We start from the raw sequence: 72,089 nt of genomic DNA, 5'->3' as shown, positions 1-72,089 counted from the left end.
TAATCCACAATTTCATTCAAATTCAAAATCAACTAAAATTTCATGAAGATATTCTCAAATTATATCAATTAACAAAATTCTTCAAAATATGTACATCCACATATGTTTACATAAATTTACTATTTACACGAGTTCATAATTTACAAATCACAAACTACTACCTAATACAAAATGCAAAAACATAATTTCAGAAAGGACCTAAAGGTCCGACCACTAATGCACTGTAGATGAGAGGTGACTCTGATGCTAGGCAGATCTGTGACCTCACCCAGTCTGTGGTCTGCTGGACTCTTTGTCTGTCTCTCCAGAACTTATGCGTGGCAAAAAGCGACAGGCTAAGCAATAATGCTTAGTGGTGCCAATAATAAAATAAAAAGAATAAAAATGAAATAAATATGCAGTGAGTGTATTGATGTCTCATGCAGACAAATTTTTTATAATTATTGGCAGTCTTCTTTATTTGGTACTTGTTATATTCATTATTTCATTAAATTTATCAACTTTCATTTTTGGTTGCCCAAGTAACCTATACTGGACGACTGGACTGGATAAATGGGTAAACTGGCGCTGGGTATCAAGTACCTCGGGCCATCACACCATCGGTCACATATATATCTCCCGGTGTGCAACTGAACAGCTAATAAGCTGTAATAATATTAGGCACAAGGCCAAGTATCAACATAGTGTCAGAATGGCTAAAAGCCATGAAATCATAGAATGGCATAATGCCATGTGCAGTACTGCTAACTGAACCCTATTGGCATGCCAACCTATCTAAACCAATCTTGTTAGGTGTACTACGGCATGTTATACTCTTAATTTATACAATTCTTGAAATTTAAGTTTAGGTGTTACTATTCATTCCATTAGTTAACAAAAATGTTGACTTTTGCATAGACAATAGGTACATTAGTTTTAATACTCTCAACATACCACATTTTGCATTCTAAAATTGTTGGTTTTGGTTGCTAATACTATTTCTAAGCTTAATGTTAATTGTTCAAAATTTTCTGATTTTAAGCTTTGTGTTTACTGTTCCATTAGTCATTGTTGCAGTGGGAATTTGGCAAAGTGATCAACATGAAAGTTGTTCCTTTTTTTGTCTAGTTGCATTTCTTTTTTTTAATCACTCCATTTGGAGTTTTTTAGCTCAATTTATGACCCAAAAACCACAACTGGCCGGATTACAAATTTTTCAGATTTTCTGGACTGACCAAATCTATAGTATTTTGAGCAGTGATTGCAGGTCACTTTTTGAATATGTTATAGTCATAATTTGGGTTAGGTTTCTTCTTTAAAGTTGTAGGTATATATCTCAGCTTATTGCTGGTAAAATTTCAGGTCAATTGGACCTTTCTACACTAAGTTATGGCCAAATGACTAAACACTATTCATTTAGTCATTTTGCCTAGGCAGAATGCAGGTCACCCGGATTAGGGCAATCTTTAGGTTAACTTGGTTTGGTTTTATGGGTATGATTTCTTCACCAAAGTTGTGCCATTATGTGTCTAGTTTTATGTCCAATTGACCTTGCTCCAATTGAACCTCTACAACTCCAGTTATTGCTGCCCAAAGCTGCTGGACTCATGCCCAGTCCTGCAGGTCACCAAGGGCAGCCATACTAACATTAATTCCCACTATACAAACCACTTCATTTCTTGTTTACACATAACCAAATGGTCACTAATTGACCATTAAAACTTACTTTCACCAACACATGAACAAGATCCAAGTTTTTTGTGTCCAAACCCTAGCTCAAATTCAAGGTTCACACAACAAATGTCAATTAGGTATACTAATCCATTTAAAATTTATGTCTACATATCAACACCATTTCTAAGCCATTTTAAATCCATCAAAATCATCAACTACCACTCCCATAAAGCTGGCCAAAATTCCATTCTCAATTTCACACATTATTTATCGCAATTTCTTAATAATTTGTTCATATTCAAACTAAATTTTAAGAAATAAACAAGATTAAGTAATTAACATGCACTAACCTCTTTGGTCTCTTTATTGGCTTATATAAACATTGGAATTTCTTCACTTTATGATAATCAAAACCTTGCTCTTGATGTGGAGATTAATTTTTATGCAGGGTGTTTAGGGTTTTGGGGTGAGATTTGGTGAGTTATAAAGCTTTGGTGGAGCTTTCATGGAGGTTTGGGTGGAAGGGATAAGGAAGGCTACGGATGGAAGAAGAAAGGAAAAAAGAAATTTGATTTTGTCTTTCATTTTTGCCCATTTAACTTATTTTAAGTGAGTTATAGCCATGTGTCACCATGTGATTGGGTGGAGGCACAATAATGACATCATGTGATGTCATAATTTCTTATTTAATTCATTTTCTTTTTTTTTTTTCTTTTCTACTCAATTTCAATTTAATTTGTAGCAATATTTATTCATATTTTATGTCAAAATAATTATTTACTTAACTGGACAAGTCAGCCAAAAATCATCTCTGAAGACGAAATGACCAAAATGCCCTTCGTTTGGCTTATTGAGCCAAAATCGTCTGTACCGATTGAAAAATTTTTCTAAACATTTTCTTGGCATTCTAATGCTATAAAAACCTCAATGACCCTTCTCTGGAGTCCCAAAAATTATTTTATGAATTTTCCCTCAGGTTTAGGACTCCTAGTTGCGAGAACCGCAACTTCCCACTAGGTTACCCATCGCTAGGGCACCGGTTCATTTAACTTAGTTGTATTTTATTTCTAATTTTTTTAAAAAAATTTTTCTTATTAATATTTGAGTTAATTATGGTTCCTCAATTTAGCTTAAATATTTTTCCGAACGTTCTAACTACCCAGACCGACATTGGTCACCGAAACAGTAGAATGTACGGAGTTGTTACAGGGAGGGTGTTACAGAGCTTGAGAGAACCATTCAGCTATGTTGAAGATGAAGGTTGAAGATGATGGTTAGTGCTGCCCTCCATGTCCACTAACATTTAAATAATCCACTTAGTGCTCCACTTACCTTAACTAACATTTAAATAACCCTAAGTTTCCTAATTTGCAATTAACACCCAAATTTCTCACTATTTACATTATGTGTAAAGTTTCTCATTTTCATGGCATTTTTAAAATTTAATACTACTTATTTTTAATGAAAATTTAGGTCAAAAGGCAACTCGGGGTGTCAAATGACCAAAATGCCCCTATTCGGCTTATATTCTTGATTTTTTGGTAACACCGAGTTTTATTATTTTCTCGATTTCTCATTTTTCTTTGTACTAATTAATTAATTTTTCTTTGATATTTATAATGAAATTTATACTTCAATAAGTTTTTAATTATGTCTCAAAACTAAATTCTGAGGGTTCCTCGCAAATTCTAGGGTCGCTATTGCTGTATTTGTAACTTCCTATACTGCTACCCATCATGCAGATCTTGGCTCGTTTAACTTAGTTTCATTTCATTGCCATTATTTTTCCTTTGTTTTTCTTGTATTTCATTATTTTATGTCTCCTCACTAACAATTAAATGTAGTTCTAGGCATCCTAGTTGTCCAGACAGACACTGGTCACCGGAATAGTAGAACGCACTATCGAACATAGGGGTGTTACAATTCTCCCCCCCTTAAAATAAATTTCGTCCGCAAAATTTTACCCAATAGCCGTCTTACTATATTCACACGTTTATTTCCTCCTTTCTATGTGATCGTACAATCTTCTTTCCTCTGAATTTGTGTAAGACTCTTAACAATCTAATATAACATTTACTTTGTTTAAACAGCAATAATCTTTTTTTACTATTGTTCTGTCTAATATTTCGATTCATGTTTCCATTTTGAAAGACCATTGAGGTCATGTTAGAATTACTTATCTAATCATAGGTCCTTTGACGATTCTAGTCAACAATCTTTCTCACATTCGTAACGTTTCTTTGTTATATCTGAACCAATTGTTCAAATTTTTACTTCCACAACTCTTTTTACCTATTAATATTCTATAGCTTACTTCCTTTTGTACTAAACTATAACCTTTTGATATTCTAACTTTTGAGTTATAACTCCCTAAGTAGGATTTTCAAACTCATTTCCAATAATAAAATTATGTCCTGGCATAACTATACCAATACAGATGCCATTGGCAACTATTCTCTTCTTGGTGTACTATCGGGTAGTACGTAGCTCTACATAATAATCTCAAGTCAGTACTGTAATCTGCAGCTTACAGTATAAACATCAAGAACATTGCATAGTTACTATGATACATTCCCATAGATCAAACTTTCCTATATTTTATTCTTTTCGAATTTACTGATATTTGAATCTTATTCTGTTTACAATATCCATTAACAATTACTAACAGTAACATCTTTGCCCTCATCTAGTGCAATTCTATTACTGCAATTTACTTTTACGTCCTCTTACCTTACATTAAGTAGGCTTGCCATTTAACTTTATAATTTATGGTGTGTTAGAAAATACTTTTCGCTGATAAACTCTTCCAGAACTAATTTCACTTATTATCACATTTCTTATCTATTCACAGAATTTTCTATTCTTGTACAACCAACACAAAGAGATTTCTCTCCATTAGTTCATATTTATGATGTAAATGTACTATATGTATCAAACATTTGAGCAGTTGTAGTTACCGACAAAAGGATTTCAAATTCACAGTTCGAAATTTACTTAAAAACCATTGCTCTGATACCACAAAACATGTCACACCCTACTCCCCTGTAAGATGTAACATGATCCTATAGTACACCTAATGAATTACCGTACTTCGCCTACAGATAACCCATTAGATATACTACAAGGGATTTTAAAACAATTTTCGTGAAATTTAAATCATCGATTAAAATCTGGTGTTATAAAATTTTTTTAAAATTTCGGCAAAGTGCCAGCTGTATTTTGAGAAAACAGTTCTTCAAACTTGAAAAGGAAAACACTCCTAATATGATTTCTCAAATACAACCCCAATAAACTTTATTTCATCTCACAATTCAAATCTCAATAATCAAATCAATTCATTTTCAAACCAACCTCATCATAAAAGAAATATTTCATTGATTACGAGACTCAAAAATTAATATTACAAAACTATACAGGTAAATGAAATCTCAAATTTACATTACAATAATTTGCATTTAATTACATACCAAAATATTTTACAAGAGTTTTTATACAACTGCTCAAATAATTTACATACATATTATCACATGCTTACATCAAAACCTATGTACATGGGTATACTTGAAGCTAATCTGAATGTCTCTTCAAAGAAGCTTACTCAATTGCTCTATGCTCTTTTCACCTGCGACAGCATACAAAGCTATCGCTGAGTGGTGAACTCAGTGGTGCACAACTATAATTTAAAACATAGTACAATATACATTGACAAAGTTTATAGCAAATAATTTGGAAATCTGAATACTCATCAAATTTCAAAACTCAAAATATTCATTGCCATTAATATAAATCATCTGTATAAAATGACTTTGATCACGAAATTCAATTTATCAAATCAGAACCAAACATTTAAGGTAATTCTAATAACATCAATTATACATAAATCATAATTGAAATCACAATTCTTTACTATTAAAAAACCATTCTTTATCTCACTAACTATGCAAGGCTAATCCAAAAGGGCCATCTTCGAGGTGATTCTAACTCCCTATGGTCGGGGAGGTCGAATAAGATTCTAACTCCCTATGGTAGGGGAGGTCGAATCATCGTGCACAGTACACACCACAATAATGAATCTTCCGAAAGGGCCATAACATAAAAACTTAGATCTAACCTCTAATAAGAGGAGAATTTAAGCCTGTGCACGTACCATAGTAATCAAGACACAACTAACTCTATTGTCTTCTCAACAAATGAGAGAGACGGGTAATAACCTAGTCAAGCGTCTATAGTGAGATATAAAACAATATCACAATCCTTTTAGTGAGCATAGTTCACAATACAATTCGATTCAAAGTCAATTCCAATATCCAATAATTTTTATGCTGATCACAATTCAAATCATACATTTGTATTTTTCCATGCAAATTGCCCATCACAATTCAAAACATGTTCTATCACAATTTTTCGAAACATAATTTATTCAATCCACAATAATGCTTAATACTTGTGGAAATACTATTTCACAAAGCTAAATTCATACATACTATAACAATTTTAATAATCATTAAACTAAATCCAATGCTTGTTAAACATAATACATAAGAAAAATATGTCATTTAATCATATGAAATATTCATAACAAAATCAGTTAAAAACTAGTTGTGCACAAACCTGATTTGAGTCACCCCTAGGCCTTGACTCAATGTTCCTTATGCTTCTCAATATCCTTTTCAACTGAAATACACAATTTAAAGTGTTTCAGTACTCAGTTAAATTGTTTCTAGCAATAAAATCCGATATCTAAATTTTCTTGGTACTATTCTCTTCAATTCATTTCATTAGTCAACCTTTAATGTTGACCCTTGATACACTCTACGTGAGTCAATTCTAATGTTACCAATATGTCACATTTTATAGCCCTTTAGTGTTGATATATGTTACCAATTTCATTTCCAATTGTATTGCATTTTATTGCAATTTATCGGATTTCGGTGTACTATTTTGACCTAGCCGGACGACCTAGTTCTCTCGGTTTTCGGATTTCAGTCCAAACTACAAACTTGTAGGTCTATGTCTTATTGCACACAGGGCAAAATTTCAGGTCATTCTGAGTTGTGTAGACCAAGATATGGTTAATTTACCAATGCTAGACAAAATACACTAAAATGGTAGGCTTAGGTCATTTTTTGGTCATTTTCACTTCGGCCAGTTTTGATAACCGAACTTGTGCAAGCTATTTCGCTTGGTTCTGGCCATTTTGGCATCTTTATAAGAATTGTAGATCTATGTCTAAACTATTAATGGTAAAAATTTCAGGTCATTTGGACCTGTTTTGAGTAAGTTATAGTCAAAATACTAACTGCTGCCCAAATGGTCAATTTTCAGGCTTTGAAGTCCCTAATCCGGATTTGGTCATTTTTCAAGTCACCTTCTAGATAGAATTTAGGTAAGCTTCCTTCATGAAAGTTGGCACATTTTGTGCCTAGTTTTATCTCCAATTGGTCTCATACCAATTGGAGTTAGACACTTAAGGTTCTAAGCTAAAACATACATTGCCCTACTACACATTCTTCATCACTTACCAATTACACATTCTATACTTACCAAACTAACTCCTTCATGCCAATTCTGATTTGGTACCATACCATTAACATACTTAACAAAACATTTTGGTCATTTTGGACAGCTTGTAACCATTCTCAATATACACATTATAGCTCAGAATTTTTCAAAGTCCATTTACACAATTTAACCACATGAACATACCTCATTTACATGTCTAAATCCAAACAATTATACACATACACATGCTGCCACCATAAGCATCATAATTCAATAAACTAAACCATGAAACAACACATTTCAACTACACTTTAAAGTTTCCGAATTACCTCATTGAACACATCTCCTTCAAATTGCTTTCAAGCTTCCAAAACCAATTGCACCATTACACATACACTTAGTATACATTGTCTAAATCATTCCTATACACATAAACACTTACATCAACATCTTAAACAACCATTTACAAGTGAAAACAAGCTAAATATATTGAATTCCCATGGCTGCCGAAATGGTGTATCACCATTAAATCATCAAACTTCAAAACTTCTTCCACAAAACAACTCACCACAACATCCACTCAAAGTTTAATGAAACAAGAATTGAAAATACACACTTACCACTTTTAAAGCTTGACTAAAACTTCACTAAACTTCTTAAAGTTGCTATTAACTCTTCCTTGTGATGTGGGGAGCAAAGTTAGTAAAGCAGGCTTTGGGTTTTAAGTTGAAAATGGTGGAGTTTAGGGAGGTTGCATGAAACGGCCATGGATGGAGAGCTTGAGAGAACCATTCGGCTATGTTGAAGATGAAAGTTGAAGATGATAGTTAGTGCTGCCCTCCATGTCCACTAACATTTAAATAATCCACTTAGTGCTCCACTTACCATAATTAACATTTAAATAACCCTAAGTTTCCTAATTTGCAATTAACACCCAAATTTCTCACTATTTACATTATGTGTCAAGTTTCTCATTTTCATGGAATTTTTAAAATTTAATACTACTTATTTTTAATGGACATTTAGGTTAAAAGGAAACTTGGGGTGTTAAATGACCAAAATGCCCCTATTCGGCTTATATTCCTGATTTTTCGGTAACACCGAGTTTTGTCGTTTTCTCGATTTCTCATTTTTCTTTGTACTAATTAATTAATTTTTCTTTGATATTTCTAATGAAATTTTTACTTCAATAAGTCTTTAATTATGTCTCGAAACTAAATTTTGAGGGTTCCTTGCAGTCCTGGGGTCGACTATTGCCTGCACCGTAACTTCCCCGTGCGGTCACCCATCGCTGCGGTGCTGGCTCGTTTAACTTAGTTTCATTTCATTGCTATTATTTTTCTTTTATTTTTCTTGTATTTTCTTTTCTTGTATTTCATTATTTTATGTCTCCTCACTAACAATTAAATGTAGTTCTAGGCATCCTAGCTGTTCGGACTAACACTGGTCACTGGAATAGTAGAACGCACTATCGAACATAGGGGTGTTATAATTAAAGGTCCCTTAGGCAAATCCCACATCGACAAAGTACGGAGATAGTCTTGGGTTTAAAAAGTAATGATATATAAAATGGGAAACGAATCACTAGAGGCGCCTTTTGGTGGAATGGCCTGGAGAGTTGGAAGAACTCCAGGGTTAAGCGTGCTTGCTTGAGAGAAATCCTAGGATGGGTAACCTCCTGGGAAGTTCTCCATTCCACCTATAGGACAAAACCATGAGGCTTATGGCCAAAGCGAAAAATTCCTCTAGTGGTTGGATCCCGATCGTTACAATTGGTATCAGAGCTGCTCACGTGTCCTCTTGGGCGACGGTGGGGCAAGCCTCAGCGAGGACACTGAGTCCCGAAAGGGGGGGAGAAAGGTCCCTTAGGCAAATCCCACATCGGCAAAGCATGGAGATGGTCTTGGGTTCTAAAAGTAATGATATATAAAATGGGAAACGAATCACTAGAGGCGCCTTTTGGTGGAATGGCCTGGAGAGTTGGAAGAACTCCAGGGTTAAGCATGCTTGCTTGAGAGAAATCCTAGGATGGATGACCTCCTGGTAAGTTCTTCATTCCACCTATGGGACAAAACCGTGAGGCTTATGGCCAAAGCGGACAATTCCTCTAGTGGTTAGAGCCCGATCATTACATTTGTCATTCCAGTCAAGTAGATACCACTGGTTAAAGTGCTGTGAAACCATCATTCAGGCCAAGAGGCTACTTGGGAGTGCGAGGAGGACATGAGGAGACAACACCCACAGTTGTTCAGAGACTAAAACTAGGTAAAATTTTTGGGATGAAATTTATTTAAGGGGGAGAGAATTGTAACACCCCTATATTAAGTAGTCTATACACTACTATTTTAGTAACTAGTGCCTATCCGGACAGTCAGGGTATTTAGAACCATGTTTAAATCATCTAGAAGAGTCATAAATAAAAATTAATAGAAATCATATAAGGGTGAAATGGAAATAAGAAAACAAAGCATAATCACTTAAATGAGCCGAGGTTCCGGCGATGGGTGACCGAAACGGGAAGTGACTGTGAGCTCAATTGCTACCCTAATTTCGTATGGGACCCTATGACACCCTAGGCCTAGGAAAAATTGCGAAGCTAATGGTAATGTGAAAACCACAGAAAATAATAGAGAACAAGCTCAAATAATTGAATCAGAGTTCAGGAAGTAACTCAGTGCTACTATAAAAATCGATCAGATCGATAAGGGGCAATTTAGTCAATTCACCCTTAGAGGTGACTCTTGGCCTAAATGTCCATTAAAATGTAGGAAATTAAAATTATGAAAAATAGATTTAAATTGAAGAGGTGTATAGAAGGAAAGAATAAGGAAAAATAAAAATTCAATTTTAAAGTGAATTATGACATCACCTACATGTAAGCATGACATAATAAAAAAATTTATTATTTAAATTTTTGAAAATTTGGGATAATTGTCTACATAAAGAGACAAAATAAAAAGGAAAAAAAATTACTGTCTTTCTCATCAAAGATTGCCACCCTCTCTCTCATTAAAGTTCACTCTCATTTTCACCATTTCCAAGCCAATTCAAGCTTTCAAAGCTTGATTTTTTCCGAAAAATCCTAACAATAAACCATAGAAAACTCTTAATTAGCCCTACAGGAGAAGAATTAAATCAAGAAATTTGGGAGAAAAGTGAAAGAAGAGAAGATTTAGAAGAGCATCATTGAGGTGAGTTGTCTCTCTACGTAGCTAAGTGTATATGCATGAATTTAAGTTGAGATTGATGAATATATCTGAAGAAACATGAAAATCATGCATGATTGAGAAGCTATGAATTTCAGCTAGCCATGGGTTACTAGGGTTTTAAGGTGTTTTAGTTTAATTGGATGTGAATTGGGATTTAGATGAAGTGGTATATGTGTTTAGTGAAGTGAAATTTCATGAAATTGCATGGATTAGTAAGATGGCAAATTAGTGTCACACCTTACCCCTCTGTAAGGCATAACATGATCCCATAGAATATCTAGTGAACTACCGCACTTCACCTACTAATAACTCATTAAGTACCCTACAAGGGATTTTAAAACAATTTTCTTATTTTTGTTAAGTGGTGAGCATTTTCTAATAGGTATTTAAAACATTTAATTAAAATTAAAACTAGTTAATATTTTTGGTCCATTTTATTTCTCCACAAATTTTATAAAAATTTTGCCAGAGTTCCGTTTGTATTTTAAGAAAATAGTTCTTCAAATACCTATAAAAAAAGCACTTCCAAAAATTTTCTCAACCACTACCTCAATTTCACAATCAATCTCAACAATTTCTCAAATCTCATAATTCAACAGTCAACATTTCTCAATTTCCAAAATTCAATCATCAGTAAAATAATATCTATCAATTTCATTCAAATTAAAATAAAACATTTCCATTCATTAAAGACAACAATTTATATATATAAATTATACCAAAATCCACAGTATGAAAATTCATACTAATTTTTATTACAACTATATACAAACTTTGTACAAACTGCTCAAGACCGACTTACATGTCCCTACATTTATGTGCAATACATACATCAAAATAAATATTTACAAGCAGGGTATAAATTATACCCGAGAACTTCAAGCTGATAAATCCTCAATCCTCAGCAGCTCAGTCTGCTGCTCCTCTAGTCTCTATATTTGCCACAGCAATAAAAGCTATCGCTGAGTACTAGGACTCAGTGGTGCACAACATACTAAAATAATCTTTATGCAGGACTTAAATCACATTTATTCAAAAATTTGACTGAACATGAGAATTAAATACAAATCATGCATTACAAGATTTTAATCCCAAACAATTTCATTTTGAAGTATCAAATCACATTCATAAAACCCACAGTTAGATCATGCCATTCGAAACAAATAGAATCTCAATAGCCAGAGGCTAAAGAGAAATCACATCACAAGGCTAGCTAGCTCAAACATATGGATATCCATTCACATCCTCTTCTACTGGCACACCTCAACACTTATCCAAAGAAGGAATCAAAATTCGAAACTAATTACCCCCACTAGTTGTGCTAGTGAGGTGTTCAAATATATGGTTATGACACTGTGGTTTCAAAACTTATCTTAACAATTTGCTAAACATTATCATTTCAAATATACACAATAACTTTCAACAATTTAAGTCAAAACATCATAAATAATGTCACAATAAATTTTCAACAATTCAAAGCAAATGTAAAATACATATTTCATTCACTTTATCAATGAATTTTAAAGCATAGTGATGTTGTGCACAAACCTCAAGCGAGTCACCTCTTGGCCTTGACTCAGTTCCTCGGGTTCTTTCCTGGTATTCTTTTCAACTGAAATACACAATTTTACAGTGTTTCAGTACCATAACTTAGCATAAATCTAAAAATAAATTTAACTTCACTTTTACTTAGCTATAACGTGTTAAACTCGACGTTCTTGAAATTTTTGTGTTTTGGGTTACTATTCACTATACTATTCAAGTCAAATTGTTGACTTTCTAAGGCTTAATAGGCATAGGAATTCCAACTTCACCTACATACCACATTTTGGTCACTAAATTTGTTGGTTTTGGTTGTTTATTCAAATTCTAAGTCTTTTAAGCAAATTTGATAAATTTTCAGTTTTAGTGTCTAAGGTTGCACTGTTCTATTGGTCACTTTACTGTTGAAATTTGGCAAAACTTCCTCCACAGAAAATGTTTTCTATTGTCTTAAGTTTATTCTCCTTTTTGAATCACTCCAATTGGAGTTTTGTAGCTCAAGTTATAGACATTTGAACCATGGCTGCCGGATTGGACACAACCTGCACTCGGGCAATTTTTTGTGGCCGCGCTTTTAGGTCACCAACTTGGGGTGGCCAAATGACTTGGTTAATGGCATAATTTTTATGAAAGTTTTAGGTATATATCTCATCTAACCACTGGTAAAATTTCAGGTCATTTTGACCTGCTTGGCTTAAGTTATGACTAAATGAACAAATACTGTTCATTTGGTCAGTTTGTACAGAGGTAGACTGTGATTTTTCAAGTTTGGTCAATTTGTTCACTAGGTTTTGGTCACTTTTATGGCATGCTTCCTGAATGAAAATTGTGTCATTTAGTGTCTATTTTCATTCCCAATTGGTCTCATACCAATTGGACTTGTAAATTTTCATTTCTGGTCCTTCAAAGTTGACTTGGTCATGCTACCCGTAGCATGACCATACTCAATCTGAATTTGGCCTTAACTCCAACCATTCCTACACACTTCATTTGGTCACAAATGACCCTTTTTCACTTCAAATTAGGTCCAAAACATCATTTACGAGTTTCTCACATTTTTGGTCTCTAAACCCTAATGTCCGAAACCCTAATTAACAAACTCATGCATTTAAGTACTTTCAAAGCCTTTAATCATAACCATTCAACTAATTAAAGTTCATATACTCCTTCCAATCCATCAAACCATGCAACAATACCCTCATACCCAAGCTAGCCGAAAATCATTCTTAGTCCCTCTACAAATTTTTTTTCTTTTCATTTTAAATTTGTTTACAAGTAAATCAAGCTAAAAACACAACAAATAAATCTCAAACTTTCAAATTGATGTGCTTACCTCACTTGAATTTGAATTCTCTAATTTTCCTCTTCTTTTCTTTATTCTTTGATGACCAAGCTTCTTCTCAAGTGACTAAAACAAGCTCTAATGAGGTTTTTATGGAAGTGATTAAGGTTTAATGAAGAAGTTTAAGCTTGAGAGCAAGCTTTAATGGAGGACTTTTCATGGGGATGGGAAGGATAGTGGGGTGGCAACTTGATAAGGAAGAAGACTTTTTATCTTTTTTTTTTCTTTTCTTTTATTTTCTTTTTATCTTATGGAATACCATAAATTCCAATTAATTAAATATATTAATTATTATTTTATGGCATCATGCATGATGTCATCACCTTTTTAACTTTTTCATTTTTTTCTATTTATTTTTCTATTAGTTCCTTAATTTAATTCTTGATTTCGAAATTTTCTTTTCTCCGATTTTATTTGACAGTTAGGTCAGGAGTCAGCTCTCGGGGTCAATTGACCAAATTGCCCCTCGCCGATTCATCCCGGTTTGCAAATAATTCAATATTCCTTTCGACTCCCTGACCTAATTATTTGATTGGCTTAACAATTCTTTTTTGTGATTTTCTCTTTTTCACTATGTTTATAATAGTCCTAAGGACCGCAGCATCACATTTTATGGTTTGAAATTTGAGTTTAAAATGACTTCGCAGTCCTTCCCGAGAAGGTCACCCATCGTTGTGACTCTCGGCTCGTTTAACTTCTTATGTTCTGTTTTTCTTATTTATACTTAACTAATTGGCAATTACTAATTATTTGTGTTTATAGGTTATCTAGATGTCTTAAGTTAAGTATAGTTCTAATCCCCTTAATTATCCGGACCAACACCGGTCACCGGAACAGTGAAATATACCAAGCTATACAAACGGGGTGTTACAATTAGGGTTTATGGAAATTGGGGGAAATTGGAGATTTTGAGAATTATTAACCAATTGATGTTTTGATGCTTAATTTTGGTCAATTAGTGTGTGTATAATTGTTATTTGATGAATGGAATTGAAAGAATTGGTAATGGTTGAAGTGTTGAATTCTGGACTAATGAGTCTAGCTAGGTTAAAATATCATAAGTTGAATTGTGTTGCTCCAATTGGTGTAAGGCCAATTAGAGATGAAATTAGGGTCATAATGCTACATTTTTTATTAAGAAACTTTGCTCAAAAACTAACCATAAATTGGTCTAAAATTTAGTTGAATCCGTAATTGGTGCCCTGATTTTGGGCAGAATTTACCAAATAAATAGTACATGTTCAAATGGTCATAACTTTGTGTAGAGAGGACCAAATGACCTGATTTTTGAACTATTGGAAAGCTTAGACATAGTAGAACAACTTTCATGAATAATAGAAACTCAAATTCTGACCATAACCTAATCAAATTACTAACCAAAAATAGGTCACAAAAACAGCTAGAACCAAAAACTTGCCTAGAAAATCTAAAAATGACCAATCCGGCCAGTTATAGTAAAAATGCTATAACTTGAGCTAGAAAACTCCAAATGGAGTGATTGAAAAAGGGAATTAAACTAGACACATTAAGGAACAACTTTGATGAAGAAAGTTTAGCCAAATTTTCACTGTAGATTGGTCCAATGGAACAGTAAACCTAAGTGACCAAATCTGAAATTTTGGAATTTCTTCTAATAGGCCTTGAATTGTAATTGGCAACCAATGCCAACAAAATTGTGACCCAAAATGTGGTATGACCATGTATTTAGAAATGGTATACCAATTAATTATGAAAAAGTCAAAAATTTGCATGAATAGCAATGTGAATAGTAACCATAATATTATCAAATACAAAGAACTCAACCCTTAGGAGAACTTATAAGTAAAATTTTTTATGCAAAATTTAATGGTTGGATTAATTAGTAGAAATGAATTGGATAGGTATTGAAACACTTTAAATTATGTGTTTCAGTTGAAAATGAGCCCTATAAGGAAGGAGGAAGAGTGGACTAAGTCAAAGCAACATAAGAGGTTTGTGCACAACAAGCTTAAAATTCTTTGTTTCTACTTGACAAATCTTGAAATAAATATTGTGAATAATTTTGATTGTTATGGCTTTGAAAATCTTATTTGAAAAATAATATATTGCCTATTTTGTAAATGAAAAATTTGGAATGAAATATGTTTTGTGAATTGTATGAAATATTTGAATGATTTGGTTTTGAATTAGACTTTGAAATCACACTCAGAATGGCAATATTATTGTGTTCCTCCTCCATCTATGGAGTTGAGATTGATTATATTCTTCCCTCCTAGGCTTGCCAATTTGAGGTTGAGATCGGATGAGTACTCATATAGCTAGCTAGCCACCTCTCTCATTGATTTCGATTAGTGAGGTTGTAGATTGCTTTGTCATGGTGTACAACACGGTATTGATCGTGAAATTGTGTCATGACCTAAGTTGTGTATTAATTGGCAACACCATTGTTTACAATTTATTTTGATAAATTGTTATTAAAAATCTTGACATCAAATTTGTGAACTGTGATTGTGAAAATTTTTAAATTCCTATTATCAATGAATGATTATATTTTTGAAGATTTTAGAAATTATTGTTGTGCACCACTGAGTAAATTACTCAGCGATGGCTTTTTCTTGCTGTCCTAGAAAAGGAGAAGGATAAAGCAGCAGAGTGAGCTGCTATAGTTGTAGTTGTAGCACCATTTTGGGATTTTTTACAGGTATAGTATTTTATACCCTTGTAAATTTCTTTTGATGTAAATTATTGTTTATATTTATCTATAGAATTAGTTGAGCAGTTGTATAATTAAAATTATATTATTAATATTTTGTTCTCTTTTCTGGAATTGCAAGTTTTATATTTAAGTTGAATCAAATGAAATGCTATTAAAATTTCTTGAATTTGTGTTGATTGACTTGGATTTTGTTGACCATAAATGGAGTTATGGGTATTATATGCATATTGGAAGTGTTTTAATAGGTTTTGAAGAACTGTTTTCTCAATTTATAGCCAGCATTCAGTCGAAATTTTTGTAAAATTTTTGAAATCTCAAATTGATCAAAATTTAAGTTCATAACATAAACTTCAATTAAAGAGTTTTAATAATTATTCAAAATTACCTACTATTTTAAAATGGATGGAAATTGGTTTAAAATCCCTTGTAGTATATTTAATGAATTATCGGTAGGCGAAGTTCGGTAATTTATTAGGTATACTACGAGATCATGTTATGCCTTACAGAGGGGTAAGGTGTGACATGAAATTATAGAAAATGATGATGTTGAGAAATGATATTTGAAATGATGAGATGGTTATGATGAATATGGATGAGATTATTATTGGAAAATATTGTTGAATTTTTTTAAAAAAAATAGGGGAATAGTGAAACACGCCAAATAGTAATAAAATAAGGGAAACTCCATCAATTTCTCGTTTGAATATAATTGATTTTGAAATATAACGAGATTAAGAATATTAAAATGAATAAAGTAAGATAAAATAAGGTGCTCCAGCACCAAATGTGGCACACCTTGCTCGACTACACTATAGACAGGTAAAGAGTGTTATAGGTAGAGCATAGGTTACCAATTAAGCCTAAGTGCAGACCTCACCATTAGTTGATACACTTGTATCATATAGGTATTTTAAGGCTCTTTTGCATTGCATTTCATAGCATTTAGGTAGTTAATTGCATGTATTTTACTTAAGATCATTAGTTTTTATTAGTTTTGTTAATATCCACTTAATTTTGTATTTTTTTCTTATATCTTTTCAAGTGTTTTAATGAAGATCCAAGGCATAGGATGTAACACCCCTATGTTCGGTAGTACGTTCTACTGTTCCTGTGACCAGTGTTGTCCGGACAGCTAGGATGCCTAGAACTACACTTAGTTATGGGTGAGGAGACATAAAATAATGAAATACAAGAAAAGAAAATATAAGAAAAACAAAGAAAAAATAATAGCAATGAAATGTAACCAAGTTAAACGAGCCAAGAACCCTAGCGATGGGTGACTGCACCGGGAAGTTAGGACGTGGACCATTGACTAGCCCTGGACCATAGGGAACCCTGGAAAATATTTTTAAGACTTAAATAAACATCTATCGAAGTATAAATATCAAAGAAAAATTAATTAATTAGTACAAAGAAAAACGAGAAATAGAGAAAACGACAAAACTCGGTGTTATCGAAAAATCAAGAATGCAACCCGAACAGGGGCATTGTGGTCATTTGATACCCCGAGTTATCTTTTGACCTAAATGTCCATTAAAAATAAATGATGTTACACTTGGAAAATGTCATGAAAAATTAAATTGATGGTACCTAATTTAAATAGTAAAAGATAGGAGTTAAATGTGGGAATATGAAAACTTTAGAATAAACAAACATTGAACCCTTACTTAGTGCTCCACTAACTCCATAAAGTGGACACTTAATCACCATGTGGAAAATAGAAACTTCATCTTCGTCACCTTGCCAAACTAGCCGAAAATTGAAGAAAGAAGTTCCTCCATGGCCGTCCATGGCCAAACTTCATTCTCCCATGATCCAAGCCAATTTCCTTACATTTTCCTTGACTAAAGTTGTTCTACACAACTTGGGCAGTAGATAGGTAGCAAGAAAATCAAGTTTTGGTGAGTTTTGAAGAATTTCAAAAGTGGTAAGTTTGTATTTTTTATTCTTGTTTCATTAAACCTTGAATGGATGTTATGGGTAGTTGAATTGTGGAAGGATATTTGAAGTTTGATGAGTTAAGGGAGAGGTACATTTTTGGCAGCCATGGAACTTCAATAAGAGCAGTTTATCCTTGCATGTAAATGGTAGATTAAAGTGTTGATATAAGTGTTTATGTGTGTAGGAATAAATTTGATAATGTATACTAGATGTATGTGATAGTACACTTGATTTTGGAAGCTTGGAAACTAATTGAAGGAGATGTACAATCGGCAACTTTGAAGTGTAGACCAAAATGTGTTGTTTCATGGTTTGGTTTGTGAAATTATATTGTTGAATTATGATGCTTGTTATGGCAGCATGTGTATGTGTATAGAGGTTTGAATATGGGCATGTAAATGAGCTATGTCATGTGGTTAAATTGTTTGTAATTGGACTTGGAAAATTATGTACTATAATGTGCATATTGAGAATGGTTATGAGCTGCCAAAATAACCAAAAATGAGTTGCTAAATGTGTTTATATTATGTTACAAACCAGAAATGACATGAAGGAAATGACTTGGTAAGCATAGGATGTGTAATTGGTAAAGGGTGAATAATGTGCAATAGGGCAGTGTAGGTTTTGGCTTAGAACCTTAAGTGTGTGGCTCCAATTGGTTTGAGACTAATTGGAGGTGAAACTAGGCACAAAATGTGCCAACTTTCATGAAGGAAGCTTACCAAAATTCTACTTAGAAGGTGACTTGAAAAATGACAAAATCCGGATTAGTGCATTAAAAGCCTGAAAATTGACCATTTGGGCAGCAGTTAGTGTTTTGGCCATAACTCACTCAAAACAGATCCAATTGACCTGAAATTTTTACCATGAATAGTTTAGACATATATCTACAATTCTTATGAAGACACTAAAGCCCAGAAATGGCCAGAACCAAGCCAAATAGCTTGCACAAATTTAGGTCCAAAAACTGGCCGAACCAAAAGTGACCTAAAAATGACCTAAAGTGACCATTTTGATACATTCTGTCCAGCATTGGTAAATTGACAATAACTTGGTCTACATAACTCAGAATGACCTAAAATTTTGCCCCGCGTGCAATAAGACATAGACCTACAAGTTTGTAGTTTTGACCAAAACCCGAAAACTGAGGAAACTAGGTCATCCGGCTAGGTCAAATTAGTATATCGGAATCCGACAAATTGCAATAAAATGCAATATACATGAAAATGAATTGGGTAACATGTACTAACACTAAAAGGCTATTAAATATGACACATTAGTAACATTAAAACCTAATTTACCTAGACTGCATCAAGGGTCAACATCTTAGGTTGACTAAGAAAATAATAGAATTCAATAAATTAATTATTGAACCTTATTCTTAGAGACAGTTTAAATGAGTACTGAAACACTTCAAATTGTGTGTTTCAGTTAGCAAAGACTCAGGGAAGGGGAAAGAAACACTGAGTTAGGGCCAAGAGACAGTTATCAGAGGTTTGTGCACAACAGTTATTTCTTTTAAATTTTTCAATTGAAATAAATTATGACTATTTGTATATTATTGTTATAAATTGTGAGAAATTGTTTGAATGATATTTGATGGATACTTATTGATTGAAAAGCATTGTAAATGGTTTGAAACCACAGCTATCATGTATATTGATTGAATTCCTCGCTAGCTTGTCTAGTGGGATGAATTGAATTCCCACTCTGGCTGAAGTGTTGAGGTGTGTGCCTGTTGAGGACGAATAGAATGAGTACTCATATTATTGCTAGCTAGCTATGTTATTCCTCATTAGCCATCGGCTTTTGGGATGAATTGAATTCCTCACTAGCCATCGGCTTTTGGGATGAATTGGACTTTGGCAACATGATTAAGTTGTGTGTGTATGATTTATTGATATTCATTGTGATATTGTGAAATGGAGTTTAAATTCTTATTAACATTCACTGTCTTTTGAATTTAACTATGGTTTTAAGTATCCACTATTTATATGACTTATGAATTGTGATTTAAAGTTGTATTTGGTTAATGTTGTGCACCATTGAGACAATGGCTTAGCGATAGCTTTTCATTGCTGTCGCAGATAGACAGACTGATAGGACAGCAGACTAGGCTGCTAGTGCTTCATTGAGAGATCATCGGGTATATGGAGTATACCATATTTTACATTTTGTATTGTATAGACTTCTAAGGCTTTTAGAACTGTGAAACATAACTTTTAGGCACCTGATATAAATACTAGAAAACCAAAATAGGTAAGGGAACATGAAGAGTTCACTATACTTTTAAACCCTAGTTTTCTAAGCAATTTGAAGAGGACCTGCATCAAAGCTCTAAGAGAAGGACTCTCAGCTGAAGTTCCAAAAGTTCGAGGTTGCAAACCTTTGTTCTAGGTTCTTTTATTTTATTTCTTCAGATTGTTTTATATTCTTTTATTTTAATTTCATTATGTTTGTTAAACTCATCATGAGTGAGTAGTTATAAGGAGAATAGCACTTTCAATTTCTATTATGGATATATACTAAAATTATTTAATGGATTTGAGTTTTATTCTTTAACTCAGTATTCTGTGTTCTCAATGTATTCTATGTGTTGGTACCCATTTAGTCATGATATAAGATATTAATTGAAGAATTGAAAGGTAAAGATTAATATTGAAAATTAGTATTTTGAACCTAGGAAATCTAACTTAGAGATAGGCTAAAGTCCTTTGTGGAATCCCATAATTAATCAAAAAGCTTAAAATGTAACACCCCTATGTTCGGTAGTGTGTTCTACTGTTCCGGTGACCAGTGTTATCCGGACAGCTAGGATGCCTAGAACTACACTTCGTTATGAGTGAGGAGATATAAAATAATGAAATACAAGAAAACAAAATACAAGAAAAACAAAGGAAAAATAATAGCAAAGAAAGGTAACCAAGTTAAGCGAGCCGAGAACCCTAGCGATGGGTGACCGCACCGGAAAGTTACGGCGTGGACCGTTGACTAGCCCTGGACTGCGGGGAACCCTGGAAAATATTTTTAGGACTTAAAGAGACATCAATTGAAGTATAAATATCATTATAAATACCAAAGAAAAATTAAATAATTAGTACAAAGAAAAGCGAGAAATCGAAAAACAGACAAAACCCGGTGTTACCGAAAAATCAGGAATGCAACCCGAACAGGGGCATTGTGGTCATTTGACATCCCGAATTGTCTTTTGACCTAAATGTCCATTAAAAATAAATAATATTACACTTGGAAAATATAATGAAAAATTAAATTGATGGTACCTAAAGTAAATAACAAAAATTAAGGGTTTAATGTGGAATAAATGGGAGTTAAACATATAACATGATTTATTTGTGTAAGTGGACCACTAAAGAATAAATTAAAAGCTAAATGGGGCAGGTGTAAGTCCATTACACAATCTGCACTTCATCTTCTCCAAATCCTCTCATCCATGCCGAATTGAGAAGATTGGAAAACTCCATTGCCGTTTTGCCTTCAAGCTCCATTAACCCCTTCATTTCACTTCTAAACACCTAAGTGGCTTCATTAAGTTTTATCTCCACATCATAAGGAAGGGTTTGATACCAAAATCAAGAAGTTTAGTGAAGGTTTAACAAGTCCCAACCATAGGTAAGTTCGTATTTTTGAATATTGCTTTGTTAAACTTTGTATACATGTTATGGGTGTTTGATTTGTGAAGAAAATTTTCAAGTTTGAGGAGTTATTGATATATCCATTTTGGACAGCCATGGAGTTCTATATTTGATGAAGTATTCTTACATTTATTTGATGGGAAATTATGTTGAGTAGGGTGATTAATGTCCTAGTAAGTTAATTCCATGTATATATGTGGTGATTGTGCAATTGGGATGGAAGTTGACGAATTGTGGGACACTTTGGCATTGTGGAGCATTTCGGCAGCTTTGGGACTCCTTAATGAATGTTTGAATTCATGGAGATATTGAATAAATTGTGATATTGAGGATTGAAGAATATGTATGTAAATTGGTTGTGTAAAGTGTATGTAAGAATTAGAAATGTTTATGTGTATATGTGGTTGTAATTGGACTTTATGAATTAGAGTTTTAATTGGTGTATTAAGGATGTTTGTATTCTGCCTAAAATGATTTTAAGGTGAAGTGGTAAATGGTTTTGGTAATGTACCAAAACAGAATTGGTAAGAGAAGTGGATTTGTAGCAAGGCAAATGTGTAATTGATACATGTTTATGCAATGTATTTAAGGGCAGTATGCATTTTAGCCTATAACTCTAAATATGTAACTCCAATTGGTATGAGACCAATTGGAGGTGAAACTAGGCACAAAATGTGCCAACTTTCATTGAGAAAGCATACCAAAATTCTGCTTGCAAGGTAGCATGAAAAATGACCAAATTCGGATTAAGTGCAAGTGAGGCCTGAAAACTGACCATTTGGGCAGCAGTTAGTGTTTACTCAATAACTCACTCAAAACAGGTCCAATTGACCTGAAATTTTAACCATGAATATTTAAGACCCACACCTACAAGTCTTATGAAGACACTAAAGCCCAGAAATGACCATAAGCAAGTCAAACAGCTTGCACAAGTTCGGGTCCAAAAACTGGCCGAACCAAAGTTGACCAAATTGACCTAAAATGACTTAATTTGATGCCATTTGACCAGCAATAGTAAAATGACCATAACTTGGTCTACATAAATCAGAATGACCTAAAATTTTGCCCCGCGTTTTGTATGGCATAGATCTACAAGTTTGTAGTTTTGACCGAAACCCGAAAACCGAGGAAACTAGGTCATCCGGCTAGGTCAAACTAGTATACCGGAATACAGCAATTTGCAATAAAATGCACTGAACAAGGAAATGAAATTGGTAACGTGTACCAACCCTAAAACACTATCGAATGTGACTTATTAGTGACACTAAAACCTAATTTACCTAGAACGCATCGAGGGTCAATATATTAGGTGATTAAGCAAATAATAGCTTTCAGTGAATTACTTATCAAGCATTATCGATAGAGACAGTTTAATTTAGTACGAAACACTTCAAATTGTGTTTCTCAGTTAATCTGAACTCGGGGAAAGGAAAGAAAAAGCGGGTCGGACAGAGACAATCATCGAGGTTTGTACTGTGATTATTTCTTTCAATTTTTCAATTGAAATAAATTATGATTATTGGTATATTATTGTTTTAAATTGTGGAAATGTGTTTGAATGGATATTTATCGCATGAAAAGCACTGTAAATGGTTTGAAATTGTGAGAAATTGTTTGAATGATATTGATGGATACTTATTGATTGAAAAGCATTGGAAATGGTTTGAAACCACAGCTATCATGTATATTGATTGTATTCCTCGCTAGCTTGTTTAGTGGGACGAATTGAATTCCCTCTCTGGCTGAAGTGTTGAGGTGTGTGCCTGTTGAGGACGAATTGGATGAGTACTCATATTTTTGCTAGCTAGCTATGTTATTCCTCATTAATCATCGACTTTTGGGACGAATTGAATACCTCATTGGCCATCGGCTTTTGGGACGAATTGAACTTTTGAACATGATTAAGCTGTGTGTGATTTGTTGATATGTATTGCGAGATTGTGAAATGAATTTAAACTCTTATTGACATATACTGTCTTTTGAATTCAACCATGATCTGACTTATTGGAATTTTTTGTGATATTGAGAAATGGAGTTTAAATTCTTGTTGACAATTACTGTCCTAAAATTAACTATGGTTTTAAGTATCCACTATTTATATGATTTATGAATTGTGATTTAAATTGTATTTGGTTAATGTTGTGCACCACTGAGACATTGTCTCAGCGATAGCTTTTATTGTCGCCGCAGTAGAGACAGACAGTGGCAAAGCAGACTAGGCTGCTAGTACCTCCAGCGAGAGATTACCAGGTATAATGAGTATACCAACATTTTGCATTTTGTACTGTAATGTATGACCACTGTATGTACATATTGTTTTTGGTTTTGAGCAGTTGTAAATTCAAATTGTACCTTGAAGTTGTAAAATAATTATGAGTTATTTTGGCTTGTAAAAGTTGTATTATATTTCTCTTATCTCAGTCTTTAAAAAATCACTGTGGATTTGAGTTGAGAAAAATGTTGTGTTGAGAATATATTGGAGTTGAGATTTGGAAATATATTGAAGTGCTTTTTATAGGTTTTCTGAAGAACTGTTTTATCCAAAATACAGATGGCACTCTGCCAAAATTTTTACAGAAATTCCAAATAATTCAAATGTGTTAGTTCTATCACTTCAATTCAAAAAGGTTTTTAATACCTGTAAATAGTGCTCACCACTGTAAAAGAAGTAAGAAAAGTTTTTAAAATCCCTTGTAGTGTATTTAATGGGTTATCAATAGACGGAGTTGGTAATTCATTAGGTATACTACGGGATCATGTTGTGCCTTACAGAGGGGTAGGGTGTGACATGTTTTAGTGGTATCAGAGCAAAGTTTTTAAATTCTGTTTTCAACTGTTATTTGAATATTCTTTCTTCATAGTACAACTGCTCAATATCATTGTTTGATACATACAGTACATTACATTATAAATATGCACTAACGGGAGGAAATCTCCTTGTGTTATCTGTTCAGGAGATCTAAAATCCTCGCATTGACTATGGAAGAGGGTGATCGTTCAGTCGATCAATCTATTGAGGCTGAGGTGCAAGGGGATGCCCCAGGCCTACATAATGTCAGTGGTTCAAGAAGACACCCGCAGCGATCTGCAGCTTTCTGCTTCGCTCAGCAGATGGCTGTAATATTCCAACAAATGGCTGGTAATGTGCCTACTCAAGTCCCAATATAGACACCAGTGGTACAACCACAATCTCCTACTAGGCAGTATGATAAATTGATGAAGTATGGGGCTACAGAGTTCAAGGGGACAGTAGATCCTCTAGAGGCTGAACAGTGGTTAGAAAGGATGGATAGGGTATTCAAGAAACTGCATTGCACAGAGGAGCTCAGATTTGAATACTCAGTATCTTTGCTACAGGGGGATGCTTATGACTGGTGGAAAACCATTCCCCACAGTCTGGTAGAACCTGCAGTGCTAACATGGAATGACTTTCTCAGGGAATTCAGACAGAAATATGTCCCTGATGCTTATGTAGACCAGAAGTTACAAGAATTCCTAAGTCTGAAACAAAGGAACAGATCAGCGGCTGAGTATGAAAGAGAACAGATCCCGTCTGAGCCATTATGCAGTAAGTTTACTTTCTACCAGCAGGGAGAGATGCAAGAGGTTTGAAACTGGCTTGAAGCCCAGTATCAGATTACAAGTAGTCGGCTTCAAACACACTAACTTCTCTGAACTTATTTCTCAAGCTCTAGAGTTAGAAAGAATTGAGTCTGAAGCTGCTCCTAAGAAAAAGAAATCAGAGAAGACAGAGAAAGAGGGAAAATCAGTAGAACAGAGTTCCAGTGGTCCTACTGAAAAGAGGAAGAATCATGGGGGACATGGCAGAGGTGGAAAGAAATCTGGTAGGGGAAGATATTCAGGACAGAAGCCTCCCCTACCTGGTCAGCAGAGTACCAGAGGTTCCTATCCTCCCCGTCAATGTGAAACTTGTGGAAGAAATCATGGTGGGATATGCTACAAGGCTATTAGAGCCTGTTATAACTGTGGAGGCACCGGACACTTTGCCAAGGACTGCACCAGTAGTCGCAGAGTTGGACCACCTCCTACTACTACAGAAGGGTCAGTTCAGAGCCCTGTCACCAGAAGTTCACAACCACCCAGCAGAGGTAGAGGCAGGGGGAGAGGTAGCCCAGCAGGTAGCCAAGGCACAGTGAAACAATAAGAGCAAGACAGTGCTCCAATCAGAATGTATGCAATGAGACAGAGGGAAGAGGCCGAGACATCTGATGTTGTTGTTGGTACCTTCTCAACTTTTAACCAAGATGTGTTTGTGTTATTTGATCCGGGTTCTACCCATTCTTATGTGAGTGCTAGCATCATTGATTGCATTGCTGTTCCATGTACAAAAATGGACTTTGAGGTGCTAGTAACAAGTTCGCTAGGACAGGAGGTCAGGGTTAATAGAATGTATAGAGATTGTCCTTTGGTGATCCAAGGACACACTTTCTTGTTTGATTTCATTGAAATGCCCTTCAGAGATTATGATATCATCTTGGGCATGGATTGGTTAGCTAGGCATCATGCCATGATTGACTGTAGGGTCAAGAGTCACTTTGGCCTTCCTCGATGCTGATGTGGTAATACATGGGGAAAGGCAGTTATTGCCATCAAACATCATTTCGGTTGCACTAGCCAGAAAAATGATCAGAAAGGGGTGTGAAGCCTACTTGGCACATGTGGTAGACACCCAAGTGGGGAGTCCAGCATTGAAGGACATCCCTACAGTATATGACTTTCCAGATGTGTTTCCTGATGGATTACCAGGATTACCTCCGGAAAGAGAAGTGCAGTTTGAAATTAATGTTATGCCTGGTGTGGATCCAATCTCCATAACGCCATACAGAATGGCACCAGCAGAATTGAAAGAGTTGAAGATACAATTGCAAGAACTACTTGAAAAGGGCTTCATCCGCCCTATTGTGTCACCTTGGGGAGCACCAGTGTTGTTTGTTAAGAAGAAGGATGGTACTCTCCGCTTATGTATAGATTTCCGGCAGTTGAATAAGGTGGCAATAAAGAACATATATCCATTGCCTTGCATAGATGATCTGTTTGATCAGTTGAAGGGTGTAGCTGTATTCTCCAAAATTGATTTGCGATCTAGTTATTATCAGTTGAAGGTGCAAGAGCAGAGTATTCCAAAAACTGCTTTCAGAACTCGATATGGCCACTATGAGTTTCTAGTAATGCCATTCGGGTTAACAAATGCTCCAGCTGCTTTTATGGATCTGATGAACACTATCTTCAGACCATATCTCGATCAATTTGTGGTGGTGTTTATTGATGACATTTTGATATACTCAAAGAATGCAGAAGAGCACGACAGACATCTGCGGATTGTACTGCAGACTTTACGGGAGAAACAGCTATACGCCAAATTATCGAAATGTGAATTTTGGCTGAAAGAAATCTCCTTTTTGGGACATGTTGTGTCAGCTGAAGGGATCAAGGTAGATTCCAGCAAGGTAGAAGCTATCCTTAATTGGAAGCCGCCTAGGAACATCACAGAAATTCGCAGTTTTCTGGGTCTAGCTGGATATTACCGTTGGTTTGTGAAGGGGTTTTCTATGTTATCTTCTACACTGACCAAACTGCTTCGGAAAGATGTAAAATTTCAGTGGACTGATAAATGCCAGCAGAGTTTTAATGAGTTGAAGAGGTGTTTGACTGAAGCTCCAGTCCTCACTTTACCTACACCGGGTAAAGAATACACAGTTTATAGTGATGCTTCTCACAATGGGTTATGCTGTGTATTGATGCAAGATCGGAATGTCATTGCTTATGCATCACGCTAGCTGAAACCGCATGAGAGGAACTACCCAACACATGATCTGGAGCTAGCAGCTATTGTTTTCGCTCTGAAGATCTGGAGACACTATTTGTATGGGGAGAAATGCTACATTTACACAGATCACAAGAGCTTAAAGTACTTAGGCACCCAGAAGGAATTAAATTTGAGGCAGAGGAGATGGTTAGAACTCATCAAAGATTATGATTGCTTAATAGACTATCAGCCAAGGAAAGCAAATGTGGTGACTGACGCCTTAAGTCGCAAGACTATGGCAAGTCTCAGAGTTTCTCCTTTGTCCATGGTATATAAATTGAAAGCACAGCATGCCAGTTTAGAGATTGATGATGAGGGACAGACAGTAGTTGCATGGCATGTACAGCCAGTGTTGATTGATCAGATCAAAATGGCTGCTCATAGTGATGAAAAATATCAGAAGCTACTGAAAGAAGTCCAGCAGGGCAAGAAACCTGAATTCTCTGTGAGAGATGATGGTTTATTGCTACATCAGGGCAGAATGTGCGTTCCTAATGATGCTGAATTGAGACAGATCATTATGAAGGAAGCACATGAGTCTCCATTTGCTATGCACCCTGGTGGAACTAAAATGTACAGAGGGCTGAAAGAGCATTACTGGTGGATGGGTATGAAGAGAGATATAGCTGAATTTGTTTCCAAATGCCTAACTTGTCAGCAAGTAAAGGCAGAGCATCAAGTTCCAGTTGGTTTGTTACATCCTTTGTCAGTACCATAGTGGAAATGGGAACGAATAACTATGGATTTTGTTACAGGACTTCCAAGGACACAGAGTAGTCATGATGCAGTATGGGTTATAGTTGACAGATTGACCAAGTCTGCTCACTTTTTGCCAGTTCGGATGGACTATAGCCTGGAAAGATTGGCCAGATTGTACATATATGAGATTGTAAAATTGCATGGAGTGCCAATATCAATTGTATCTGACAGAGATACTAGGTTCACTTCTAGATTCTGGGGTAGTTTTCAGAGAGCCTTAGGAACTAGATTGAACTTCAGCATAGCATTCCACCCACAGACAGATGGCCAGTCTGAGAGGGTTATTCAGATATTGGAGGATATGCTACGGCTTGTGTGATTGAGTTTGAAGGTAGTTGGGATACACACTTGCCTTTGATTGAGTTTGCTTATAACAACAGCTATCAATCAAGCATTGGGATGCCTCCATATGAAGCTTTGTATGGCAGAAAGTGTAGAACTCCCTTATGTTGGGATGAAGTAGGTGAAAGGAAGATGATTGGGCCAGAGATTGTTTTACAGACAGAGGAAAAGATCAGATTGATCAGAGATAGACTTAAGGCTGCATCAGACCGTCAGAAGTCCTATGTTGATCTGAAGAGAAGAGATATTGAGTATGCAGTGGGTGATAAGGTATTCCTCAAAGTTTCTCCTTGGAAGAGGATTATGAGATTTGGCAGAAAGGGGAAACTGAGTCCTCGTTTCATCGGACCATATGAGGTTCTGGAAAGAGTGGGTCCTTTGGCATATCGGTTGGCATTACCTCCAGAGCTAGCAAGGATACATAGTGTCTTCCATGTGTCCATGTTAAGGAGGTACAGATCTGACCCATCTCATGTACTATCAGTTGAAGAGATTGAGGTAAATCCAGACCTCTCATATGAGGAAGAACCCATAAAAATTCTGGCTTATGAGGTGAAGCAGCTGAGGAACAAACAGATACACCTGGTTAAAGTGCTGTGGAACCATCATTCAGGCTAGGAAGCTACTTGGGAACGTGAAGAGGATATGAGGAGACAGCACCCACAGCTGTTCAGAGACTAATGCCAGGTAAAATTTCGAGACGAAATTTATTTTAAGGGGGGGAGAATTCTAACACCCCTATGTTCGGTAGTGCGTTCTACTGTTCCGGTGACCAGTGTTGTCCGGACAGCTAGGATGCCTAGAACTACACTTCGTTATGAGTGAGGAGACATAAAATAATGAAATACAAGAAAAGAAAATACAAGAAAAACAAAGGAAAAATAATAGCAAAGAAAGGTAACCAAGTTAAGCGAGCCGAGAACCCTAGCGATGGGTGACCGCACCGGGAAGTTACGGCGTGGACCGTTGACTAGCCCTGGACTGCGGGAAACCCTGGAAAATACTTTTAGGACTTAAAGAGACATCAATTGAAGTATAAATATCATTAGAAATACCAAAGAAAAATTAAATAATTAGTACAAAGAAAAGTGAGAAATCGAAAAACAGACAAAACCCGGTGTTACCGAAAAATCGAGAATGCAACTCGAATAGGGGCATTGTGGTCATTTGACATCCCGAATTGTCTTTTGACCTAAATGTCCATTAAAACTAAATAATATTACACTTGGAAAATATAATGAAAAATTAAATTGATGGTACCTAAAGTAAATAACAAAAATTAAGGGTTTAATGTGGAATAAATTGGAGTTAAACATATAATATAATTTACTTGTGTAAGTGGACCACTAAAGAATAAATTAAAAGCTAAATGGGGCAGGTGTAAGTCCATTACACAATCTGCACTTCATCTTCTCCAAATCCTCTCATCCATGCCGAATTAAGAAGATTGGAAAACTCCATTGCCGTTTTGCCTTCAAGCTCCATTAACCCCCTCATTTCACTTCCAAACACCTAAGTGGCTTCATTAAGTTTTATCTCCACATCATAAGGAAGAGTTTGATACCAAAATCAAGAAGTTTAGTGAAGGTTTAACAAGTCCCAACCACAGGTAAGTTTGTATTTTTGAATATTGCTTTGTTAAACTTTGTATACATGTTATGGGTGTTTGATTTGTGAAGAAAATTTTCAAGTTTGAGGAGTTATTGATATATCCATTTTGGACAGCCATGGAGTTCTATATTTGATGAAGTATTCTTACATTTATTTGATGGGAAATTATGTTGAGTAGGGTGATTAATGTCCTAGTAAGTTAATTCCATGTATATATGTGGTGATTGTGCAATTGGGATGGAAGTTGACGAATTGTGGGACACTTTGGCATTGTGGAGCATTTCGGCAGCTTTGGGACTCCTTAATGAATGTTTGAATTCATGGAGATATTGAATAAATTGTGATATTGAGGATTGAAGAATATGTATGTAAATTGGTTGTGTAAAGTGTATGTAAGAATTAGAAATGTTTATGTGTATATGTGGTTGTAATTGGACTTTATGAATTAGAGTTTTAATTGGTGTATTAAGGATGTTTGTATTCTGCCCAAAATGATTTTAATGTGAAGTGGTAAATGGTTTTGGTAATGTGCCAAAACAGAATTGGTAAGAGAAGTGGATTTGTAGCAAGGCAAATGTGTAATTGATACATGTTTATGCAATGTATTTAAGGGCAGTATGCATTTTAGCCTATAACTCTAAATATGTAACTCCAATTGGTATGAGACCAATTGGAGGTGAAACTAGGCACAAAATGTGCCAACTTTCATTGAGAAAGCATACCAAAATTCTGCTTGCAAGGTAGCATGAAAAATGACCAAATTCGGATTAAGTGCAAGTGAGGCCTGAAAACTGACCATTTGGGCAGCAGTTAGTGTTTACTCAATAACTCACTCAAAACAGGTCCAATTGACCTGAAATTTCAACCATGAATAGTTAAGACCCATACCTACAAGTCTTATGAAGACACCAAAGCTCAGAAATGACCATAAGCAAGTCAAACAGCTTGCACAAGTTCGGGTCCAAAAACTGGCCGAACCAAAGTTGACCAAATTGACCTAAAATGACTTAATTTGATGTCATTTGACCAGCAATAGTAAAATGACCATAACTTGGTCTACAGAACTCAGAATGACCTAAACTTTTGCCCCGCTTTCCGTAAGACATAGATCTACAAGTTTGTAGTTTTGACCAAAACCCGAAAACCGAGGAAACTAGGTCGTCATGCTAGGTCAAACTAGTATATCGGAATACGGCAATTTGCAATAAAATGCACTGAACAAGGAAATGAAATTGGTAACGTGTACCAACCCTAAAACACTATCGAATGTGGCATATTAGTGACACTAAAACCTAATTTACCTAGAACGCATCGAGGGTTGATATATTAGGTGATTAAGCAAATAATAGCTTTCAGTGAATTACTTATCAAGCATTATCGATAGAGACAGTTTAATTTAGTATTGAAACACTTCAAATTGTGTTTCTCTGTGACACCTCTTACCTGACTACAGTGTAGCCGAGCAAGTTATGCCACTCAGTGTGCCGGAGCACTCTATTTTATCTGATTTCATTACAGTTCTTGATTTATTTATTCAAAAACTTTATTGAAGATTTAGGCTATTTTTACTTTTATCAAAATCAAACTAAATTGGAAATTTCAAAAATTTTAATGATAATTCGACAAAGTGTCGGCTGTAATTTGGACTAACAGTTCTTCTGAACCTGTCAAAGACAATTTCAATATATACTCAATTCCTCAAACTTAATAGTCTCAAAAATTTTCAAACATAATGTATCTCAATACAGTATCCAGGTTTCCCAGAAATCTCATTAGATTTTCAATATCTCAATATTCACAAGTATAATCTCATTATAACTTAAATTCAATTCACATACTAAAATACTTACTTTGAATAGCTTCCATAATTCATAGGTTAATTACATGAGTTTATTTTGTACAAGATATACAAATAATTTACAATGTGCTAGGAATGAACAATATACATAACATGTATAAAATGAGCCCTATCTACATGCATTGCTGAGGAGGTGACAATCTTGAACTCTTACGACATACGCATATCTGACTCCAAAAATCTCAGTCGACAGTCTACTGGTTTTACCTTCAGTACCTGCGTGAGGAAGCAATTCCATCGCGCTAAGCATTTCTGCTTAGTGGTGCAATAATATAACCAGAAATAATATATACAAGTAAAGAAAGAAATAAATGATAATTCAGATACTCAAGAATCAATTTAATTTGGTATGGTATTTCTAGTATCAACGATCTTATATACTAGTTTGTTCCTCTTTGGAAGTGCTTAGTTTATAACTTTTCAGTAATACTAGCAGGTATATAATTTATTCTATCTGTATTGTATTTCAAGTCTGTACAGTTCTGCAATTTATATTTTTGTTATGTTTCTTTTGCTAATCTCTTTTGCTTATTCATTCAATACTTAATTTAATTGTACTGGATTTTTATTATACTTAACTTAACTTAATCGCTGAATTGAATAATACTTTAATTGATTGCCCAAGTAACCTATACTAGATGATAATTTGGACAACGGGTCGTTGTACTTTGGACACCGCGGTGCCTCGGGCCGTCATACCATGGGACCTTGAACGTCAACCACGTATGCAGTCAGTATGGCTAAAAGCCATGATATCACATAATTGGCATAAAAGCCATGAATACGGGCATAAAAGCCATGAATACGGGCATAAAGCCATGAATACAGGCATAAAGCCTTTCGCAGTACTGCTAAAACAATACCCTATTGGCATGCCAAACTATCCAAACCAATCTTGTTAGGTATACTAGGGCATTTGATATTTTAAAATGTTAATATATTGTGCTTTATGACTTCATTTTTTTCATGATAAATTTCAATCATAATTCATACATTCATTTGATCATTTATATGATCACAATTCACATCAATTATTCTTTTATACCATTGTACTCAAAATACTTCTCCTCTTTACAATAATGAGAACTAATGTCTCATTCATACATTATCTGGTTTATTTGTCCATTCATTATGTTATTCATATTGATCACAATTCTAAACAATGGTTCACATGTACCATTGTATTCAAAACATTTTTCCTTTCTCATTTATACATTCAAGAATCTACTTATGTAATTACAAATTTTATATTTCAAGTTGAGTTTCTAATATTTTATGAATTCCATTTGTGATGAGCATATATGCCCTAACTATCTATTCACATCAATTAGGTGACTTGTTTTTCATGTTTCAAGTAATCCATGAATATTTCATGGATTTCAAATTTATGGCCTAAATTTCTTTTTAACAATTTTGATTATGATGCATAGTCCATATTTGTCATACAATTCTAAGCATTTAAGCTTAGAATTGGTTCTAGGTCTTCATCTTAATTTACTAATCATTTTGATTACTATTCACCTTACTAGTCAACCAAAATGTTGACCTTTTTATACTTAATGAATATATTAATTCTTATTACACCAAGATCCCACATTTTGAGTTTTACATTTGCTAGTATTAATTGCCAATTGCAATTTAAAGTCCCCTAGATGCATTTCTAATTTCAAATTTTGAATTTCAAGTTTTGGTGTCACTATTCATTTCATTAGTCAACTAAAATGTTGACTTTTGCATAAACAATAGGTACATTGGTTTTAATACTCCCAACATACCACATTTTGTATTCAAAACTTGTTGGTTTTGGTCACTTTCTCAAAGCTTAGGTCATTTTGGCAAAATTGCCAATTTTTGGTTTTAGTGTCACTATTCACCTCATTGGTCAACAAAAATGTTGACTTTTGGATAGAAAATAGGTGTATTGGTCTTAACACCTCAAACATACCACATTTTGTATTTCAAACTTGTTGGTTTTGGTTGCCAATGCCATTTTTAAGCTTAATGCTAATTGAGCAAAATTTTTGATTTTCATGCTTCATCTTTACTGTTCCATTTGTTATTTTTACAGTGGGAATTTGAGGAAATGGTAAACATGAAAGTTGTTCCTTATTTTGTCTAGTTGAATTTCCTTTTTTGAATCACTCCATTTGGAGTTTTGTAGCTCAAGTTATGGCCAAAATAAGTTTCTTGTTCACGTGCAATCGTTCATCTTTGAGATATTGGTCCGCAGATTTTTGGTCCAAATTTGGTGATAATTTGATCAAGTTAAGTTCATAATTTGGTCTAACTTTCTTCATATGAAATGTTCTACTATGCCTTAGGTTTTCATCGGTTCAAGAATCGCCTAAATCCGAGTTTTCTAGAGAGTTATAGCCATCCAAACATTACTGCTCAAATGAAAATCTGCGAGTTGCGAGTTTGAACGATGCTTGTGACTCCCATTTGGGTTAGGTTCTGGTCATAATTTGGGGTAGGTTTCTTCATGAAAGTTGTTTGTCTATGTCTTAACTTGTTTCTGTAAAAAGTTCAGGTCAATTGACCAAATCTACAGTGAGTTATGGCCAAATGAACAGTTACTACTGTTTATTTGGTCATTTCTGCAGTGTTGCGAGTGTCCGATTGGGGCCAAGTTTTGGTCCACTTGCTTTGGTCTTTTGGGCATGGTTTCTTCAGCAAAAATGTGTCATTATAAGCCTAGTTTCATGTCCAATTGGCCAAACACCAATTGGACCTACACAGCCAAAGTTATGGCAGTGCAAGTGGACTGAATTTTCAGTCCCTCTGCTGCACTAACAAGGCAGCCTACACATTCACTTGGCTATACTATTTTTCAGTCCAATTCATGGTCAACATACCTAAAATGGTCACTAATTGACCCTTATAATGTTCTTTCACAATTCCATAAGCTAAATCCAAGTTTCACTTCTCAAAACCCTAATGTCAAATTTAAATTATCCATAAACCTCAATTAGCACACTAATTCAACATCCATGCATATTCATACCTTAAACATCATTTCTATCCATTCTAAATTCATTAAAACAATCAACCTCATCCTTCCTTAGGGCTGCCAAAAATTAAAGATGCCCTAACACATATAACTTACTTCAAACTCTTACAATTTCTTAACTTAAAATGATGCTTTAACAAGGATTATAGGAGTGAGAGTGAAAGGATAGGACTAACCTCACTTTAACCTCTTGTAGGGCAGATTTCTTCAAGCTAAAACTTCACTTTCCTTCCTTTTCTAGGCTGCCAAACACTCTCCCAAGATGAGTGGACAAGTTTTAATGAAAGGGGTTTAGGGTTTAGTAGTGGAAACAAGGGAGAAATGAAGCTTTTTGGTTAAACATCAATGGAGGGAGAAGAGGGAGAGGTTTAAAACGTTTTGAAGAAGAAGAAGGCAGCTGGTATTTTAATTCCTTTGGCCTTGTTTATCTCTTTTTATTAGTTAGTAAATTGGTTGTTTAATTGTCATTGGTGGATGTTTTTAAATGACATCACCTTATGTCATAAATAAGCCTTTTTTTCTCATTTTCTTTTCTTTTCTTCTCTACTTCTTTTCAATTTAATTTTTAGTAATATTTATTCATATTTTATGTCATATTAATTATTTACTCAGCTGGACAAGTCGGCCAAAAATCACCTCGGAAGGCGAAATGACCAAAATGCCCTCCGTTTGGCTTAACGGGTCAAAATTGTCTGTACCGATTGAAAAATTTTTCTAAGTATTTTCTTGGCATTCTAATGCCATAGGAACCTCAATAACCCTTCTCTGGAGTCCCAAAAATTATTTTATAATTTTTCCCCCGGGTCTAGGGCTTCTCGTTGCGAGAACCGCAACTTACCTCTGGTTACCCATCGCTTGGGCACCGGCTCTTTTGACTTAACTGTATTTTATTTCTAAAATTTTTACTAAATTTTTCTCATTAATATTTGAGATAATTATGGTCCCTCACTTTGATTTGAATATTTTTCCGGACGTTCTAGCTGTCCGGACCGACACCGGTCACCGGAACAGTAGACTGTGCGGAATTGCTACCGGGAGGATGTTACAACTCTTCCCCTCTCATTTAAATTTCGTCCTCGAAATTTACCCAGTGTAAATAGCCAAGGAGCTAATACCTCTTTATTTCTTCACCTTTCCGTGTTATCCTACTTCACTTTCTCCTTAGTCTCAATCCTATCCTCAAACAGTTATGTACTCATCCTTTTTCATCTTAAATATAGTCTCCTTCTCATCTCCATTCACTACCTCATTGTCTCTTCACTCTCTTATTCCATACCTTAACCTAAAATAAACAGGAAATACAGATCTGCAATAGTGTCACCTCGACTCTTATGAATGCAATGCATGATATGCAATCTATCTAGGTCCAGAAACGCCTAAACCGTGCTCTGATACCACTAAATGTGACACCCCTTACCCGACTACAGTGTAGCCGAGCAAGTTATGCCACTCAGTGTGCCGGAGCACTCTATTTTATCTGATTTCATTACAGTTCTTGATTTATTTATTCAAAAACTTTATTGAAGATTTAGGCTATTTTTACTTTTATCAAAATCTAACTAAATTGGAAATTTCAAAAATTTTAACGATAATCCGACAAAGTGTCGGCTGTAATTTGGACTAACAGTTCTTCTGAACCTGTCAAAGACAATTTCAATATATACTCAATTCCTCAAACTTAATAGTCTCAAAAATTTTCAAACATAATGTATCTCAATACAGTATCCAGATTTCTCAGAAATCTCATTAGATTTTCAATATCTCAATATTCACAAGTATAATCTCATTATAACTTAAATTCAATTCACATACTAAAATACTTACTTTGAATAGCTTCCATAATTCATAGGTTAATTACATGAGTTTATTTTGTACAAGATATACAAATAATTTACAATGTGCTAGGAATGAACAATATACATAACATGTATAAAATGAGCCCTATCTACATGCATTGCTGAGGAGGTGACAATCTTGAACTCTTACGACATACGCAGATCTGGGCTCCAAAAATCTCAGTCGACAGTCTACTGGTTTTACCTTCAGTACCTGCGCGAGGAAGCAATTCCATCGCGCTAAGCATTTCTGCTTTGTGGTGCAATAATATAACCAGAAATAATATATACAAGTAAAGAAAGAAATAAATGATAATTCAGATACTCAAGAATCAATTTAATTTGGTATGGTATTTCTAGTATCAACGATCTTATATACTAGTTTGTTCCTCTTTGGAAGTGCTTAGTTTATAACTTTTGATAATACTAGCGGTATATAATTTATTCTATCGTATTGTATTTCAAGTCTGTAAGTTACGCAATTTATATTTTTGTTATGTTTCTTTTGCTAATCTCTTTTGCTTATTCATTCAATACTTAATTTAATTGTCTTTGGATTTTCATTATACTTAACTTAACTTAATGCTGAATTGAATAATACTTTAATTGATCGCCCAAGTAACCTATACTAGATGATAATTTGGATAACGGGTCGTTGGCACTGGACACCGCGGTGCCTCGGGCCGTCATACCATGGGACGCAGAACGTCAACCACGTATGCAGTCAGTATGGCTAAAAGCCATGATATCACATAATTGGCATAAAAGCCATGAATACGGGCATAAAAGCCATGAATACGGGCATAAAGCTATGAATACAGGCATAAAGCCTTTCGCAGTACTGCTAAAACAATACCCTATTAGCATGCCAAACTATCCAAACCAATCTTGTTAGGTATACTAGGGCATTTGATATTTTAAAATGTTAATATATTGTGCTTTATGACTTCATTTTTTTCATGATAAATTTCAATCATAATTCATACATTCATTTGATCATTTATATGATCACAATTCACATCAATTATTCTTTTATACCATTGTACTCAAAATACTTCTCCTCTTTACAATAATGAGAACTAATGTCTCATTCATACATTAATACAGTTTATTTGTCCATTCATTATGTTATTCATATTGATCACAATTCTAAACAATGGTTCACATGTACCATTGTATTCAAAACATTTTTCCTTTCTCATTTATACATTTTAAGAATCTACTTATGTAATTACAAATTTTATATTTCAAGTTGAGTTTCTAATATTTTATGAATTCCATTTGTGATGGGCATATATGCCCTAACTATCTATTCACATCAATTAGGTGACTTATTTTTCATGTTTCAAGTAATCCATGAATATTTCATGGATTTCAAATTTTTGGCCTAAATTTCTTTTTAACAATTTTGACTATGATGCATAGTCCATATTTGTCATACAATTCCAAGCATTTAAGCTTAGAATTGGTTCTAGGTCTTCATCTTAATTTACTAATCATTTTGATTACTATTCACCTTACTAGTCAACCAAAATGTTGACCTTTTTATACTTAATGAATATATTAATTCTTATTACACCAAGATCCCACATTTTGTGTTTTACATTTGCTAGTATTAATTGCCAATTGCAATTTAAAGTCCCCTAGATGCATTTCTAATTTCAAATTTTGAATTTCAAGTTTTGGTGTCACTATTTATTTCATTAGTCAACTAAAATGTTGACTTTTGCATAAACAATAGGTACATTGGTTTTAATACTCCCAACATACCACATTTTGTATTCAAAACTTGTTGGTTTTGGTCACTTTCTCAAAGCTTAGGTCATTTTGGCAAAATTGCCAATTTTTGGTTTTGGTGTCACTATTCACCTCATTGGTCAACAAAAATGTTGACTTTTGGATAGAAAATAGGTGTATTGGTCTTAACACCTCAAACATACCACATTTTTGTATTTCAAACTTGTTGGTATTGGTTGCCAATGCCATTTTTAAGCTTAATGCTAATTGAGCAAAATTTTCGGTTTTCATGCTTCATCTTTACTGTTCCATTTGTTATTTTTACAGTGGGAATTTGAGGAAATGTTAAACATGAAAGTTGTTCCTTATTTTGTCTAGTTGAATTTCTTTTTTTGAATCACTCCATTTGGAGTTTTGTAACTCAAGTTATGGCCAAAATAAGTTTACTGTTCACGTGCACTGTTCATGCTGAGATTTTGGAGTCCGTGATTTTTGTCCAACTTTGGTCAGTAATTTGATCAAGTTAAGTTCATAATTTGGTCTAACTTTCTTCATATGAAATGTTCTACTATGCCTTAGGTTTTCATCGGTTCAAGAATCGCCTAAATCCGAGTTTTCTAGAGAGAGTTATAGCCATCCAAACATTACTGCTCAAATGAAAATCTGCAGAGTTGCAGGTTGGAATAGTAACTGTGAGCATTTGGGTTAGGTTCTGGTCATAATTTGGGGTAGGTTTCTTCATGAAAGTTGTTTGTCTATGTCTTAACTTGTTTCTGTAAAAATTTCAGGTCAATTGACCAAAACTACAGTGAGTTATGGCCAAATGAACAGTTACTACTGTTCATTTGGTCATTTCTGCAGGGGCTGTTGCAGGGTGTCCGGATTGGGGCCAATTTTTGGTCCACTTGCTTTGGTCTTTTGGGCATGGTTTCTTCAGCAAAAATGTGTCATTATAAGCCTAGTTTCATGTCCAATTGGCCAAACACCAATTGGACCTACACAGCCAAAGTTATGGCAGTGCAAGTGGACTGAATTTTCAGTCCCTCTGCTGCACTAACAAGGCAGCTTACACATTCACTTGGCTATACTATTTTTCAGTCCAATTCATGGTCAACATACCTAAAATGGTCACTAATTGACCCTTATAATGTTCTTTCACAATTCCATAAGCTAAATCCAAGTTTCACTTCTCAAAACCCTAATGTCCAATTTAAATTATCCATAAACCTCAATTAGCACACTAATTCAACATCCATGCATATTCATACCTTAAACATCATTTCTATCCATTCTAAATTCATTAAAACAATCAACCTCATCCTTCCTTAGGGCTTCCAAAAATTAAAGACGCCCTAACACATATAACTTACTTCAAACTCTTACAATTTCTTAACTTAAAATGATGCTTTAACAATGATTAAAGGAGTGAGAGTGAAAGGATAGCACTAACCTCACTTTAACCTCTTGTAGGGCAGATTTCTTCAAGCTAAAACTTCACTTTCCTTCCTTTTCTAGGCTGCCAAACACTCTCCCAAGATGAGTGGACAAGTTTTAATGAAAGGGGTTTAGGGTTTAGTAGTGGAAACAAGGGAGAAATGAAGCTTTTTGGTTAAACATCAATGGAGGGAGAAGAAGGAGAGGTTTAAAACGTTTTGAAGAAGAAGAAGGCAGCTGATATTTTAATTCCTTTGGCCTTGTTTATCTCTTTTTATTAGTTAGTAAATTGGTTGTTTAATTGTCATTGGTGGATGCTTTTAAATGACATCACCTTATGTCATAAATAAGCCTTTTTTCTCATTTTCTTTTCTTTTCTTCTCTACTTCTTTTCAATTTAATTTTTAGTAATATTTATTCATATTTTATGTCATATTAATTATTTACTCAACTGGACAAGTCGGCCAAAAATCACCTCGGAAGGCGAAATGACCAAAATGCCCTCCGTTTGGCTTAACGGGTCAAAATTGTCTGTACCGATTGAAAATTTTTTCTAAGTATTTTCTTGGCATTCTAATGCCATAGGAACCTCAATGACCCTTCTCTGGAGTCCCAAAAATTATTTTATAATTTTTCCCCCGGGTTTAGGGCTCCTCGTTGCGAGAACCGCAACTTACCTCTGGTTACCCATCGCTTGGGCACCGGCTCTTTTGACTTAACTGTATTTTATTTCTAAAATTTTTACTAAATTTTTCTCATTAATATTTGAGTTAATTATGGTCCCTCACTTTGATTTGAATATTTTTCCGGACGTTCTAGCTGTCTGGACCGACACCGGTCACCGGAACAGTAGACTGTGCGGAATTGCTACCGGGAGGATGTTACATTCTCAGTTAGTAAAGACTCAGGGAAAGGGAAAGAAACACTGAGTCATCAGAGGTTTGTGCACAACAGTTATTTCTTTTGAATTTTTCAATTGAAATAAATTGTGATTATTGGTATATTATTGTTTTAAATTGTGGAAATGTGTTTGAATGGATATTTATCGCTTGAAAAGCACTGTAAATGGTTTGAAATTGTGAGAAATTGTTTGAATGATATTGATGGATACTTATTGATTGAAAAGCATTGGAAATGGTTTGAAACCATAGCTATCATGTATATTGATTGTATTCCTCGCTAGCTTGTCTAGTGGGACGAATTGAATTCCCTCTCTGGCTGAAGTGTTGAGGTGTATGCCTGTTGAGGACGAATTGGATGAGTACTCATATTTTTGCTAGCTAGCTATGTTATTCCTCATTAGTCATCGACTTTTGGGACGAATTGAATACCTCATTAGCCATCGGCTTTTGGGACGAATTGAACTTTTGAACATGATTAAGCTGTGTGTGATTTTTTGATATGTGTTGCTAGATTGTGAAATGAATTTAAACTCTTATTGACATATACTGTCTTTTGAATTCAACCATGATCTGACTTATTGAAATTTATTGTGATATTGAGAAATGGAGTTTAAATTCTTGTTGACAATTACTGCCTTAAAATTAACTATGGTTTTAAGTATCCACTATTTATATGATTTATGAATTGTGATTTAAATTGTATTTGGTTAATGTTGTGCACCACTAAGACATCGTCTCAACGATAGCTTTTTATTGCTGTCGCAGGTAGACAGACAGACAGGGCATTAGACTAGGCTGCTAGTACCTCCAGCGAGAGATTACCGGGTATAATGAGTATACCAAAATTTTGCATTTTGTACTATAATGTATGACCACTGTATGTACATATTGTTTTTGGTTTTGAGCAGTTGTAAATTCAAATTGTACCTTGAAGTTGTAAAATAATTATGAGTTATTTTGGCTTGTAAAAGTTGTATTATATTTCTCTTATCTCAGTCTTTGAAAAATCACTGTGGATTTGAGTTGAGAAAAATGTTGTGTTGAGAATATATTGGAGTTGAGATTTGGAAATATATTGAAGTGCTTTTTACAGGTTTTCTGAAGAACTGTTTTATCCAAAATACAGATGGCACTCTGCTAAGATTTTTACAGAAATTCCAAATAATTCAAATGTGTTAGTTCTATCACTTCAATTCAAAAAGGTTTTTAATACCTGTAAATAGTGCTCACCACTGTAAAAGAAGTAAGAAAAGTTTTTAAAATCCCTTGTAGTATATTTAATGGGTTATCAGTAGACGGAGTTGGTCATTCATTAGGTATACTACGGGATCATGTTGTGCCTTACAGAGGGGTAGGGTGTGACATAAAATGTTTTAATTAAGATTGATCACCATGAAAGTAGGGTTCAAGTTAATTAAAATACACCTTAGGTGCTTTGAGAGAGGACTTGAGATATCTTAGGATTAATTTTCATCAAAGTAACAATTCTCAATTTGTTAAATAGGTAAGGTTAAGTCCAAAATAAGTTTGAAGTGTGAAATCCTAATTCAGGAATTGCTTTAGTTAATTGATTTCTAAATTTAAGTTTATTGCTTTGTTTTCCTTTATTTTCACCTTTTTAGCTAGTTTAAATTTAATCTCTCAATATATTTGGTAGTTTAAACAGTCAAAATTATTGTCTAGCGAGGTACTTACGCCTATTAATTCCTCATGGGAATGATACTCTTCTCATTACTATATTACTTATTTATGATCCATGCACTGGTGGGATTGTAAACTAGCAAATAAGTTTTTGATGCTGTTACCGGGGAATTTAAAAATATCGAGTGATAGGCAAGTTAGCAGATTTAGGAATTAATTTTTGTTTATTTAATTTACTTAATTCATTTTTACTTTTTGCTCCTTTCTTAGGCCTTTTATTTAGTTTATGACTAGGACCAGACCTGAGAAGGAGCTGTTTGAATTGGATCCTAAAATAGACATGATGAAAGAAAAATGCACCTTAACATGCCTTAGGGTGCAAAGTTAGTAATTTTAAAGTTTGATAACCCTAGGTTTCATGCAACATATAACCACTTTATACTATTGCAAAAACACTTGTCTTTGGTCATAAAATATGTTTCTCAATATAAAACATGTTTCTCAATTGCCATCAAGCCTAATTAGCCATTAGGAAATAAAACCCTTAAATTTATAAGTTAGGGTTTATGTAGAAAACTCACCCTTAAAGGTGCAAAATCAAATTCCACCTTCAATTTAGGGATTGAAGACTATCAAATATTAGCCTTCTAGCTTGTCCACACAAGCACCTTTGATCAAAGCATCATGATCAACCAAAAATGCTTGAATCTCTTTCCTTGTGATTCAGCTAAGAGGAGAAAAGAAGAGTTTTAGGGTTTTCCTTGGTTACAAGTATTTGGAAGTGATGAGAAAAACTTTCTTAAACCTTAATTCAAGAAAATGAACACTTAATCTTCTTGAATCAAGCTAGGAAGAAGAAAGAAATTCTTTAGCTATGGAGGAAGCAAGGTTTGGCCAACCAAAGAAAAGAAGAAGATGAATTTTTCTTCTTTCATTTTTCCTTTTATTAATCTAATTTCTTAAATTAGAAATTAATTAACAAGTGTCCATTTCTCATTGAACCCTTAAATGAGTTTTCTACTTATGATAAGTCCACTTGTCAAACCAATTCTTAACCAAGAAATTAAATTTTGATTAATTAATTTTTATAAATTAATTAATTCATTTTTCCTCCATAATTGACTAAGTCAAACTTATCAAACTTGTCAAATTTTAACCAAGATTAATTCCAAATTAATCAAATTAATTTTTTTCCTTTATGCTTGATTATTCAAGTTTATATTTAAACACTTTAAATATTAACTTGAACACTTCCATAAATACATTTAGTTTTAAGTCATGTTAGGGACTTTGCAATCTAATTGCAAAGTAAATTTATTAATTTAATTAATTAATTAAACCATTTAATTAATTAATCAAACTAATTTTGCCATGATCATAATGCTCTAATATGTGTGACTTACTAGGTTCATTACTAATGAGCAGTGAGAATGATATTAACTCTTTAATATTATTGGAACCATTCCAAACGTAAAATGAAATTCCTTTTTTCATTTTAGTTCTCATAAATCATGGTTGACATATAGCATAATGTACAATGACTATCCAATTAGTTATGAATTATCTCCTTAATTCATGAACCTTGATCATACGTACCATGCGCTAAAATCTCTCCGTTACAAACTCCTGATTCCAGCTAGAGTCATGGTTCATGTCAAACTCTTTTGCTTAGAATCATATTTCCTCTTTTAATTCTAATTCTTGATTAAAAAGACTTTCCTATCAGAAACTTTTTTCTGACTAAGTCTATCTGTCCTGACCAAGAACTTAAATTCATCAAGAACAATCAAATGGACATAGGATTTTATTTCTATTTACTTATGGTAATGGACCCCATCTTGACTAATACCTATCTCTATATGTAACTAGTCGAAGCTAACACATGTGCATATACTCATACATAGTACAAACATGAAAGTAATATCAAACTCAAACCACCTATATACAAGATAACTATGTTATCTCCAGTCAAGGTATTATATGCACTATTATGATCTAGATGACTTTGTATTAATAAGAGTAAACTCCATGTACAAGTCATCTTATGTCACTAGTTCACCTACTTATCTTATAAGTACCCACCATATTTATCATATGGTATGAGACTCATCATTCTATCCCATTAGTATCTCATACTAATCCATGGATATAAACATGAGTGACAATCTTTCCGAATAAGTCATGCTCAATGAAGTATCCTAGATTGCGAACCAAAATTTATAATACTTGTACTAAAATATTCTGTCACTCATATTCTTAACAACTTAAGAATAGAACATCTAACAAGATATTAAAGAACATTTTCAATCAAATTCAAACCATTCAAATTTAAAAGAAAAGAATATTTACCACTAATGGGAAATAAATGTTTACAAGATACAATATAATGATATGCTCTATGACATATTATTAATAATCTCCCACTTGTACTAGAGCCTTTTATTATAAAATCTTAAACCCATCTTCTCAAGATGTTGATCTAATTGGCTTTGTGTTATGGCCTTAGCGAAAGGGTTAGCTGGGTTATCAAATGATGCTATTTTCTACATAGCTATATCACCTCTCCTAACTATTTCTCTAATAATGTGGTAGCGCCTTTCTATGTGTTTGAATTTTTAATGAAAGGCTTAAATAATAGCATTATTGTTGTCACAATATAATGGAATTGGTGAGACAATTAAAGGAACTGCTCCAAGCTTTTTTTAAACTTCTTTATCCAAACAGCTTCCTTTGTAGCATTAGATGCAGTAATATACTTAGCCTCTATAGTGGAGTCTACAGTTGTTATTTGCTTAGAACTCTTCCAGCTAACTACTCTATTACATATGAACACAAAACTGGAAATAGACATTCTATCATCCACATCTGATTGAAAATCAGAATCTGTAAATCCATCCAGTTGTATATATCCTCCTCTATATATCAAGATTAAATCCTCAGTTCTTCTCAAGTACTTAAGGATATTCTTGATAGCAATCCATTATTCCAAACCTGGATTGGATTAAAACTTGTTAGTTAAACTAATGGCATAAGAGATATCCGAATTTGTACACAACATTGCATACAAAAGACTTCCAATTGCTAAAGCATATGGAATCCTTGCCATTTTCTCTCTTTCCTCAGGTGTCTTTGGAGACATCTCTTTGGAATGGTGGATACCATGCCTAACAGGTAATAATCTCCTCTTGGAATCAAGCATGTTAAATCTCTTTAACACATTTTTCAAGTATAGACTCTGGAACAAATCTATTATTCTTTTTGATCTGTCTCTATAGATACAAATTTTCAGAATATAGGTTGCTTCCCCTAAGTCTTTCATTGAGAAAGTATTTGTAACACCCCTAAGTTCGATAGAGCGTTTTACTGTTCCTGTGACCAGTGTTGTTCGGACAGCTAGGATGCCTAGAACTACACTTCGATATGAGTGAGGAGACATAAAATAATGAAATACAAGAAAAGAAAATACAAGAAAAACAAAGGAAAAATAATAGCAAAGAAATATAATCAAGTTAAGCGAGCCGAAAACCCTAGCGATGGGTGACCACACCGGGAAGTCACGGCATGGACCGTTGACTAGCCCTGGACCGTGGGGAACCCTGGAAAATATTATTAGGAATTAAATAGACCCATATTGAAGTATAAATATCATTAGAAATATTAAATAAAAATTAAATAATTAGTACAAAGAAAAGTGGGAAATTGAAAAACGGACAAAACCCGGTGTTATCGAAAAATCGGGAATGCAACCCGAACAGGGGCATTGTGGTCATTTGACATCCCGAGTTGTCTTTTGACCTAAATGTCCATTAAAAATAAATAATATTACACTTGGAAAATATAATGAAAAATTAATTTAGGGGTACCTAATGTAAATAGCAAAAATGGGAAGCTTAATATGGGAAAATGAAATTTTAGATTAAACTAATAATTTATTTTGACATAGTGCTCCACTAATTCATGAAAGTGGACCACTACCACTTCATTTGGACAGCAGATCATCTTCTTCCTCACTTCTCCAAGAACCAGCCAAATTTCTCCCAAGAAAATCCACTATTGACGTCCATTTGAAAGCTTCATGCAAGCTTGATTTAAGCTTCCTTCTTTGCACCTTCCTTCATTAAAGTTAATCCTCACACCATGGGCAGTAAATAGGCAGCAAGAAGACCAAGTTTTGGAGAGATTTTGAAGAATTTCCAAAGTGGTAAGTTTGTATTTTTGGGTTATTGCTTCATTAAAGTTAGTAGGAATGTTATGGGTGTTTGATTTATGAAGAAATTTTTTAGTTTTGATGTTGAATGGGAATGTGCACTTTTGGCAGCCATGGAAGCACCTTGAAGGCAGTTTATTTGTGCTTGTAAATGGTGAATTAAATGATTGATTAAATGTATATTGTGTAGGAAATTATTTGGGTGATGTATACGTAGTATATGTAAATGTAAAATGAGATTTAAAGGTTGGAAAGTGATGGAATGTAGGTGTACCATTGTGGCAGTTTGTTAGCTCTTGAAGAATGCTGGAATTCATGCTTGGTTTATGGAATAATGATGTTAAAATGTATTGGTTGTTATGGCAGTTTGAGTGTGTGTAAGGTGGTGTGAAGTGGGACATGTAAATGAGCATAAAAAGGTGATTGAATTGTTGCAAATTGGATTGAAAAATTCTGCACTTGTTGGTGTATGTTGAATGTAATTGTAAGCTTCCAAAATGACCTATAATGTGTTGTGAATTATGTTTAGGTTGTTGTACAGCCAGAATTGGTTTGAATGTTAAGTTTGGTGAGTGTTAAAAGTGATGCTTGATGTGTATGCAAGAAATGCAATAAGGCAGTTTGAGTTTTAGGCCTATAACTTTAAGTGTGTGGCTCCAATTGGTATGAGACCAATTGGAGGTGAAACGAGGTACAAAATGTGCCAACTTTCATGAAGAAAGCTTACCAAAATTCTGCTTGCAAGGTAGCTTGAAAAATGACCAAATCCGGATTAAGTGCAAATGAGGCCTGAAAATTGACCATTTGGGCAGCAATTAGTGTTTAGGCCATAACTCACTCAAAACAGGTCCAATTGACCTGAAATTTTAACCATGAATAGTTAATACCCATATCTACAAGTATTATGAAGACACCAAATCCCAGAAATGACCATAAGCAAGTCAAACAGCTTGCACAAGTTCGGGTCCAAAAACTGGCCGAACCTAAAATGACCTAAAGTGACCTAAAATGATCAATTTTGGTGCAATTTGACCAGCAATAGTAAAATGACCATAACTTGGTCTACATAACTCAGAATGACCTGAAATTTCGCCCCCCGTTCCATAAGACATAGATCTATAAGTTTGTAGTTTTGACCAAAACCCAAAAACCAAGGGAACTAGATCGTCCGGCTAGGTCAATCTAGTATCCCAGAATCCAGCAAATTGCAAGAAAATGCAGTATACACGGAAATGAACTTGGTAACATGTACCAACCCTAAAAGACTATCGAATGTGACATATTAGTAACGTTAAAACCTAAATTACCTAAAATGCATCGAGGGTCGATATATTAAGTTGATTAAGCAAATAATAGCATTCAGTGAATTATTTATCAAACATTATCGTTAGAGACAGTTAAATTAAGTACTGAAACACTTCAAATTGTGTTTCTCAGTTTGCAAAGACTCAGGGAAGGGGAAGGAAACACTGAGTCAGAGCCAAGAGACAGTTATCAGAGGTTTTTGCACAACTAGTTTTTAACTGATTTTGTTTTGAATATTTCATATGATTAAATGACATATTTTTCTTATGTATTATGTTTAACAAGCATTGGATTTAATTCAATGATTATTGAAATTCTTATAGTATGTATGAATTTAGCTTTGTGAAATGGTATTTCCATAAGTATTAAGAATTGTTATGGATTGAATAAATTATGTTCTGGAAAATTGTGATAGAACATGTTTTGAATTGTGATGGTAATTTTCACGGAAAAATGCAAATTTATGATTTGAATTGTGATGAGCATAAAAATTATTGGATATTGGAATTGAATTTGAATCGAATTATATTGTGATTTATGCTCAGTAAAAGGATTGTGATATTGTTTTATATCTCACTATAGATGCTTGACTAGGTGATTACCCATCTCCCTCATTTGTTGAGAAGACAATGGAGTTAGTTATGTTTTGATTACCATGGTACGTGCACAGGCTTAGATTTTCCTCTGATTTGAGGTTAGATCTAAGTTTATTTTTTCATTATGGCCCTTGCGGAAGATTCATTATTGTGATGGTACTGTGCACGATGATTCGACCTCCCCGACCATAGGGATTTAGAATCTGATTCGACCTCCCCAACCATAGGGAGTTAGAATCACATCGAATATGGCTCTTTCAGATTAGTCTTGCATTGTTAGTGAGATAAAGAATGAGTTTTGAGATACAACATGGCTTTTGAGAACAGAATGTTTTTGAACAGTAAAGAATTGTGATTTCAGTTATGATTTATGTATAATTGATTTTCTTGGAACTACCTTAAATGGTTAGTCATGATTTGATAAATTGAATTTCGTGATCAAAGTCATTTTATACAAATGATTTACATTAATGGCAATGAATATTTTGAGTTTTGGAATTTGATGAGTATTCAGATTTCTAATTTATTTACTGTAAATTTTATCAATGTATATTGTACTATGTTTTAAATTATAGTTGTGTACCACTGAGTTCACCACTCAGCGATAGCTTTGTATGCTGTCGCAGGTAAGAAGAGCATAGAGCAGTGAGTAAGTTTTTTGAAGACACTTTCAGATCAGCTCCAGGTATATTATAGGTATACCCATGTACATAGGTTTTGATGTATGCATGTAATAATATGTATGTAAATTATTTGAGCAGTTATATAAAAACTCTTGTAAAACATTTTGGTATGTAATTAAATGTGAATTATTGTAAATATAAATTTGAGATTTCATTTACTTGAATAGTTTTGTATTATAAATTTTGAGTCTTATAATCAATAAAATATTTCTTCATGATGAGATTAGTTTGAAAATGAATTGATTGTTTATTGAGAATTGAATTGTGAATTGAATTAAAGTTTATTGGAGTTGTATTTGAGAAAACATATTGGGAGCATTTTCTTTTGTAGGATTGAAGAACTGTTTTCTTAAAATACAGCCGGCACTTTGCCGAAATTTAAAAAAAAAAAAAAATTTATAACACCAGATTTTAATCTATGACTTAAATTTCCCGAAAATTGTTTTAAAATCCCTTGTAGTATATTTAATGGATTATCGGTAGGAGAAGTACTGTAATTCATTAGGTATACTACGGGATCATGTTACATCTTATAGAGGAGTAGGGTGTGACATGTTTTGTGGTATCAGAGCAATGGTTTTAAAGTGAATTTCGAACTGTGAATTTGAAATCTTTTTGTCGGTAACTACAACTGCTCAATTGTTTGATACATATAGTACATTTACATCATAAATATGAACTAATAGAGAGGAATCTCCTTATGTTGGTTGTATAGGAATAGAAAATCTTGTGAAAAGATATGGAAGAGAAGAATGAGACAATAGAACAGTCTGTGATGGCAGAAGAACAAGTTGAGGTCCCAGCTCCATAAAATTTCGAAGGTCTGACTGTACCAGTTTTACCGGTACAAATTACTGCACAAATGGCCCAGCAAATGGCCACTTTCTTTCAACAAATGGCTGATAATCTGTCAGCCTAAGCCCAAGTACAGACCCAACCCCCACAAGGGCAACATGAAATAGAGAAGAGGGAGAAACCTATGGGTTAGAGCTCAAGCAGCAATTTGAGAAAGAGAAAAGAAATTGAGGAGCCCCGAGCTCAGGGATATAACAGAGGTGGATCATCAAGGCAGAGACCACCAAGGTCCAGTCGTCGAACAACTAGAAGTTCCTACCCTTCTCGTCAATGTGAAGCTTGTGGAAGATATCATGGTGGGATATGCTATAAGGCTATTGGAGCCTGTTATAACTGTGGAGGCACAGGACACTTTGCCAAGGACTGCACCAGTAGTCGCAGAGTTGGACCACCTCCTACTACTACAGAAGGATCAGTTCAGAGCCCTGTCACTAGAAGTTCACAACCATCTAGCAGAGGTAGAGGCAGGGGTAGAGGTAGCCTAGCAGGCAGCCAAGGCACAGTGAAACATTCAGAGCAAGACAGTGCTCCAGCCAGAGTCTACGCAACGAGACAGAGGGAAGAAGTCGAGACATCTGATGTTGTGGCTGGTACCTTCTCAACTTTTAACCAAGATGTGTTTGTGTTATTTGATCTGGGTTCTACCCATTCTTATGTGAGTGTTAGCATTATTGATTGCATTGCCGTCCCATGTACAAAAATGGACTTTGAGGTGCTAGTAACAAGTCCGCTACGACAGGAGGTCAGGGTTAATAGAATGTATAGAGATTGTCCTTTGGTGATCCAAGGACACACTTTTCTGTCTGATCTCATTGAAATGCCCTTCAGAGATTATGATATCATCTTGGGCATGGATTGGTTAGCTAGGCATCATACCATGATTGACTGTAGGCTAAAGACAGTCACTTTCGGTCTCCCTCAGTACAGTGATGTGGTAATACATGGGAAGAGGCAGTTATTGCCATCAAACATTATTTCGGCTGCACTAGCCAGAAAATGATCAGCAAGGGGTGTGAAGCATACTTGGCACATGTGGTAGACACCCAAGTGGGGAGTCCAGCATTGAGGGACATCTCTACAGTATATGACTTTCCAGACGTGTTTCCTGATGAATTGCCAGGATTACCTCCGGAAAGAGAGGTGTAGTTTGAAATTAATGTTATGCCTGGTGTGGATCCAATCTCCATAAAACCATATAGAATGGCACCAGTAGAGTTGAAGGAGTTAAAGGTACAGTTGCAAGAACTACTTGAAAAGGGCTTCATCTGCCCTAGTGTGTCACCATGGGGAGCGCCAGTATTGTTTGTTAAGAAGAATGATGGCACTCTTCGTTTATGTATTGTTTGACCTGGAGTCTGAATACTTTTATGTTAGAGTTAGAACTATATGTTCTGTTGTTATTCCTTTACAGGGGAATAAATTTTGATGCATTAGTGATTAGTCCTTAAGATAAGGATTGTGATAATAAGTGAAATTAGTTTTGGAAGAGTTTATCGGCGAAAAGTATTTTCTAACACACCATAAATTATAAAGCTAAATGGCAAGCCTACTTAATGTAAGGCAAGAGGATGTAAAAGTAAGATGCGGTAATAGAATTATTCTAGATAAAGGCAGAGATGTTACAGTTGTTAATTGTTAATGGATATTGTAATCAGAATAAGTTTTAGATATCGGTGAATTCGAAAAAGATAAAAGATAGGAAAGTTTGATCTATTGGGATGTATCGTAGTAACTATGCAATGTTCTTGATGTTTATACTGTAAGCTGCAGATTATAGTACTAACTTGAGATTATTGTGTATAGCTACGTACTACCCGATAGTATACCTAGATAAGAATAGTTACCAACGGCATCTGTTTTTGTATAGTTATGCCAGGACAGAATTTAATTGTTAGAAATAAGTTTGAAAATCCTATTTAGGGATCTAAAACTCAAAGGTTAGAATATCAAAAGGTTATAGTTCATTACAAAAGGAAGTAAGTTATAGAATATTGACAGATAAACAGAGTTATGAAAGTAAAAAAAAAAAAAAAATTCGAACAATTGGTTCAAATATAACAAAGAAATGTTACGAATGTGAGGAAGACTATGGACTAGAACGGTCAGAGGACCAATGAGTAGATAAATGATTCTAACATGACCTCAAGGGTCATTCAAGAAGGAACATGAATCAAAATATTAGACAGGACAATAGTAAGAGAAGATTGGTGATATACAAATAAATTAAACGTTGTATTAGATTATTAAAAGTCTTATAGAAATTTGAGGAAAAGAAGATTATACGATCATATAAAAAGGAAAAAAAATAAACGTATGACTATTGTAAGATGACTATTGGGTAAAATTTCGTGGACGAAATTTATTTTAAGGGGGGGAGAATTGTAACACCCCTAAGTTCGGTAGAGCGTTCTACTGTTCCTATGACCAGTGTTGTCCAGACAGCTAGGATGCCTAGAACTATACTTCGATATAAGTGAGGAGACATAAAATAATGAAATACAAGAAAATAAAATATAAGAAAAACAAAGGAAAAATAATAGCAAAGAAATATAATCAAGTTAAGCGACCCGAGAACCCTAGCGATGGGTGACCGCACCGGGAAGTCACGGCGTGGACCGTTGACTAGCCCTGGACCGTGGGGAACCCTGGAAAATATTTTTAGGAATTAAATAGACCCCTATTGAAGTATAAATATCATTAGAAATATTAAATAAAAATTAAATAATTAGTACAAAGAAAAGTGGGAAATCGAAAAACGGACAAAACCCAGTGTTATCGAAAAATCGGGAATGCAACCCGAACAGGGGCATTGTGGTCATTTGACATCCCGAGTTGTCTTTTGACCTAAATGTCCATTAAAAATAAATAATATTACACTTGGAAAATATAATGAAAAATTAATTTAGGGGTACCTAATGTAAATAGCAAAAATGGGAAGCTTAATATGGGAAAATGAAATTTTAGATTAAACTAATAATTTATTTTGACATAGTGCTCCACTAATTCATGAAAGTGGACCACTACCACTTCATTTGGACAGCAGATCATCTTCTTCCTCACTTCTCCAAGAACCAGCCAAATTTCTCCCAAGAAAATCCACTATTGACGTCCATTTGAAAGCTTCATGCAAGCTTGATTTAAGCTTCCTTCTTTGCACCTTCCTTCATTAAAGTTAATCCTCACACCATGGGCAGTAGATAGGCAGCAAGAAGACCAAGTTTTGGAGAGATTTTGAAGAATTTCCAAAGCGGTAAGTTTGTATTTTTGGGTTATTGCTTCATTAAAGTTAGTAGGAATGTTATGGGTGTTTGATTTATGAAGAAATTTTTTAGTTTTGATGTTGAATGGGAATGTGCACTTTTGGCAGCCATGGAAGCACCTTGAAGGCAGTTTATTTGTGCTTGTAAATGGTGAATTAAATGATTGATTAAATGTATATTGTGTAGGAAATTATTTGGGTGATGTATACTTAGTATATGTAAATGTAAAATGAAATTTAAAGGTTGGAAAGTAATGGAATGTAAGTGTACCATTGTGGCAATTTGTTAGCTCTTGAAGAATGCTGGAATTCATGCTTGGTTTATGGAATAATGATGTTAAAATGTGTTGGTTGTTATGGCAGTTTGAGTGTGTGTAAGGTGGTGTGAAGTGGGACATGTAAATGAGCATAAAAAGGTGATTGAATTGTTGTAAATTGGATTGAAAAATTCTGCACTTGTTGATGTATGTTGAATGTAATTGTAAACTGCCAAAATGACCTATAATGTGTTGTTAATTATGTTTAGGTTGTTGTACAACCAGAATTGGTTTGAATGTTAAGTTTGGTGAGTGTTAAAAGTGATGCTTGATGTGTATGCAAGAAATGCAATAAGGCAGTTTGAGTTTTAGGCCTATAACTTTAAATGTGTGGCTCCAATTGGTATGAGACCAATTGGAGGTGAAACTAGGCATAAAATGTGCCAACTTTCATGAAGAAATCTTGCCAAAATTCTGCTTACAAGGTAGCTTGAAAAATGACCAAATCCGGATTAAGTGCAAATGAGGCCTGAAAATTGACCATTTGGGCAGCAGTTAGTGTTTAGGCCATAACTCACTCAAAAAAGGTCCAATTGACCTGAAATTTTAACCATGCATAGTTAATACCCATATCTACAAGTCTTATGAAGACACTAAAGCCCAAAAATGACCATAAGCAAGTCAAATAGCTTGCACAAGTTCGGGTCCAAAAACTGGCCGAACCTAAAATGACCTAAAGTGACCTAAAATGACCAATTTTGGTGAAATTTGACCAGCAATAGTAAAATGACCATAACTTGGTCTACATAACTCAGAATGACCTAAAATTTTGCCCCACGTTCCATAAGACATAGATCTACAAGTTTTAATTTTGACCAAAACCCGAAAACCAAGGGAACTAGGTCGTTCGGCTAGGTCAAACTAGTATCCCGGAATCCAGCAGATTGCAAGAAAATGCAGTATACACGGAAATGAACTTGGTAACATGTACCAACCCTAAAAGACTATCGAATGTGACATATTAGTAACGTTAAAACCTAAATTACCTAAAACGTATCGAGGGTCGATATATTAAGTTGATTAAGCAAATAATAGCATTCAGTGAATTATTTATCAAACATTATCGTTAGAGACAGTTAAATTAAGTATTGAAACACTTCAAATTGTGTTTCTCAGTTTGCAAAGACTCAGGGAAGGGGAAGGAAACACTGAGTCAGAGCCAAGAGACAGTTATCAGAGGTTTGTGCACAACTAGTTTTTAACTGATTTTGTTTTGAATATTTCATATGATTAAATAACATATTTTTCTTATGTATTATGTTTAACAAGCATTGGATTTAATTCAATGATTATTGAAATTCTTATAGTATGTATGAATTTAGCTTTGTGAAATGGTATTTCCATAAGTATTAAGCATTGTTATGGATTGAATAAATTATGTTCTGGAAAATTGTGATAGAACATGTTTTGAATTGTGATGGTAATTTTCATGGAAAAATGCAAATTTATGATTTGAATTGTGATGAGCATAAAAATTATTGGATATTGGAATTGAATTTGAATCGAATTATATTGTGATTTATGCTCAGTAAAAGGATTGTGATATTGTTTTATATCTCACTATAGATGCTTGACTAGGTGATTACCCGTTTCTCCCATTTGTTGAGAAGACAATGGAGTTAGTTATATTTTGATTACCATGGTACGTGCACAGGCTTAGATTTTCCTCTGATTTGAGGTTAGATCTAAGTTTATTTTATCGTTATGGCCCTTGCGGAAGATTCATTATTGTGATGGTACTGTGCACGATGATTCGACCTCCCTGACCATAGGGAGTTAGAATCTGATTCGACCTCCCCGACCATAGGGAGTTAGAATCACATCGAATATGGCCCTTTCGGATTAGTCTTGCATAGTTAGTAAGATAAAGAATGATTTTTGAGATACAACATGGCTTTTGAGACACAGAATGTTTTTGAACAGTAAAGAATTGTGATTTCAGTTATGATTTATGTATAATTGATTTTGTTGGAACTACCTTAAATGGTTAGTCATGATTTGATAAATTGAATTTCGTGAGCAAAGTCATTTTATACAAATGATTTACATTAATGGCAATGAATATTTTGAGTTTTGGAATTTGATGAGTATTCAGATTTCCAATTTATTTACTGTAAATTTTATCAATGTATATTGTACTATGTTTTAAATTATAGTTGTGTACCACTGAGTTCACCACTCAGCGATAGCTTTGTATGCTGTCGCAGGTAAGAAGAGCATAGAGCAGTGAGTAAGTTTTTTGAAGACACTTTCAGATCAGCTCCAGGTATATTATAGGTATACCCATGTACATAGGTTTTGATGTATGCATGTAATAATATGTATGTAAATTATTTGAGCAGTTGTATAAAAACTCTTGTAAAACATTTTGGTATGTAATTAAATGTAAATTATTGTAAATATAAATTTGAGATTTCATTTACTTGAATAGTTTTGTATTATAAATTTTGAGTCTTATAATCAATGAAATATTTCTTCATGATGAGATTAGTTTGAAAATGAATTGATTGTTTATTGAGAATTGAATTGTGAATTGAATTAAAGTTTATTGGAGTTGTATTTGAGAAAACATATTGGGAGCATTTTCTTTTGCAGGATTGAAGAACTGTTTTCTCAAAATACAGCCGGCACTTTGCCGAAATTTAAAAAAAAAAAAAATTATAACACCAGATTTTAATCTATGACTTAAATTTCCCGAAAATTGTTTTAAAATCCCTTGTAGTATATTTAATGGATTATCGGTAGGAGAAGTATGGTAATTCATTAGGTGTACTACGTGATCATGTTACATCTTATAGAGGAGTAGGGTGTGACAGTATTGGACAACCAGATTTTTGCAGTAGTTAGCATCCCAACATCATTACCCATCAATAATATATCATCCACATACAAGATAAGAAAAGTGAGTGCACATCCTCATTTTTTATAAAACCAAAAGATTTAATAGTTTCATCAAAACGGATGTGTAAGCTCCTCGAAGCTTGCTTTAGACCATAAATTGATCTTTTAAACTTGCATACTTTGGAATGTTATTGGGATTCAAAACCCCTAGGTTGTTCCATGAATATGTTTTCCTCTGTATATCCATTGAGGAAAGTAGTTTTGATATCCATTTGCCAAATCTCATAATCATAGTATACGGCTATTGCTAATAAAATCCTAATAGATTTAAGCATGGCTACAGGCGATAAGGTCTATTCATAATCGATTCCTTGCCTTTGGTGAAACCCTTTTGCAACTAGCCTTGCCTTATAGGTCTCTATCTTTCCATCAGAACCAATTTTATTCTTGAAAACTCATTTATTCCCTATTGGTATTGTCACACCCTAACCCTCAGTAAGATATAACATGATCTCGTAGTACATCTAATTAATTACCATACTTCGCCTACCGGTAACCCATTAAATATACTACAAGGGATTTTAAAACAAATTTCTTACTTTTCGAAGGAGCGAGCACTTTTGGTCGGAATTAAAAACTTTTACTTAAAGTTTAAGGACTAGTTAAAATTTTTGTACATTTTTATTTTTACGCAAATTTTGGAAAATTTTCGGCAGAGTGTTATCTATATTTGGGAAAAAAAGTTATTCAAACACCTGTAAAAACACTTCTAATAATTCATTTCATCAAAATTAACCACTTCCACAACACAAATCAACATAAGTTCTCCCAACTCCATAATTCAAAACAATTCTCAATTCAATTGTCTTCAAAAATAATATTAAATAACTTCATTCACATTCCACTAAAGAAAAATTAATTGACATTCATTACAAAACTCAAAAATAAGTTTAAACATTACAATAATTTGCATTTCATAACATACCAAAATAATATTGCAAGAGTTATTGTACAACTACTCAAATAATTTACACACATATATTTACATGCATAATCAAAATCTAATATACAAGGGTATACCTATAATATACCTGAGGCTAGTCACAAGCAGTCTTCAAGGTGCAGCTGCAAGAATCTCACTCAACTGCTCTATCTTTACTCTCACCTGTGACAGCATACAATGCTATGGCTGAGTGGTGAACTCAGTGGTGCACAACTATAACTTAAAATGTAATACAATATACATTGACAATAATTATACCAAAAATTTTGGAATCTCGAAACTTAACCAATTTCCAAATGTCAAAATTTTCATTGCTAATAATAATAGTCACTTATTAAAATAACCTTGATCAAAATTTTAATTTGTCAAATCACAACTGAACAATAAAAATAAATCCTGCAATTATGGAAGTAAACAATTATTTTAACAAAATCATTTATGCACAATCTCATTTAAAATCACAATTTCTTATCAATCAAAACCCATTCTTTATCTCACTAATTATGCAAGACTAATCCGAAAGGGCCAGCTTTGGGGTGATTCTAACTCCCTATGGTCCGGGAGGTCGAATCAGGATTCTAACTCCCTATGGTAGGGGAGGTTGAATCATCGTGCACAGTACACAACACAATAATGAAATTTCCGATGGGTCAATAACAAATACTTAGATCTAACCTTTAATAAAAGGAGAATCTAAGCCTGTGCACATACTATGGTATTCAAAACAAAACAAAGCTAACTCCATTGTCTCATCAATAAATGATATAGAGATGAGATGAGTAATAACCTAGTCAAGCATCTATAGTGAGATATAAAACCATATCATGCATTTCTTTGTCCTTTTTGTGAGCATAAATCACAACACAATATTAATTCAAGATCAATTCTAATATTCCATAATTTTTTTTATGCTTATCACAATCCAAAATAAAATTTTTTATTTTATTCATGCAAATTGCTCGTCACAATTCAAAATATAATTCCAACGCAATTTTCCAAACATAATTTATCCAGTCCAAAATAATATTCAACAATTGTTGAAATAATATTTCACAAAACTAGAGTCATGCTTGCTATACCAATTTCAATAATCATTGAAATAAATCCCATAATTGATAAACATAGTGCATAAGGAAGAATAAAATCATTTAATTTCGTAAAATATTCAAAAAAAATTTAATTAAAAACTAGTTGTGCATAAACCTCTTTTGTCAACTCAATTTACTCAAACTTTCGTTTCTCCTTCGAAGATCCCTTTCCAACTGAAACACATAAATTTAAAGTGCTTCAGTATCCATTTCTAATACTTAAATTCCAACAATTTCTTTGCAGACTTATCCTACATATTACAGTTTATAAATTTCAGATTTTTCACATTTTTGTGTATGGTGGCACTATTCAAGTCAAAATGTTGACTTTTCTATACTTAATAGGTTTACTAGTTCTAATTGCACCCATATACCACATTTTAGGTGTCAATTTTGTTGGCATTGATTGCCAATTCGATTTCTAAGTCTTCTAAGAGAAATTACATTTTTTTAGTTTTGGTCCCCTATTTTCTACTGTTCCATTGGTCTAGTTACTATGAAAATTTGACTAAGTGTCCCTCATCAAAGTTGTTCCTTATTGTCTTAAATTTATTTCTCTTTTTGAATCACTCCATTTGGAGTTTTGTAGCCTAAGATATGGCCATTTGAACATGGCTGGCCGGATTTGGTGTTACCTAGAATTCTCGGCATTTTTTGGATATTGGCAATTTTTTGTACACTGATTGCAGGTGACTTTTTGGATAGGTTATGGTCAAAATTTGGATTTGTTTTCTTCATGAAAGTTGTAGGGCTATATCTCAGCTTTCCATTGGTATAAAATTCAGGTCATTTGGACCTTCTTAGTCCAAGGTATGGTCACTTACGTAACTGCTGTTCATTTGGTCATTTTTGTACAGGTCAGTGTGTCCAATTCCGGATTTGGCTTAATTGTTCTTTAAGTTATGGTCATTTTCTGGGCATGATTCCTAAATGAAAAATGGTCCATTTTGTGTCTAGTTTCATTCCAATTGACCTCACACCAATTAGGTTAGTAAATTTTCAATTTTAGTCCCTGAAACGACCTAGGTCAAGCTGTCTGCATACTAACCTTAACCAATTCAAATTGAAACTTGGTTCTAACAATTCACACACACCACAATTGGTCACAATTGACCATTTCTCAACTCAAGTAAGGTTAATTACACTAATTGACCAATTCTCAACTTTTTCTGTAATTTTTCACATGCTCAAAATCCTAATTATATAGAGTTTAAATCTAATGCATTCAAAGTGCACATTCAATGTTTACATACTCCCTTCAACCTAAACAACCAATCAAACACATCAAGATTTCATGTTTAATCTTACTAAACACCATCAAAACCCTAGGGTACCATGGCTGTCGAAATTTCTTTGTTCCCATACAAGCATGAATTCTTCACTTTTCTAAGTAATTTTCACTTGTTCAATGTTAATTCTATAAGCATAAATCAATTTGAGTTAGGAGAGAGATTTACCTCATATGGAGCTTTTTAATTCTCTAATTTTTCTTTTCCTTCTTGCTCCCAAAGAGTTTTTTAGCTCAAGTTATGGCCATTTGAATTATGGCTGCCGGATTGGACTTAACCCAGATTTTCTGGGCAAATTCTGGTTCTGGCAGTTTTAGGTCACCAACTTTGGGTGGCCAAATGACTTGGTTAAGGGCATAATTTGGGTTTATGTTCTGCATGAAAGTTTTAGGTCTATATCTCAGCTGTCCACTAGTAAAATTTCAGGTCATTTAGACTTACCTAGCCCAAGTTATGGCTAAATGAATGTTCATTTGGTCATTTTTGTACAGGTCAGACTGCAAAAATCTGGATTTTGTAAATTTGTTCACTAGGTTTTGGTCACTTTTTGGGCATAATTCCTAAATGAAAAATGTGTCATTTTGTGTTTATTTTCATTCCCAATTAGCCTCATACCAATTGGACTTGTAAATTTTCAGTTTTGGTCCCTCAAAGGGATCTTGGTCCTGCTGCTTGCAGCATGGCCATTTTCAGTCCGAATTTAAACTCACTTCTAACACTTCCAACACATCTCAATTGGTCACAAATGACCATTTTTCATCTCAAATAAGGTCAAACACAGCATTTGACCCATTCTCACATTTTGCCTCCAAAACCCTAGATGCCAAAACCCTAGTTCACCAATTTGTTGCATTTAGCTAATTCAAAGCATATAACCATAATCATTCAACTCTTGATGTTCATATTCACCTCTAATTCAATCGAACCCATGCAAATCATACCCCCACACATGCTGGCCGAATTTCCCTTTAGTCCCCCTAAGATGTTTTCTTTTCATTTTAAATGAATTTCTAAGTTTATTCAACTATAAACACAATTAAATCAACTAACAAATCAAGTTTAGTTTACTAACCTTATGCAAAATTTTTCCACCTCTCAAAACTTCTTCTTTCTTTTTCTTTTTGTTGTAAATCTCCTTATCATGGTCTAGCTACAAGATTTAATGGCAGAGAGTAGGGTTTCTATGGTTGGAATTAGGGTTTCTTCAAGCTCAAAATGAGCTTTAATGGAGTTTGGTGAGGGAGAGGGTGAGAGAGAGATGGTTCACGTTTTTTTTAAGAAGATGAAGTATTTTTTTTTTCTTTTCTTTTTCTTTTATGAATTTAGTCTTATGGAAGACCATAAATCAAATTAAATAAATTTTTAATTATAGTATTTATGGCATCATGCATGATGTCATGCATGATGTCATCTCTTTTCACTTTTTCAATTTTCTTTTTATTTTTCTATTTATTTTTCCATTAGTTCTTTAATTTAATTCTCGATTCTGAAAATTTCTTTTTTTTGATTTTATTTGACACTTAGGTCAAGAGTTAGCTCTCGGGGTCAATTGACCAAATTGCCCCTCGCCGGTTCAACTCAGTTTGCAAATAATTAAATATTTCTTCCGGCTCCCTGATCTAATTATTTGACTAGCTTAAGAATTCTTTTTCGTAATTTTCTCTTTTTCACTGTGTTTGTAATAGTCCTAAGGACCGCGGCGTCACATTTTACGGTTCGAAATTCGAGCCTAAATCGACTTCGCAATCCTTCCTAAGAAGGTCACCCATCGCTGTGACTCTCGGCTCATTTAACTTCTTATGTTCTGTTTTTCTTATTCATACTTAACTAATTGACAATTACTAATTATTTGTGTTTATGGCTTATCTAGTTGTCTTAGATGTGGTTCTAATCTCCTTAATTGTCCGGACCGACACCGGTCACTGGGATAGTGAAATATACCAGGCTATACAAATAGGGGTGTTACATATAGTGTCTCAGTATCTTTACTTCCTAACAATTCCAATAACTAATTCCAATATGTTTAAACTTATATTCTTGCAAATTTTCATGTTGAGGTTACTATTCATGGTACTATTCAAGTTAAAATATTGACTTTCTTATACTTAAAAGGTATGGGAACTCCAACTATACTCACATACCACATTTTGGTCACCAATTTTGTTGGTTTTGGTTGTTTTCTCAAAACTTAGGTCTTTTAGGTAAAATTGTAAATTTTCAGTTTTGGTGTGTTATGTTGCACTGTTCCATTTGTCATTTTGCTGTTAGAACTGGTGTAACACCCCTATGTTCGGTAGTGCGTTCTACTGTTCCGGTGGCCAGTGTTATCCGGACAGCTAGGATGCCTAGAACTAAACTTCGTTATGAGTGAGGAGACATAAAATAGTGAAATACAAGGAAAAAAAAATACAAGAAAAACAAAGGAAAAATAATAGCAAAGAAATGTAACCAAGTTAAGCGAGCCGATAACCCTAGCGATGGGTGACCGCACCAGGAAGTCACGGCGTGGACCGTTGACTAGCCCTGGAATGCGGGGGACCCTAGAAAATATTTTTAGGACTTAAAGAGACACCAATTGAAGTATAAATATCATTAGAAAGATCAAAGAAAAATTAATTAATTAGTACAAAGAAAAGTGAGAAATCGAAAAACGGACAAAACCCGGTATTATCGAAAAATCGGGAATGCAACCCGAACAGGGGCATTATGGTCATTTGACATCCCAAATTGCCTTTTGACCTAAATGTCCATTAAAAATAAATAATATTACACTTAGAAAATATAATGAAAAATTAAATTGGTGGTACCTAAAGTAAATAGCAATAATTATGGGTTTAATGTGGGATAAATGAAAGTTAAACTTATAATATGATTTAATTTGAGTGAGTGGACCACTAAGAATTATAATATGGATTAAATTTAATCATAAGTGGGCAGATTACTCCCACTCAAACATCATCTTCTTCAATTGTTTCAACCATGCCGAAACAAACTCCCTAAAAAAAAACTCCATAGCCGTTTTGCTTCAAACCTCATCTTCTCCTTTATTTCACTTCTAAACACCTAGGTAGCTTCATTAAAAATTATCCCCACTTCACAAGGAAGAAGTAGATACCAATATTAAGAAGTTTTAGTGAAGATTAAGCAAGTCCCAACAATAGGTAAGTTTGAGTTTTTGAATATTTCTTTGATAAAGTTTGTATACATGTTATGGGTGTTTGCTTTGTGAAGGAATTTTTAAGTTTTGAGGAGTTCTTGATATGCCATGGAGTTCTATATTTGATGAAGTATTCTTACATATATTTGATGTGGATTCATGTTGAGTAGGGTGATTTAATGTCCTAGTAAGTTAATCCCACATGTATATGGTGATTGTGCACTTGAAATGAAGTTGATGAAATTATGGACAATTTGGCATTGTGGAGCATTTCGGCAGCTTTGGGACTCCTTAATGAATGTTTGAATTCATGGAGATATTGGATAAATTGTGATATTGAGGATTGATGAATATGTATGTAAATTGGTTGTGTAAAGTGTATGTGAGAATTAGAAATGTTTATGTGTATATGTGGTTGTATTTGGACTTTATGAATTAGAGTTTCATTTGGTGTGTTGAGGATATTTGTATTCTGCCCAAAATGACTTTAAGGTAAGGTGGTATATGGTTTTGGTAATGTACCAAATCAGAATTGGTAATAGAAGTGGACTTGTAGCAAGGTAAATGTGTAATTGATACATGTATTAGCAATGTAATTAAGGACAGCCTACATTTTAGCCCATAACTTTAAATGTGTAACTCCAATTGGTATGAGACCAATTAGAGGTGAAACTAGGCACAAAATGTGCCAACTTTCATGAAGGAAACATACCAAAATTCTGCTTGCAAGGTAGCTTGAAAAATGACCAAATCCGGATTAAGTACAATTGAGACCTGAAAATTGACCAATTACGCAGCAGTTAGTTATTAGGCCATAACTCACTCAAAACAGGTCCAATTGACCTGAAATTTTAACCATGAATAGTTAAGACCCATACCTAAAAGTCTTATGAAGACACCAAAGCCCAGAAATGACCATAAGCAAGTCAAACAGCTTGCACAAGTTCGGGTCCAAAAACTGGCCGAACCAAAGTTGACCAAAATTGACCTAAAATGACCAAATTTGATGCCATTTGACCAGCAACAGTAAAATGACCATAACTTGGTCTACATAACTCAGAATGACCTAAAATTTTGCCCCGCGTTCCATAAGACATAGATCTACAAGTTTGTAGTTTTGATCGAAACCCGAAAACCGAGGGAACTAGGCCGTCCGGCTAGGTCAAACTAGTATCCCGGAATCCAGCAAGTTGCTATAAAATGCACTAAACAAGGAAATGAAATTGGTAACATGTACCAACCCTAAAACACTATCGAATGTGACATATTAGTGACACAAAAACCTTATTTACCTAGAACTCATCGATGGTCGATATATTAGGTGATTAAGCAAATAATAGCTTTCAGTAAATTACTTATCAAGCATCATCGATAGAGATAGTTTAATTTAGTACTGAAACACTTCAAATTGTGTTTCTCAGTTACCAAAGACTCAGGAAAAGGGAAGGAAACACTAAGTCCAGACCAAGAGATAGTTATGAGAGGTTTGTGTACAACAACTATTTCTTTTGAATTTTTCAATTGAAATGAATTATGACTATTTGTACATTATTGTTTTAAATTGTGGAAATGTGTTTGAATGGATATTTATCGCTTGAAAAGCACTGTAAATGGTTTGAAATTATGAGAAATTGTTGGAATGATCTTGATGGATACTTATTGATTGAAAAGCATTGGAAATGGTTTGAAACCACAGCTATCATGTATATTGATTGTATTCCTCGCTAGCTTGTCTAGTGGGACAAATTGAATTCCCTCTCTGGCTGAAGTATTGAGGTGTGTGCCTGTTGAGGACGAATTGGATGAGTACTCATATTTTTGCTAGCTAGCTATGTTATTCCTCATTAGTCATTGACTTTTGGGATGAATTGAATACCTCATTAGCCATCGGCTTTTGGGACGAATTGAACTTTGGAACATGATTAAGCTGTGTGTGGTTTATTGATATGTATTGTGAAATTGTGAAATGGAGTTTAAATGCTTATTGACATTCACTGTCTTTTGAATTTAACTATGTTTTGATTACTGAGATTTAATGTGATATTGTGTTAAATTTCCTTATGACATTTATTGTCTTAAATTTAACTATGGTTTTAAGTATCCACTATTTATATGATTTATGAATTGTGATTTAAAGATGTATTTGGTTAATGTTGTGCACCACTAAGACATTGTCTCAGCGATAGCTTTTTATTGCTGTCGCAGGTAGACAGACAGACAAGGCAGCAGAGTAGGCTGCTAGTACCTCCAGCGAGAGATTACCGGGTATAATGAGTATACCAACATTTTGCATTTTGTACTGTAATATATGACCACTGTATGTACATATTGTTTTTGGTTTGAGCAGTTGTAAATTCAAATTGTACCTTGAAGTTGTAAAATAATTATGAGTTATTTTGACTTGTAAAAATTATATTATATTTCTTTTATCTCAGTCTTTGAAAAATCATTATCGATTTGAGTTGATAAATATGTTGTGTTGAGAAATATGTTGGAGTTGAGATTTGGAAATCTATTGAAGTGCTTTTTTTACAGGTTTTCTGAAGAACTGTTTTATCCAAAATATAGATGGCACTCTGCCAAAATTTTTACAGAAATTCCAAATAATTCAAATATATTAGTTCTATCACTACAATTCAAAAAGGTTTTAATACCTGTAAATAGTGCTCACCACTGTAAAAGAAGTAAGAAAAGTTTTTAAAATCCCTTGTAGTGTATTTAATGGGTTATCAGTAGACGGAGTTGGTAATTCATTAGATATACTACGGGATCATGTTATGCCTTACAGAGGGTAGGGTGTGACATGTTTTAGTGGTATCAGAGCAAAGTTTTTAAATTCTGTTTTCACATGTTACTTGAATATTCTTTCTTCATAGTACAACTGCTCAATATCATTGTTTGATACATACAGTACATTACATTATAAATATGCACTAACGGGAGGAAATCTCCTTGTGTTATTTGTTCAGGAGATCTAAAATCCTCGCATTGACTATGGAAGAGGATGATCGTTCAGTCGATCAATCCATTGAGGCTGAGGTGCAAGGGGATGCCTCAGGCTTACATAATGTCAATGGTTCAAGAAGACCCACCAAAGAAGCATGATTTCCTGCTCAGTTCGCTCAGCAGATGGCTGCAATATTCCAACAAATGGCTGGTAATGTGCCTACTCAAGTCCCAATACAGACACCAGTGGTACAACCACAATCCCCTACTAGGCAGTATGATAAATTGATGAAATATGGGGCTACAGAGTTCAAGGGGACAGTAGATCCTCTAGAGGCTGAACAGTGGTTAGAAAGGATGGATAGGGTATTCAAGAAACTGCATTGCACAGAGGAGCTCAGATTCGAATACTCTGTATCTTTGTTACAGGGGGATGCTTATGACTGGTGGAAAACCATTCCCCACAGTCTGGTAGAACCTGCAGTGCTAACATGGAATGACTTTCTCAGGGAATTCAGACAGAAATATGTCCCTGATGCTTATGTATACCAGAAGTTACAAGAATTCCTAAGTCTGAAACAGGGGAACAGATGAGCGGCTGAGTATGAAAGAGAATTTTCCCGCCTGAGCCATTATGCAGTGAGTTTACTTTCTACCAGCAGGGAGAGATGCAAGAGGTTTGAAACCGGCTTGAAGCCCAGTATCAGATTACAAGTAGTCGGATTCAAACACACTAACTTCTCTGAACTTATTTCTCAAGCTCTAGAGTTAGAAAGAATTGAGTCTGAAGCTGCTCCTGAGAAAAAGAAATAAGAGAAGACAGAGAAAGAGGGAAAATATGTAGAACAGAGTTCCAGTGGTCCTACTGGAAAGAGGAAGAATTATGGGGGACATGGCAGAGGTGGCAAGAAATCTGGTAGGGGAAGATATTCAGGACAGAAGCCTCCCCTATCTGGTCAGCAGAGTACCAGAGGTTCCTACCCTCCCCGCCAATGTGAGACATGTGGAAGAAATCATGGTGGGATCTGCTACAAGGCTATTGGAGCCTGTTATAACTGTGGAGGCACAGGACACTTTGCTAAGGACTGCACCAGTAGTCGCAAAGTTGGACCACCTCCTACTACTGCAGAAGGGTCAGTTCAAAGCCCTGTCACTAGAAGTTCACAACCACCCAGCAGAGGTAGAGGTAGGGGTAGAGGTAGCCCAGCAGGCAGCTAAGGCACAGTGAAACAATCAGAGCAAGACAGTGCTCCAATCAGAATGTATGCAATGAGACAGAGGGAAGAGGCCGAGACATCTGATGTTGTGGCTGGTACCTTCTCAACTTTTAATCAAGATGTGTTTGTGTTATTTGATCCGGGTTCTACCCATTCTTATGTGAGTGCTAGCATCATTGATTGCATTGCTGTTCCATGTACAAAAATGGACTTTGAGGTGCTAGTAACAAGTCCACTAGGATAGGAAGTCAGGGTTAATAGAATGTATAGAGATTGTCCTTTGGTGATCCAAGGACACACTTTCCTGTCTGATTTCATTAAAATGCCCTTCAGAGATTATGATATCATCTTGGGCATGGATTGGTTAGCTAGGCATCATGCCATGATTGGCTGTAGGCTGAAGACAATCACTTTTGGCCTTCCTCGGTACAATGATGTGGTAATACATGGGGAAAGGCAGTTATTGCCATCAAACATCATTTCGGCTGCACTAGCCAGAAAAATGATCAGAAAGGGGTGTGAAGCCTACTTGGCACATGTGGTAGACACCCAAGTGGGGAGTCCAGCATTGAAGGACATCCCTACAGTATATGACTTTCCAGATGTGTTTCCTGATGAATTGCTAGGATTACCTCCGGAAAGAGAAGTGCAGTTTGAAATTAATGTTATGCCTGGTGTGGATCCAATCTCCATAACGCCATACAGAATGGCACCAGCAGAGTTGAAGGAGTTGAAGATACAATTACAAGAACTACTTGAAAAGGGCTTCATCCGCCCTAGTGTATCACCTTGGGGAGCACCAGTGTTGTTTGTTAAGAAGAAGGATGGTACTCTCCGCTTATGCATTGACTACCAATAGTTGAATAAGGTGACAATAAAGAACAGATATCCATTGCCTCGCATAGATGATCTGTTTGATCAGTTGAAGGGTGCAGCTGTATTCTCCAAAATTGATTTGCAATCTGGTTATTATCAGTTGAAGGTGTAAGAGCAGAGTATTCCAAAAACTGCTTTCAGAACTCGGTATGGCCACTATGAGTTTCTAGTAATGCCATTCGGGTTAACAAATGCTCCGGCTGCTTTTATGGATCTGATGAACACTATCTTTAGACCATATCTCGATCAATTTGTGGTGGTGTTTATTGATAACATTTTGATATATTCAAGGAATGCAGAGGAGCATGATAGACACCTGCGGATTGTACTGCAGACTTTAAGGGAGAAACAGCTATACGCCAAATCGTCGAAATATGAATTTTGGCTAAAAGAAATCTCCTTTTTGGGACATGTTGTGTCAGCTGAAGGGATCAAGGTAGATTGCAGCAAGGTAGAAGCTATCCTTAATTGGAAGCCGCCCAGGAATATCACAGAAATTCGCAGTTTTCTGGGTCTAGCTGGATATTACCGTCGGTTTGTGAAGGGGTTTTCTATGTTATCTTCTCCACTGACCAAACTGCTTCGAAAAGATGTAAAATTTCAGTGGACTGATAAATGCTAGCAAAGTTTTCATGAGTTGAAGAGGTGTTTAACTGAAGCTCTAGTTCTCACTTTACCTACTCCGGGTAAAGAATACACAGTTTATAGTGTTGCTTCTCATAATGGGTTAGGCTGTGTATTGATGCAAGATCAGAATGTCATTGCTTATGCATCACGCTAGCTGAAACCGCATGAGAGGAACTATCCAACACATGATCTGGAGCTAGCAGCTATTGTTTTTGCTCTGAAGATCTGGAGACACTATTTGTATGGAGAGAAATGCTACATTTACACAGATTTCAAGAGCTTGAAGTACTTAGGCACCCAGAAGGAATTGAATTTGAGGCAGAGGAGATGGTTAGAACTCATCAAAGATTATGATTGCTTAATAGACTATCAGCCAGGGAAAGCAAATGTGGTGGCTGACGCCTTAAGTCGCAAGACTATGGCAAGTCTCAGAGTTTCTCCTTTGTCCATGGTATATGAATTGAAAGCACAGCATGCCAGTTTAGAGATTGATGATGAGGGACAGACAGTAGTTGCTTGGCATGTACAGCCAGTGTTGATTGATCAGATCAGAATGGCTGCTCAGAGTGATGAAAAATATCAGAAGCTACTGAAAGAAGTCCAGCAGGGCAAGAAACCTGAATTCTCTGTAAGAGATGATGGTTTATTGCTACATCAGGGCAGAATGTGCATTCCAAATGATACTGAATTGAGACAGATCATTATGAAGGAAGCACATGAGTCTCCATTTGCTATGCACCCTGGTGGAACTAAAATGTACAGAGGGCTGAAAGAGCATTACTGGTGGATAGGTATGAAGAGAGATATAGCTGAGTTTGTTTCCAAATGCCTAACTTGTCAGCAAGTAAAGGCAGAACATCAAGTTCCAGCTGGTTTGTTACATCCTTTATCGCATGCAGTGGAAATGGGAACGGATAACTATGGATTTTGTTACAGGACTTCCAAGGACATAGAGTAGTCATGATGCAGTATGGGTTATAGTTGACAGATTGACCAAGTCTGCTCACTTTTTGCTAGTTCGGATGGACTATAGCCTGGAAAGATTGGCCAGATTGTACATATATGAGATTGTAAAATTGCATGGAGTGCAAGTATCAATTGTGTCTGACAGAGATCCTAGGTTCACTTCTAGATTCTGGGGTAGTCTTCAGAGAGCCCTAGGAACTAGATTGAACTTCAGCACAGCATTCCACCAACAGACAGATGGCCAGTTTGAGAGGGTTATTCAGATATTAGAGGATATGCTACGGGCTTGTGTGATTGAATTTGAAGGTAGTTGGGATACACACTTGCCTTTGATTGAGCTTGCTTATAACAACAGCTACCAAACAAGCATTGGGATGCCTCCATATGAAGCTTTGTATGGCAGAAAGTGCAGAACTCCCTTATGTTGGGATGAAGTAGGTGAAAGGAAGATGATTGGGCCAGAAATTGTTCGTGACAGAGGAAAAGATCAGTTGATTAGAGATAGACTCAAGGTGCATCGGGCCGTCGAAGTCCTATGTTGATCTAAAGAGAAGAGATATTGAATATGCATGGGTGATAAGGTATTCCTCAAAGTTTCTCCTTGGAAGAGGATTATGAGATTTGGCGAGAAAGAAAGCGAGTCCTCGTTTCATCGGACCATATGAGGTTCTGGAAAGAGTGGGTCCTTTGGCATATCGGTTGGCATTACCTCCAGAGCTAGCAAGGATACACAGTGTCTTCCATGTGTCCATGTTAAGGAGGTATAGATCTGACCCATCTCATGTACTATCTGTTGAAGAGATTGAGGTAAATCCAGACCTCTCATATGAGGAAGAACCCATAAAAATTCTGGCATATGAGGTGAAGCAGCTGAGGAACAAACAGATACACCTGGTTAAAGTGTTGTGGAACCATCATTCAGGCCAGGAAGCTACTTGGGAACGTGAAGAGGATATGAAAAGATAGCACCCACAGCTGTTCAGAGACTAATGCCAGGTAAAATTTCGAGACGAAATTTATTTTAAGGGGGGGAGAATTGTAACACCCCTATGTTCGGTAGTGCGTTCTCTTTATTCGGTGGCGGTGTTATCCGGACAGCTAGGATGCCTAGAACTACACTTCGTTATGAGTGAGGAGACATAAAATAGTGAAATACAAGAAAAGAAAATACAAGAAAAACAAAGGAAAAATAATAGCAAAGAAATGTAACCAAGTTAAGCGAGCCGAGAACCCTAGCGATGGGTGACCGCCGGGAAGTCACGGCGTGGACCGTTGACTAGCCCTGGACTGCGGGTGTGACACCCCTTACCCGTCTACAGTATATCCGGGTAAGATATGTCACACGGTGTACTGGCACACTCTATTTTTCCTTAATTAATTTTTGTCATATTTTTTAATATAGTTTATGAAATATAGTTCATTAAAGTCATTTATTGAAATTATAATTTATTTAAGGTTCCGAAAATTTTAAAGAAAATCCGGCAGAGTACCGGCTAAAAATGGAGAAAACAGTTCTTCGGAACCTATGAAAAACACTTCCAATATTTGTATTCAATCATCTCAAACTCCAATATCCAAAATCTCAACAATTTTCAATTTCGGTTCATTTCTCAAACATCCATTTCTCATAATACTCATATACAACAATAAATAAATGCTCAAATTTGGCATTCATAACCATAACTTTCATTATTTACATGAACATTAAAATACATTACATAAGTTCAAATACATATGAGGAAATAAAAATTAGCTACAAAATATCAAAATGACACCTAGTGTCCTACCAATGTACTACAGAAGTTGAGGTGACACGGACACTGTGTAGAACTGCAGGATGGACTCACCCAGTCTGCGGTCTACTGGGCTCACGATCTGTATCCCCAGAACCTACGCGTGGCAAAAGCAACGCGCTAAGCAATAATGCTTAGTGGTGCAATAATAAAATAAAGAAAATAGCAAGAAAATAAATATGTAGTGAATGTACATGTTATATTTGTTTGGTATTTGTATATCATTTACTTTGTCCACTTTTATTCATTTAGTTGCCCCAAGTAACCTACACTAGACGCATCGGATAACGGTAAACCGGCTTGGGTATCTAGTACCTCGGGCCGTCACACCATCGGTCACATATGCATCTCGGTGTGCATGTAGCGACTAACAAGCTGTAAATACATCAGGCACAAGGCCAAATCTCAATACAAGGTCGGAATGGCTAAAAGCCATAAAATCACAGAACGGCATATTGCCATGTGAAGTCCTGCTAACTGAACCCTATTGGCATGCCAAACTATCCAAACCAATCTTGTTAGGTATACTAGGGCATTTGAAACTTTTAAATTCTTCAATTTATGAATTTCA

The sequence above is a fragment of the Hevea brasiliensis genome, chromosome 2 (assembly GCF_030052815.1).
Source record: "Hevea brasiliensis isolate MT/VB/25A 57/8 chromosome 2, ASM3005281v1, whole genome shotgun sequence".
In the NCBI taxonomy this organism is placed as follows: Eukaryota; Viridiplantae; Streptophyta; class Magnoliopsida; order Malpighiales; family Euphorbiaceae; genus Hevea; species Hevea brasiliensis.
The sequence above is the reverse complement of the archived record's forward strand: the minus strand, read 5'-3'. Positions refer to the sequence as shown.